A 72089-nucleotide genomic window follows, 5' to 3' on the forward strand; every position below is an offset into this window, starting at 1 on the left:
ATTATGAACCTTATGTGATTGTCATGCCATTTTATAAGAAAAAATAACCATCGTATCAATATTTTCTTCTTCTTCTTTGTTTTTGGGTGCCAAATTACCTTTAAACTTTTGGCAATTCTTACCGTATGCCTTTTTGTTTTGTGCTGTATTATTATCCTAAGAGTTAAAATCTCCTTTCCAAGTTAAAAAACTTCAATTATATTATTGAAATTTTTTATTTTAGTTAATTCTTGATTAAGCTATACATCAGCATAATAACTAGCATATATTTATAATGCATTACTTGACACAACTACTTAGGTATCCTTGTGGCTAGGCATGCAGTCTCTAGTGCGTAGGCAGAAAAATCAACCCATGACCTTTTTTTTTGCTAAACAAATCAACCCATGACCTAATTCACCAAACTAGTGAACTACCCACGAGTCTTAACAATTATGGGTCAGGCCATGTATCGTAAGCTTTTTGGCAACACTTATATCACCCCCATTTAATCCCAGCAATTTGTGTAGTACAATGTATAAGATTCTCACAAGTCACAAAGTGTCTTCATCCTTTTTTAGACGAATTTATCCACCCAAATCACAAATCAGGTGAGATTTTTGTTCCAGACAAGCAGGTCAGTCTGTCAGTGACAATATTATAATGGCCTAGGACATGGTTTGTGATTAATTAAAAAGAAGAGTTGTACAGGTTATTTAGTGGTTAAACTAGATTTTGATTGGGACTTCATGCATGATAGAGTGTATGAGTTTCCATCAAATACTATTACACTAATCATGAATACAATTTCTTGACTGTTTGTCTTTATTGATGGAACAAACTAAATAGATAGAAAGATCACCCTTCTAAATTTAGGAAAGAACTGCAATTTCTCTCTTATCTTTTCCATGGAAAATATTTTCTTTACTTTTTTTTCTCGAGTTACTTGGTGAGACTATTGTTGAGACCCATTTTGACAAAAAAAGAAAAAGAAAAAGGCCAATGGCAAGAAGAAGCCCAACAATTTATCAAAGGGTGAAAAAAGAAGAATTAGCAAAGTAAGAAAAAACCATTAGGCCCGAATGGCAGGAATGATGGTACATGAGCCCACAAAATAGTAAAAAGGCCCCAAAGAAAGCAAATTGGCCCAAGGGAGCCCCAAGGAAGGAAGTAATAAGCTCATGGGAATTGTAAGAAGTGGAAAGCAAGCAAGGATGGGCCGGAGGAGCACAAAGAAAGGAATTAGTAAGGGGGTTGGTGCAAAGGCCAACAAACCCCAAAAGTAAAGGATATGGTAATTGGGCCGGGAAAGCCTGAAAGATTTAGCAAAAAGCCCATGGATGCCCAAAGGAATGAAGCGGACCAAGGATGCCCAGAAAAATGAAATGGGCCAAGGATGCCCAAGATGATATGAAAACTAACCCAACGGAAGTACTGGGCAACACTAACTAAGTAAGGGAAAAAATAAATACATGGCGGGCCCAAAGGAGGCCCAGCAAACACAGCTAAGCAATGCATGGCAGAAACAATATAGTGGTGTGGCAAAAATAATACAGTGGCGTGGCAAAAATATTAGTCAACCCACAAACCAGCAGTAAAAGGAAACAGGGACCGAATTGAGGAAGAAAGGGCCCATGCCCAAGCAAGACCCAGCCCAGAGAAGAAACGAGATGCAAAGAATGAAGATCTAGACTCATCCAAGCCACAAAGGGTTAAAAATAAGCAGCAGAAATGTGCAATGGGACCAAAAAAACCCACAGGTAACAGCAAATACATGAACAGCAGATAAGCCATGAACTCACATGGGAATGTAGCACGCACAAAGCTCAGGCACCACCCAATTGTATCTAGCCAATACAGGTGCGGTGGGCCATTGGTCAGAGGTAAGAAAGGGTATGGTTTGGTAGTAGGGAGAAAAGGGAAGTCTATTTTGGGATTTCTGCTCAAGCTCTTTTGGGGGAAATGTCCTGCTAGGATGACATACCACCTAAAAGAGGGAAAGATGAGCTGCAATCATTAGGTGCATGCCGTAGGAGTTAGTAAGAGAGAATACCTAACCCTTATCTGGATGTGCATGTCACAGAGAGCAATGAAATAAAACAAAACTCTTTTTGTCTGGGAATGGAACGTGGCACAGCCAGCACAAAATAGTGGTGGTGGCTAAGCAGCTAGCAGACTAGTGGGTGGCCTGGGAAGGACACCCACACTAAGCCAAAGGTAGTTAGGGGGTAAAATGGTAAACCTAATCACGGCAGGTAGTATAAAAAGGCCTTAGCTGTGCATAGTGAACAACAAGAAGGACGGGAGGAAAAACAAGAGGGAAGAACGAAAACATAGAAAGAAATAGAAAGCAGAAAGAAAAATAGAGAGGATAAGTAAGGAAAGAAAGAAAAACAAAAGACTGAGAAGTGAAGTGAGAAAACAAAAGTGTGATAAAGCATGCACCAATAGGCTTCTCCCTTCTCTCCCTCTCAACAGCCTACTCTTTAGTCAGCCAAGAGATTCAAGAATAAGCCACTTAGGTCCGTTCTTTCAAAGTGGGTAATTTCTATGGAAGGATTTCCCTGTGAGATTACCCACATTGGAGATTAGTTCCCTTCTTGGACTTAAATCTGCTAAGGAGCTAAGTCTAGCAGACCAATCCCCTTCCCCTATTTTATCATGATTGTTTAAGCATTAACACTGTTCGTTTCATTATTGTTAATTTATTTCTGCCATACTCATACCATTGAGTTTTCTTATTGTGAAAAAAAAAAAAAGGAAGTGTTTTAATATTATCTTTGGCTGGAAGTAAGCACTTTAGTTAGAATGTCTTTCTTATTATCTTGTTCTATTATGTGTCTCCTGCTATAACATTTTTGTGATAGCATCCTCTGCCAAGGGCACGTGACCAAGATCTCTGCAAAGGGGTCCTAGCTTGTGCACAAGCTGGCTTGAGGTAAGTTTCAATTAAGCCAATCCCAACTCTCCTACCCCAAAACTATTGGGCCAGAGTACGGTAGGAAACAGCCCTGTCTAGAATACAAAAAGGCCTACCACAACTATCACAATCTTAGCTCGCTCATACAAGATTTTTTTGGTTTCTTAGAATAGGTCTCAGTACCAAGAAGTCAGAAGCCTTGTTTTCTTCAAACACTATGCAAGTATAAGTTCTTATTTATTCTCTCAAAGCATGTTTACACTGTTTTTAAAAATTCACACACACACACACACACATATATATATATATATACATGCCACAATGAATATCGCGTGTCAATTGCATAAAAGATTTGAAGCGACAACAGTGGAATTCTTCAATGCCCAAGTAAGTAATATCACCAAAGGATATAGTAATTATGTAAACTGGAGTTGTTCTCTCATACCCTTAGGGCTTGAAGTGCTCACTATTTGTATTACTATTGGAGATTGAATTACGCCATGATTTTAGGAATTTAATCTTGTGTAATTCATTTCCCTCTAATTTCGAAGTTATCCTTTAGTTGGATATGAATATCCTCCCTTATATGTGGAGACCTAGTTGACTTGACACATCAATATTTCTTCTCCATCAATTTATCTCTTATTTGAAATTTTGTCTTTTATTAAGAAAAAAAAATTTTGAAAAAATTATATTTATTATTATGTTTTAATATTAGGCTTTTATTTTAAGATATTTCACTTAATTCACGACTCATATATTTTCATATTATGTACTTGTAATTAAAAAAAAAAAAACATAAAGTGATGGGTAATATACTTATACTGGACATTATATAAACCAAAGGATATTTTTAGAAAAATAAATATTTTTTATAAAATTCTTGTGAATAAACCAAAAATGGGGATTTCACATTTCCAAAGAATCTTATAAGATTCCTAATTAAAGCACATATTTACATTTCAAGACATCACATTTCCATAGATTATATATAGTATACCAAAAGACATTAGATTCCCGAGTTAAGAATACAAAGCATCTTAACCTCAAAATTACGAGAAATTATAGAGTCCTCATGGTGGACAAGTGATGTAATTCACTATTCCACTAAAAGACTCCTACTTGTTTAAAATTGCTAAGTTATAAATTTTTTTAAATAAAAACTAATTACTGACTCGACAATCTTAAACAAGTGCAAGTTTTTTAATGGAATGGTGGACAAGTGATGTGGTCCACCAGCGGATTGTATAATTTTTCCAAAATTACAAACCTTTAAAATAGAGATGGCCAAAATTATAGGGTGATTCTTTATTGTTATGATCGTTATTTTCAATACATATATTTAGTTCATTAATTCAGTGAAAAATCATAGGAAATCTTTTTATTATTATTATTATTGATATATATATATATATATATTTGATAAAAATTATTGTTGATATATATATAATTCAATAGTGAAGGAGAAGAAAATTTTGAACCTCAAAACATTTTTGTTGGAAGCAATAGAATATTGAATTACAAGACTTTTGGCATATTTATATCCTAATATGATGATGATAGCAAAGTTTGTCAATTGAACCAACTGAAAGTCACCTCTAAAATCATAAATAATAGCAGTGGACACAAATGTCTTACGAGGGCCTTCTCACAGGAATGTGGGTGCTTATTTAGATTTCATATTTAACCTCACGAGGTATGATTTTAGCTGGAAACAAATCGGCTGTGACTACTACTAGCATTGGATGGATTTCTTACCATGACCACTCTTTTTCTCCTTCAGTGACCGACGGAAATTATTAGAGCAGGAGTTAGAGAGAGAGAGGCAATATATTAGAGATTTGATTGGACCACGAGTATAAAGAAAAGGCAATCACTGAAAATATGGAAATTCTAAAAATAAACAGTAGTTTCTCAAATCGTCCTCTCTGTTCTCAATTCTCATACATTGCAGAAATTTACAAAATTCTGTTTTCAAGGCCTAAAAGCTAGAGAAAACCACACCTCACAAGAAGAAAATAATAATAATACAAAATATCACCACATAGAAACAATAAGAGAGAATGATTTTCTGCTTCGTAGTATCTGTACGGAACTAATTGTGAAGAAACTAGTATCGGACAATATCTTGAAGGCAATCATAAAAGTGAGAGATCTTAATCTTCTCTTTGCCAGCATATATTGCCTCAGAATCTCCACCATGTTCACCCTGGGCTGCCATCTCAATCAACATATAGAGCTTCTTGATAGGCATCTATGAGGAGAAATTGAACAGAAGCAAGAAGCAAGAAGTGAGTGATCATAATAATAAGTTCCTTTCCATACTACTAATTTCTTCAGTAACAAACCATGCAAAAGAAAAGACAATTGACAATATCCAAGGTTCAGAATATTTACTCTTCAGTTAGTATGGTTCTATCATGACTTACACAAGTCAACTTCATGTAAACAAGTACAAGCACAAATGATGGATTAAACTAGTTACTGTAAAGTTTCCAGGGAAAGTATTATGATTTCATGAGATGGGAGAATTTTCTTTTTTGTTTCTCTTAATCCATTCTTTGATTGGTAAAGGCAGAGTTTATGAGAGACGTGTGTTGTAAAAATATAAATTAAAATGACCCCCAAGGAATATTACAAAAGACTGATCAAGTATAAGCTTACATCATTCAGGGACTCTGCAGCTGTATCGATGTCTTCATTAGCAAAAACATTCAGCTGTTCTAGCACCTGAGATGAAAAAGAGTAGATTAAAATACATTGAACTTTGAAGCTAAATGTTTGTTAAAATATAAATTTCCTTTCAGCATTCATGAAATATATGTAATGAAATGAACTTGAGGGTCGTAACATTCATCCAGACTCCAAAAGACTACCAAGCAAGGAAAGAATCGAAATAATGACATCCACAAACCACTTGATCAGTCCAAACATCTGTTTAGCAGAGAAATTATCGGAATTTTTACTGGAAGTAACTCCCTAGTTTCCCAGCATTGTAAATCATGAATCAATTCTTACCAACCTCCAATTGTAAAAGCCTTACATACAGATTTCACAATTTCTGAGTCAACTTACAAACATACCCTAAATGGCAGCTTTCTTTCACTACCACAATGAAAGTGAAATAAACACACCCATTTATTAATGGACACAGACTGCCTTATCATAGTTAAACCATAAAACAACTCATCAGCACCATTTTTAGATGTATCATTAGGCATATACTCCATTTTTATTTTTGGGGTGAATCATATACTCCATTTTCCTTGCACAATGCATAAGCATTTCAGCATTACTGCCGACCCCAGCCAATAATATTTCTAAAATAAAAAAAGAAAAAGAAAAGAAGGCTAAATTATTCCCACTTAAAAGTTTAAAATATGATATGCAAAATTTTCAATTCCAGCCCTGCATTCCTGATAATCCATGCAGCATTTCCTAAATTATATTTAATACTTCAAAATATACAGGCCAGAATATACAAAGGGCAATTTGACCATTTCAGCCTAAGAAGTGTACTATTACCACACCATCCATCCTCGTGTCCAATTTAGCAAGTGCACAACTACTAGACAAAAATCAGTAAATGTCAGGCTCTTAAAGCAATTACATAAACCACAATGACACTATTCTTTAGCTCCTTTTGTTTAATTTACTAGCATTGATGGAAATTGATGCTAACCAGAAAAACAAGAATACCACAATTACTCATATTTCTGGGACAAGAACAGAAGTACAGAACCACAACAAAAATATTTTACCTTCTTTGCATCACTTGTCTTCAATGTAGGAACATTGTAAGTGACAGAGAAATTATCACAAAAACCAATAGAATCTAAGAAGCCCACTTCACTTGTTGTCCCTATGACCATAAGTTTTTTCCCCTGACAACAAAGCACACAAAATGAACTAGTAATGAGAACTTCAGGAAGGTCAGAAAATTACCATTCATCAAGTCAGATATCACATAACTACTAAAGGAAAACCATGTCCCAAAGATATCAGAAAATATCACACATAAGGCTGTTGATGAATGCTCTTTGTACAGCCAGTGATGGTGACAATATGGGGCTGAATGGTCCCAAACAATTGACCAGACCTGCTTCCGCCAGTACATCAAATAGCATTATGATTTTATGCATATATGTAGCTCCCAAAAAAGAGTATATAAGGGATAGAACCTGTGCTCATCCTTTCACTCTGTTATCTACACTTTCAAAATTTGTAATCTACAATGAATTCATTGTTTTTTTTTTCCTCATTCATGCTGGGTAAGACTCAACGAAGTTGTGTGTCTAAGAGGGTTTGAAGAGTGGAGACTACATATTCAATATGTCACTGGAAAGATAGCATGACCATAGTTCAGAAAGAAAATATAACAATTTTAAAATTGGATTTCACAATTGCTACCACTTTGAAACCATTGACATCTTTGTGAACAATTTATATCTAGTTCTATAGGTTTGGTAACTACCAACATGCATAACACATGACTACAGTCGGTCATAGAGAGGGAATTTCCATACTGCCTATGATCCAAATCATACATGATACATCAACCAAAATATTTTGAACCTGAGGTGTAAAAATAATAATAATATTAACCTTCATTTCAATTTTGCATAATTTTTCTGATATGTTCTTTTCCCTAAGGGGGGGGGGGGGGGGGGGGGGGAAATAGGTGATTCGAACTAGTGACCTCTGCTTTGTGAGGCGTAGGTGCCCAGTAGATTAAGCTGCCCTTAGAGTACAGGATTAATCACCTTACTTGCTCTTATGAGGGGAGGAGGTGTCAGTTGAGATAGAGCTCATCAGCCTCACATCTTACCAAGTTTAAATATTTAACTTGAGATAAAGCCACCATTTTTTCCAAAAGAAATTACATACCCCCTCCATGAGATGTTGAGTGTCTTGTTTTCCTTAACGTCCCAAAATAAGTGCACACTTACTAAAAAAAGAAATAAAAAGCCAAGCATTTATACCTAAACCTTCCCATATTACCCCTTACTAATTCAAAAAACAATCAATACTTTTGGCATTTTGGCTAGAGTGCATGCTCTTTCTTCATTAAATATGTGACATGTCAAACTTAGACATTCAAATTGGTTTTTTGTTTTGAATTTTGATAGGTCTTTGACATTCAAATTGGTATAGAGGGAATACTAAACTTCCACTAATTCTTTCAATCTATTTTTAAAAAAAAAATAAGGAAAACAGTTGCATCATGCAGAGAATTTCACTGACCAGAATAGACGCATTTGAACATGTACCTATATTGCTGTCATTGTGTCATGCTCATTGAAAAATTTTGCATAAGAAATCACATTATTTAATTATTTTGGATAGCTCGCACACTCCAGCACAGGGCATTACATGATTTTAAGATTGTGGTACAAATGACAGGGAGAGAAATATATGATGTGGCCCAAAAAGGTACTGCATTTACATCACAGGGAAGGAGGGTGGTTACAGGATTGTGAATTGGTAAAAAACATCAAGGACTCAATTGGTTGAAAGTCGTTTCTCCCTGTTCAAAAATTGGAGATTTTCAGTGAAAGTAGTCTTTTGGGAAGTTTATTCAAGTAGAAAAAATTTCCTAGTGAAAAGTTTTATTTCATAAGTTCTGCTACATCAAATATTTACCTCAACAGATGGTGAACCACCCAATGCAGAACATCTTATGTCATTTATTTGCCCATCAATTTATCATTATTCACTTCCAGATTTTGTGTATCTTATCATACCTGACATATCTTGAAAAGGTGAATAGAATCCTATGAATTACACTCAATTCAGATATAAATGAAGAGTCTAGTTAACGGGTGCCCTTAGGACATTTGTTAATGGACCAATTTAGGAAAATTTTGATACCACTTTTATGGAAAATATAAAAAGCTGTCAAAAAAATTAAATACTTTTTCTTTTCGCATTAAAAGTATTTATAAATGTTTCCTAAACCAATGCCTTTAGAGCATCCGTTTACTTTTCCTATAAAAAAAATATATCCACCCCTTACAATTATACAATTTGAATAAAGAATTATTCTTCATGAAATTCACTGATAATAATATAATAGGAAATTATAAAACCAGTCCAGCCAATAAAGACAAAGAACAACAAAAAACCTTTGGAGGAAGCCGCTTGAGTAGGACCAATAGTGTCTGAGAGATTATATTTGAAAAACGAGGCCCAATGGCAACATACTCCAATAACCTGCATCAACAATTACAGTAAAATCATCTAAGACAAGTTGTTCATTAACATTAATATATGAAAAACGTGCACCAGGAGAGGGGTGGGGTGTTGTTCTGGAGAAAAGTAGTACAGCTTCATTCGATTCACATCAGTGGATTTACCTTTCAATGTCATCGAGGACGATGATGCTCAATGGTGACTTGTATGCATCCTCAAACACCTATTAAAGAATATCATTATAAATAAGGCTTCAGAATTTCCTCCCAATCACATAAACCAAAGAAAAACATTAAAAAGTATATATCTTTCTAGTGTAAATAGACAATAAATAATTGATACTCTGCAAGTGCAGTATAAACTTGTCTTAGATACATCAAATCTCAATTTAGACTAGGAACTGGTTCTATCCCATAAAGGAGGAAAAAAAAACTTTTAAAATGCAACGAAGAATGGTCAAAGTCTTAGGGCCTGTTTGGTAAGTGAAACCAGTTCTCAGTTTTCAGTTTTCAAAGGCTTTTGCAAAATTCTGTTTCAATACATGCTTTCTCAACCAAAACAAAACTTGGTCTGTTTGGCAAGAGATTTTCACTTAAACTGGTAATAATATTCATCTAATAAAAATTTATCACAACCCAGTCTCAGTTCTCAACTGAGATCCGATGCAAACACACAGAGGGAGGAACAAGAGAGACAAACAGAGAGAGGGAGGAGCAAGAGAGACAAACAGAGAGAGGCAGCGGCCAGATTTGGATACCCAGATCCGACACCACAGCAACGCTTGGGATGGTGCTCCACCGCCATCTCTGAGAGTTCTACGGTGTGTGCGTGTGTGTGAGAGAGAGAGAGAGAGACAGAGACAGACAGAAACAGTGCGTGTGTGTGAGAGAGAGAGAGAGAGACAGAGACAGACAGAAACAGAGGAGAGAGAAAGAGAGAGAGAGAGGAATACATAAGAAAAAAATTTATTATCTTAATAATACTAACTTTGAAAACTTTTGCTCAAAACTAAAACTGCCCGAGGTGTTCTCAAAATTCAGCACTTAAATCCCCTAAAGTGAAGACTGATTAAAAACTACTTGCAAAATATTGTTACCAAACACTTTCTTTTTTGGACCCCACAGTTTTCAGTACTTAAATACTAGAAACTATAATTTAAATACTGCTTCCAAACGGGCCTTTGCATTTGACAAACCTTGACAATCTGTGCACACTTAGTGCTTTCATGAAGACCAATCATTGTTTCTGCTGAGACCTACCCAAAAAATGGCAAAAATTAGAAATAGGTATAAATGGAAGGGACAGTAGAAGAGACTGCAAAAATTCCTTGAAAGTAACAAGATAGAATATCCAAAATATAGGGCAAGGAGCTTACTATCTTGACATATGGAAAATCACTGTCAATGCCAACGGTAGCTGCTAGTGCGGTTTTACCACTGTCCAAAAAGGGTAATATTCAAAAAAGATGCAATTAACAAAGTCAATTAAATTAGAGAAACCATGCATACCTGCCACTCGGGCCTTCCAGAAGACAAGTAACAAGCGGACTTCCTTTACTCACTTTAACTTGCTCCACAAGTAGCATAGCTCTTTGATAAATGTGCTTATTTCGCTCACCACAGTCCACCATGCCATTCAGTCTACAAATCATGTTAGTAAATAGAATCAAGCTTCCAGCAGAAACAGAATACCATTTGTTACCCAATTTTTTGGACAGCTAACAATATCATTATCCCAAATTTCTCACATAGTAAACAAATTAGTCATATATGCTATGCAATGCAACATAAACTATTCCACAACAAAGGGATTTAAGTCAAAATTATTAAAATCTCAAAAGGAAGACTTATCTTGAGCATGACAATGTGATGTGAGTTAAAAATAAATAAATAAGTAAAATCTGAAAGCTAAAAGCATTTTCAAATTGCTCAAAACTATACCTGCACCGCTCAAGGTCATCAGTGGAGGCTCCAAATGCAGGAATTATTTCGTGAAGTGCATTCAAAAAATCATCCATGGTAACTTTTATACTCTCTTCATCCACAGGCTTGGTGAGATCATCAAGACTTAGTTGTCTATTCAAAGCATAAGATACTGCACTTTTTACAACACCTTCAAGTTCGGCACCACTATAGTTTTTCGTACGAGCAGCTGCACTCACAAAAATAGATATCTGAATCAACCAAGACCTTCATCTATCATTCCTAGAGTCCAAAACATTGCAACAACTTAAACGTTCAACACATGGTCAAAAGTATTTGTATAATAAAGTAAGAAACAATTTAAGAAACACCCCACCCCCCCCCCCCCCCCCCCCCCCCCAAAAAAAAAAAATAATAAAAAATATCATATCCTTAAGTTTCACCACATAACAATTGGTTGTAACATATAAAATCATTAAGGGTGTGGTTTTTTGGGGCTAGGTCTAAGGGAGATATTAGATTAAATTGAATTATAAATCATTTGGTACTTTAATTTTCTAAGATCCACACAACTGCAATACCTTTTCATGAGTTTGACTATCCAAGCCAGCCTAAAGAATGTTCTAGTATAGATTATGTTCTCAATATATTATAAATTTATATATATATATATATATATATATAGACACACACAACTCGAATCAAAACCTGGTGGCAAATATAATTTAGATATAATCGTATCCCCATATAACAGTCACTTCAGCCATATAATAGATGAATAAGTAGATATCATAAGCATATCTCACTAATGGACATACCAAGCTCTTGAAGGTTCACATCAGGAGCAAGAAAGGAACTCTCTCTCATCTTGTTTGTATGAATTTGAAGAATCTGTAAGCGACCATTCTCATCAGGAAGGCTTATCTCAATTTGAACCTCCAAGCGTCCTGGTCTATAAATCAAGAATAAACAAATTAATAAATGAATTTTATTTAGTAATTACACATGCACCCAACAGGTTTTGAACCCATGATCTCACCCTCCACCTCGCATTTTACGAGGAAGTGCAGTTTGAACTAGAGGTCATTGGCAAGAATAAATAAATAAAATTTACTGGACTTTGATTTAGAGTCCAATGTTGACTAGTAGTTGCTACAACCTACGTACATCAATGTTAACTAGGAGTTGCTATCCATGCTTTTCATGACATAAAACAATTTAAGGTTGCATGGACAGTTACGCAACACAGAAGAGGGAGAGAAACAGACCTTAAAAGGGCTTCATCAAGTAAATCTTTTCTGTTGGTCATTCCAATAAGCAAGACATTATTTAAAGACTCCACACCATCAATCTGAAAAGTAAATAATCTTTTAGTTATTAGCAGAGAAACACTCTGATTTGCAAGTTTGTAAAAGCAATTGAACCTCTAACTAACCTTTGTAAGAAGCTGGTTCACAATACTGTCATGAACTCCTGTACCATCTCTAGTTGAACCTCTTGACTGCACATGCAAAGTGAGAACATGCATTGAGCTCTTTCCATTTGCTAAAAAACTTGGATTACATAACCAGACAACCTTAAATCTAAAAATTGACATTGTTTCTTTGACATATTAAACAATGCAGACCTCAGGTGGAAATCTAACCATGTAGGTGTTACCAATGTGTTCTTGTGCTGTAGCTTTTAAAATCATACTAATAATAGCATGTTCGCTTAGAGGTCAAGAAGGGAACTAGGATTCAACTTAATATATACATACGCATATATAAATATATTTTATGTTCAAAGGCCTACTCATCTACAACTCTTATTAGCACTATGTCACTTAGGATGATTCTTTGACTCAGGGTCCCAATTCTTGGAATGGTCATTATTGTTCATTAAGACAACATAAAGAGTTATGAAACTATACAAAGCATTTCTAACCGCATAAGGAAGTTAATCTATAGATTCCGCACACCTTAGATATTCAAATAAATGACACTCCAGGACGTTCAAGAATAACAGATTCAGTCAGAGGTAAATGCTAATTAACTAACTAACCAACTAACTATACATACATGCATATATATATATATATATATCTCAAAGGACAAACAAGGTAAAGTACTTCCAATTATGCTAATCGTCAAAAGCAACAAGTTGATGTCACTATCAATCTACTGGCAGGAAAAAAAAATGTCAACAAATATTTGAAGAATCATGTACCTTACAAATAGCATCAATTTCATCAAAAATTATGACATGCAGATCACTTTGGTCCCCTGAAAAGGAAAAGAACATGACGGCATTAGTGATCACCAAAAGACCAACCTAGGAAAACACCTGCTATATCTCCCTTACCTCGAGTTCTTTGATCATTCTCAGCATCAGCAAATAGATCCCTAACATTCTTTTCAGTTTCACCAACGAATTTGCTCAAAACTTCAGGGCCGTTAACAATCTATAACAATTTGTCACAAAAAGGGTAAAAAATAAAAAAAGATGGTCCATCAACTGCAAGAATAGATTTTCACCATCTTATAGAATGTGAAGCATAGAATACTTATAATTTATTTGTTTTTTTAAGTAATAGAAATTTTATTGATAAAAAATTACTTCGTCTTCACAATGATGAACATTAAGTAATTAAAACAGCATAGAATACTAATAATAATTTGTTGCTATAATAGAAAGCATTCAAACATGTTTAGTTAGCTTTGGAACCTGAAAACAATGTTCCAGCATCAAAACGAAAAGTATGCACTAGCAAGTGAGCATATACTCAAATGAAAATTGAGCACACCAAAAGACCCAGTGACTATTGATATTTAAACCATGGCATAACCAAATGTGGATGGGTGGATGTGCATTAGGTTTTATTTTGCAAGGAAATAAAATAGAGATGACGCTGCCTGCCTTCTCATATAAGATATATCTTCATGAGATTTTGTGTCAATCATGTGCCTGAGAAGCATTTCTGCTTGACAAATTAAAGAAAAAGAGTGCGATTCATCGTGGTCATCATTTCAGGATAAATTTGTATGTCTATGGAATAAAGTTCAATCAATGTCAGTCAAATAGTAAGTGAACTCATGGTCTATGCTCAAACAAGACTAGAAATAATCTTAAACATTTGATATTTGTTTTTTGAATTACTAAACCAATTCAACTGCAACATACCAACCTAGAGATAGTTAAAAAGTTTCATTCTACTCAATTTCGTGCATTAGATGCTTGTTTTGAAACTTCATAGACCAGTTTTAAAAGACTCAAAGTCTTTAGGTCAATGAAATTATGGAATTACAATAAACAAAATGTACAGAACAAATCAATTCTTTGCTCACTGCAAAGTAAAAATGACAACGCTAAAATTTGTAATAAGATTAGCAGGCCATGTAAATAAGAATACAAACTTATGAGCCTTGAGAAAACACTAGTTATAATTTCATCAAGGTCTAAAAATATTATCAAAATCATTTGTCTTTATAGTTACTATTACTACATTGTTACCGACAAGAAACATTTATTAAAACTTTCTTTGGTTCTTACTTATAAAAAAAATAAAAAAACCTTTCAATGGCTCAACTCTCCCTCTCATTTACAGGGACGGGGGGAAGGCAAAAAAAAAAAATCTTAATTCTAAAGATGGAAAATGATAAGGTGTTAGCCTCATAAATCTATAAGTTTTATCATCTGGAGAAAGACTGACAAGTATATAAATAAAATAAACCAAATACAAACCTTTGGTTCCCTTCCATTCAACATTTTTCCAATTTGACGAGCCATAAGTGTTTTGCCGGTACCAGGAGGCCCATAAAGCAGCATACCCTTCACATGCTTAATCCCCAATCTAGAAGATGAAGAAATTTCCAGGTAAGAGCATGTTATGGAGATAAAACAGACTAGAAGAATTAATGCATAAATGACAAATTGAAAATATTACTTATTTGTCACATGGGGAGGGAAAACACGCGAAGCAAAGGCTCTTCGAAATATATCTGCAAACTCTGCACTTAGGCCACCTATACCAAGTGATTGAAGATTAAACTCCTTCTGCCTGAAGATGTTGCTACTGGCTGCCTCACGCTGATTGACTATCTGCAAGTCAAAATATAAGTTACTGAATTTAATGTTTGACATTAAATTGATCAGCCTATAATTACTCTGAGCAACTGTGATCTGTATAAATGCTTATCAGGCTACACTGATCATGTTCTGTTCAACAGAGGAGGAGGTAAATAATTAAGGGGAGATGCAAGTGTAAAAGATATTTTGACTGATTTGTCATGGCAGCACCTTCTCCAGCATGCATTAAGCATAAAAGAAATATCAGGTACAGAATCCACCAATCTAATAGCATTGATTTGTTAATTATGCAAACAAACAAATGATGGAAGAATTTTTCATTAAAATCAAACAATATACCTGAAGTTAGTTTTGTCAATGGCATTATGTATATAGAAAGTTTTTTGTATTATTATATTAAACTCTAGGATAGCAAACCATTTTTTTTTATATATTGTAGGGAACTTTTCTAAAGAAGAGCCCTTTGAATTTGCATCTAGGTAGCAAAACCTAAAGAGCAAATGAGCCACCTGCCAGAACTAGTTGCTAGGTAATCCAAGGGAGTTCACCACTGATAGGCAAAGCATATTATGCCCATGCCCAAGAGCTAGGATAGCAAACTCATCACCAATTCAATATAATTAAACCTAACCAGTGTAGGATAGCTTAGTGGAATAAGTGGAGAAAGAAGCCAATGAGCACTAGCTCAAATGGCATCTCCTCCTAGTAAGAACAAGGTGGAGGGCGAGTTAATGAGTTCAAGACCCACTAGTGCAAGTGTATTTCCCAATAAGAAAAAATTCAAAACAAGAAAAAAATATGTGTGTGTACAAAGACTAGTACACAATCAAATACAGAAATATACCTTTATTCCACTCGCATTTGATGTTTCAAAGACAATGTATGTATCACTTGATATCATCCCTCTTTCAATAGTACTAGATTTTTCTTGCCCCTCTACGGCAGCTTGAATGACTGTGAAAATATAGTTATTTCCATGAAACTCAAAGGACACTCTTTGCCCTGCTGTCATTACCTGCATATAACAAGAACAATAATCCACAGCTTGAAGTGATATCATCCAAAGAGATTTAGGAAGAAAATAAGGCAGGCAAAACCTATAAATACACTGGCAACATTAATACAAGTCTCATATGTTTCCTGTTAGGGAAAAAAAAGGTGGGGCAAGAAGCATGCTAGGACGTAGCTTTTCCTTCTTTTTCATCTCTCTCTCTCGGAGGGTTTTTTTTTTTTTTTTTTGGGGGGGGGGGGGGGGGGGGGCTTGAAATAGAACCATTCTTTTGTTTTTGTGAGTAATAAAGAATCTTTTATTAAAAGAATTAAAACTAAAAAAAAAAAAAAAAAAAAAAAAAAAAAAAGCTCAAAAGCAGTCATAACCTTAAAATGATCCATAAACTCAATTAACATGTTTCAAGAGATCCCCAAAGCATAGTAGGCCATTCACATAAACTGCCCAAAAAATTACACTCAAGCTCAATAAAAGATTTCTCCACACCCTCAAAAATTCAGCAATTCTGCTCCCTCCAAAACACCCACATAAGATATCGGGGTTACATTCCACATAAACATTCCTATGTCTCCCATACATCCCATTACAGCAACAATATACATCAATTATTTTTTAGGGCATCACCCACCGCATCTCAAGAGCTGATAAAAGAAATGACCATAAGTTTTGGGCAACTTAACAGGGTAGCAAAAGGAAATCCACTGAATCATTGTTGGCAATACAGTGTAGCAAAAGATGATCCACCTATTCATTGTTTGCCTTACACATACAACACCAATTGACCGATGGTATATTCCTCTTTATAAGATTGTCTATGGTCAAAATTTTATACAATATTGCTGTCTCCACAAAGAATGATACTTTCTTAGGCACGTAACTAGACCAAATGCATCTTCTTGTAAGAAGCTTCCAGCTAGCATTTCTAAAATGTTCATAATATGATCAAACACCATTGCTATTCAGTATCCATATCACACAATCAGCACCTCCAGCAAAGGGCGGATTATCATAAAACAAATCCATTAGAGAATAGACCCCCTCCATCTCCCAATCATCAAAATTATGAATAAATCTCATATTGCAATAGCAGAAGCCATTCTTCCCTCCTACACTCACCATAGAAGATATAGAAGCTTCCTCTTTCTTTTTTCTTTTCTTTTTTCTTTTTTAAAGTATAAAGCAAGCATCCTTATTTTCAGCAATCAAAAAGATTCAAATACAATTGCTTAAGACCCCAGTTAATTACTAAAATTTCATCAATTTGAATAGGCAAGAACTTTGATTTTAACGTAATCATGTGATAGCAACATTTATTAAATATTTACAATTTTTTTGGGAACATGGCTCACACACAGTTAAATAGAAATAAATAGCAACTCAACAAGACTGCTAACCTCCATTAATCCTTTCCTACCACTCAGCTTCTTCAAGTGAAATGGTTCAAATTACTAACAAAATTATGTGAACTCCCACTTCATGGATCCATGATCTGCTCAGCCTTCCTTCCCCTTGTCTTATAGCTTTTTAACTTAAAAAAAAAAAAAAAAAAAAAAAAAAAAAAAAAAAAAAAAAATCCCCTCCTTATGAACACACTTGATGGCTTCGTTTAACACAATAACCATCCATGGGAACTCTTATTCTTCCACAATAATTTCAACCCTCATCTTCTCACCAATTACTACATATCTAATTCTATCTGTTACAATCTTACTTTCCATCCATCACAACTTCCTTATCTCAGCTAGTTACAAAATGGCAATGTTGCTTCTCATGACTAACTACATTTCTATATCATTAAACACGACTCACCTTTTTAGCCATCCGATCAAATTACCCTTTTCATTTTATTAGCATTTAGTGATCAAACAACAACGCTAAAGCGCAAATTCAGGTAGCAGAAGAGAAACCCCCAAGTACCTAAAAAGTCCCATTTATTTCAAAATCCTCAATCAATTACAGCCAACGCGGGCAACCAAGTAATATTACCAAACACAAAATGGAACAATAAGTCATAAACATATAACTCTACCTGGTTCATAAATCTCTTTTTAAGCTGGCCAGCAAGCAAAACAGCATCAACCTACAAAAAAAAAGAGAACACCAATTTTTCAAGCATAAAATAAAACCCTCCATGAAGTTAAAACTAAGATTATTGACTGAAAGTCAATAATAACCTGTTCACTTTTAGTCCCCTTTTTCACAAACTCCAACTCAAGTGTAAGCAATGCCAGGTCGAAATTCTCCGGCGGAATAAATCTAAAACAAATTACAAACAACACACAACAATTAGAAACAATACGAAGAAAAAAAAGACGGCGGCGGTGGTTGTGGTGGTATCGAATCGAATGAGCTCTGACCTGTTAACCGATATGGTATCACCAGATGAAACCCTGGCATGCCGACGCTGAATCGCATTTAGAGCTATGTGGCCATTTCGTACGCTCTCGTGAGCAGTATCATCATCAACTCTTAGTTAAGGCCACCAAAACAAGAATAATAAAAAAAAGCCATCAATCTTAACAAAAATTACACGCAAATCTTAGTTATGCATGAAATCAACAAATTTCAGAGCAAATTCTAAAAGCGACTTTTCTGATTTACATCTAAGTAAATAAGATATGGCAAATCTTAGCTTGTGCAAGAAAATTCTACTATAAAGGATCAGAATCAAGGTTGATCAGAATTGGAAATGTGCACGATGGAACAAAATTTCAGAGCAGTAAGAAATGAGAGAAAAGGATATGAGAGAGAAAGAACAAAGGAATCGGCGATGGAGGCGAGGTAGAGCTTGGTGCCGGGGATGGCGAAGCCATGAAGATCGGCGTGCGAGCAGTAAGCGAGGTTCGTGAGGGCGAGGTCCGCCGCCGGAGTGTTCGTCACGATCATGTTTGTCGACGACGGTGAAACCCGGTTTTGCTCGGGTCGGGTCTGTGGAGTCGGGGTTCGGATCGAATCGAATGTGTTCGGTTTGCTTAACTGCGAAGGAAAATGGAGACACTTTTAAATGTTTCTTCGCGGAAGATAAATAAAGCCACACGAGATTCGAAATGCTATACTAGACTTAACTATTAAGCATTTCGAATCTCTTTTTCTTTTTCTTTTTCTTTTTTACTTTTTTTTTTTAGTTTTTATCCAAAAATATGGCTGCATAGAAAGAGGCGCAATTCAAATGTCCTGAGATTTGGATGAAGGAGGAAATGAGGGATTAAGGCCCAGATTAAGCCCAATGTCTTGAATAGATGAACACTGATCCGACTTGTTTAATAAGAGCATTTGCATCCGAAATTTGTAAACAATTCTATTTTACCATCTCAAAATTTACTTTATCATTTATACCATATCATTTTATAACACTCCCAATATTCCAACTTTTATTTTCTTATTCTACTCATTATAATAATATTTCTACACAATAAAATAATATATTCCAAAATCACCATTATTTATCATACAACACATTATTTATTCTTTCTCTCTCATTCTTTTTATTAAAGAACAACCACAAATTTACTGAAACCACTATCACCATGAGCCCACCACTGCTACACTACACACACCTGACACCACCACCACCAACAACCCATAATTTACCATCAACACCCAAAAAAAAAAAACCCAGACCATCAACACCAGCCTCTTCGACCATCAACACCACAAAAAAAAAAAAAAAGAGCAACCCATAGTGGCAAACCCAAGCCCAGACCCATGACAAACCCAAACTCACACCCATGACAACAAACCCAGACTCATACTAATAAACCCACCCCTTCACCACCCATGGCAACCCCCACCTCCACGGCTCCACCATCACCAATCACCACACCACCACCAAACCAACCTAGTCATGACCCACTCAATCTCCACTGCTCGATCAAAACCCATGAACCACGCTGATTTCCACCGCTGATCAAAACCCACGAACAACATCAATCAAAACTCACGAACCACTTCGATCTCCACTACTAGACGATCTCGACCTACTTGATCAACAAGCACGCTGAACCATGCCCCACTCCACCAGGACCACACCGCCAAACCACCATCTCTACCCACTCTGTCGAACCCACGACCACGCCAGAAAAAATGAACCACTGTTGAGAGAGATGAGACTAAGAATGTTCTAGAGAGAGAGAGAGAAGATGAGACAATGTGAAGAGAGAGAAAGTGGCATATATATAGGGGAGAATTTGGTTTTGCAATAATGCTACAGTACCATTGCAAATTTGCAATGGTACTGTAGTAATATTGAAATTTTTTTTGCAATACCAAGCTTTTACAAGTCTAGATGTGGGGTGATTTTTGGGCTTTAATGCTAAATCTATCCTACATATGGCATTTGGCAGTCCGGATGTGAATGCTCTAAGAGTACTAATTTAGTAAGGATGGAATATTTTACATTCTACAATAAGAGCATGCTACATCAGCATATTACACATTATTACACATGAGTGAATAAGTAATGTCACACATAATCACAACTCACCCAAACCCAAATCTTCTCACTTTCTTTCAGATCGATCAGCCACAAGCTCCACCTCTCGCCAGATTCTGCCATCGTCTATGGAGATGGCTCCCAAACTCTTAAACTGGATCTACCGTCATCCGCCTCTCATTGGATTCTGCCGCCTCTCGCTGATGGGTTATATTTTCATTTTCATATTGGTATAAGGACTTTCAGATGAGCGAGAGTCAATTGGAGAGAAAGGGAGTAAGTGAGAAAGAGAAGCAAGTCTCTTGGCCACCACCAATGGTGGTGATTGATTGAGCTTGAGGCAACTCTAACTATGGGTTAAAATGGAAAAAAGAGATTGAGGGAGTTTTGGGGTATGGAAGAGGTTGACAATGATGGAGAAGATGGAGGGTTAAAGAGGAAACGATTGATTTTGTGAAGGAGAAGGTGGCGGAGGTGAAAGTAAAAGGGGGAGGGGAGGGGAGCACGCAACCATGATGGCTAGCCTGATCTGGGACACAGGAAAGAGAATGCATACAAGTATTGAGGAGAATTAATTGTGTGTGGCCATCTCTATTTAGAAATTTGTAAAATGTTCTTGAAATACTGATGTATCATTATTTAATTAGATGGTGTAAAATAAAGGTTTTATACCACATCCTTATTGAATTTAAACTCATTTAATAATCGTGTTAACTACTAAAAATACAACTTATTTATTAAGTAGGTCAACACAACAAAATCCATTTCAATTGGTTTAGCACACAATCCAAGAAAAATGAAGTGAAAATATAGTTTTTTTTCCCACCTTGTTTTGGGTAAAATTTAATAAAAATTTTATCAATATAACCATTAAAAAATTTTATTTAATTATATTAGGATTCAAATTTATTTCAAATAAAAAAAATTGGGGATATTACATTTTAACCCCTTAAACTATGAAAATGCACACTTGGGGTGCAAAATGTTACACGGGTAATAGTTTAGAGGAAGTAAATGTAAAAGGATGTATAGTTTAGGGAGGTAAAGTGTAATTTTTTTTTCCTATAAAATGACATTTATTTAAATGAATCAAGTCATTTTAGGTTAATTGTAGGTTAAGCAATACAACATGAAATTGACCCATTTATTAACCATGTTAAAGTTTTTGACCTATTTTTATACAAATCCATTTATATTAAACACTAACCTACAGTTGATTGTGTCGTATTCGTGAGTCGTGTCAAATAATGGCAACCGTTATATAGAACGACATATACATGTGTTGCACTTGCACCTTTATCTTTTTCTTTTTAGAGAAGTACTTGCACTCTTCTTGATTATGCCGCCATTAATTTTAGAGAGGTAAAAGCAACCCGAACTCACTCAATAGATTGAAACCCAAACCCACCAAATTTTTTTTGAGCAAAACTTAGGTACAATGCCTTAGGTCTTGTACCTTAGGTGCCCTTTTAAAATTCAGCCACTCCTCAACATTTTCAATAAACAGCGTTAAACATCTTATGTTTCCCGTTAGAAAACCCATCTAAAGTTGAAGAAAAAACCTCATCTAGTCACCCATTTGAAACTGACTTGCATATAACCCAAACATAGACCCATTGAATTATTAAAGATTTAGTATATAAAAGATAGATCAAAGGGAGAGGGGTAAATTAGAGGATCTAATATGGTTTTAGAGAGAGAGAGAGAGAGAGAGAGAGAGAGATTAGAGAACCACCACCTGAGGTGGCGGTGATGAGAGGCAATGGCAGTGAAGATGATCTTGATTTAGGGTTGGGCTTAGAAAGAGGTTGGGGAAAGTTAGGGAGAGAAAGAGTGATGAGGGTTCAGGTCGAAGACAGCCACCACTGCTGGTGAGTGGTAGTAGGCAGAGAGAAAAGCTTGAGAAACTAGCCATGGTGGATCAGCTGTATTTCTAAGAAAGAAAGGCTGAAAGAGCTTTGGCATTTTTTATCTCTGTGATTTTCAAGGGGAGTGATAGAGTTCATGAGGGAATAGAATAATTTTTCTTTTAACGTGGTTTACATGTGTTTGTTAAATAGCTATGTGGTTTATTTTTAAAAGGGGAATCTAAGGTACAATACCTTACCTAAGGTAATATATCTAAGTTTTGTCTATTACTGAGAAATGCTATGTTCACAACATTTTTATAACACTTTCACAACAAATATTAAGTGGTAGGTTGTTATTGGCTATTACGGGTGGGGAAAAAAGTAATTTAAGTTGTGGATTCAAATTAAAACTAATAACAAATCTTAAGTTGTGGATTCAAGTAAGTAATTACCCAATTAGATAAGTATTAATTGAGTCTTATCTGGGTTACTAGAAGTACCCAACAAATCAATCATCAATCTCATATCATATTATTTCATATACCATATAATAAAAGTTGAGCTTAGAAATCATAGTTGCACCAAGTGACTATACCAAAATGCAACAATCCTTTAGATAAAAACAATAACTTTTTTGTTCTTATTAACTTTTTCTCTACTACAGTTTTTCCTCCATTGCTTTATCACTTTTTTTTGATAAAGTAACAATTAAGGTCCGTTTGGTTAGAGAAGTGGAAAAGTGGGAGGATGGAAAATTAATGGAATGATGAAAAAGTGGGAGGATAGAAAAGATTTGGTTTTCTCTCATGTGTGTTTGGTTGGAGGGGTGAAAAAGTGGGAATGTGGAAAACTTTTTTATTTGGTTAGAGAGAAAAAGGGGAGGATGAAAAATGTAGTTTATATAAATTGACTATTATGTCCTTGTTATATAATAGTGGGAAAGTAAGAGGGGTAGGTGAGTGTAATAAAGTGAGGGTATTTATGTAAATTATATCATCAACATATTTTCCTCCCCATTTTCCTCCCAAATTGGGAGGATAAAAAAGTGTGGGCCCGGAGGGATTATTTTCCTCCCCATTTTTCGTCTCTCTTGTTTTCTCTCCTGAACCAAATGGTAGAAAATGCCATTTTTCACCTTATTTTCCTCTCCCTATTTTTCATCCTCCTTGTTTTTACTCCAACCAAACATACCCTTAGTGTTTTAAAACTTCTTCTCCTTTTTTATTTTATTATTTTTTATTAAACACAAAAATTTATATAATAAAAGTTGGACTTAGAAGTCATAGTTATGCCAAGTGGTTATGCCAAATTGCAGCAATTTTTTGATAAAAATAATAGCTTATTTGTTCTTTTTGGGATTAGAAATCATAGTTGCGTCAAGTGATTATACCAAATTACAACAAATTTTTAGATAAAAACAATAGCTTATTTGTTCTTATTAACTTTTTCTCAATTGTCCTGCTTTTCTTATCAGCTTTTCCTCCACTACTTTATCACTTCATTGGATAAAGTAACCATTATTGTTTTAATCAACTTGCTCTCCTTCTTTGATTTTTTAATAGATTTTTTATGTTTTATTAAATGAAAAAAAAAAAAAAAACTATCTAATAAAAGTTGGCTTCTATGATTTCATCTACCAAGTACATACATGAGTGGGATCTAAAAGTCTCTAAGAAGTTGCATTCTCTTAATATACAATGTTTGTATTATGCACAAGATTAAAGAGAAATGAAAAACTACTTTAGTTTTCATGTGACAGAACCTTCTGTGACATCAATTTGCTCTTCTTGCACCAATATCAATTGCTCGAAGGACGCTTGAGTTACAAAACATTAACTCAGGTGGTGGTAAAGTGACGGTGGAGCAGTGGTGGAGCAATGGTAGAGAGGTAGTGTCACTGTGGTGTCGCGGTGGTGAAGTAGTAGTGGAGCCGAATATGATTTTGATTTGGGAATTTAGGGTTAAATGATTTTGATTTGGGGAGAGGGCTGCTATGCATGCACGAGAGAGAGAGAGAGAGAGAGAGAGAGAGAGAGAGAGAGAGAGAGAGAGAGAGAGAGAGAGAGAGAGAGAGAGAGAGGTTTTGTTTTTAATTGATTAGGAAGAGGGGGTTTTTGGTCTTTTCACTTTATGGTGCAAAGTGTAATCCGGGGGGTATAGTTTAAGGTGGTAAATTGTAATTTCCCCTAATTTATGCGAAGCAATCTCTATAACATCCATGAAATGAGTTTTGGTTGGCAGCTTTAAGAAATTCCAACAGAACCCTTGAACCAAACAACTTCACAAAAGAGCAACCCCAGTAGTTTAGGACTCCTTTGTTTCAAACCTTAAAAACCACTAGAGTCAACTTGATTTTCAATAAGAAACAAGACTTGAGGACCTTCCTCCCTCACCAAGCAACAAAGTTTCATGTAGTGTCTTTAGGATCCTAAACCCATGACAGTCATCCTGAATTTCCTTTTTTTGGTTAGGGACTTGAGTGATAAAATCAGTTGTTTTGATAGAATTTTTATCTCGAAGAAAGCACTTCCAACTCCTCAATGTGGATCTGTTGGAGACAAAAATTGATAGTGACATATAACATTCTAAAAATAATAATAAAAATGACAAGAAAAAAATTAGTTGATGAGAATAAATATGTAATTTTTTATTCTTAGCCCATTTGGTAATGTTGTTCTAGTAATGTTGTTTATATTTTTTGAAAATACGTGTGAGTGAAAAAGTATATGAAAATACGTGTAATGTTATTTAAAAACTGAAAAGTGTTGCTTAAAATGCCATATCAAATGGCCCAAATCATTGTGGCACACATATTTTCCTATAACATTTTTGGGTAAATTACAAGTTTGGGACCTTTTGGTATTGTGTCAAAATAATCTCTACTGTTAAGTAATGGATGGAAAACACTGAAGTGGCTAACTGCCAAAATATATAAAATAAAAAAAGTATACCACATCAGTTGACACATGTAATGCCAAATGGAATAAAAAAATTAATAAAATTAAAGATTTTGTTGAAATATCAAATCTAATTTAATCAAAATCTTTTTTTTTTTAATTATCAAAATATGCTTTAAAAATTATAAATTAAAAATCCCAACCTGAAAATATTTCAAACAATTGAGATTCCTGGGTTTGGAAACTTCAAGGTGTTGTTGGGTTTTATCGTGGATAAGAAAAATCAAGAACTATTGGACGGATATGGAAATACAATCTTTATAATTTTATTCATTTTTCTTTTTCCTCCCTGCTACTACATAAAAGAAAGAGGGCTTGCCTTCATTTTCCTCAACTTCATCATTATGCTTGTAACTCCATCCTATGAATCATAATGTTTTTTATGTATATGAAAAATTAGAAGGTGTTAAAAAAAAAAGAAGAAGATAATTTCAACCTATAACATCCATTGTTTTTTATTCAATATAAATCTATTTGGTGATTTAAATACAAAAAATGATGGGTCTCACTAAAAATCAATTTATTTGGTTTGGTGTATTCCAAAATCAACTTAATAACTATGATCCCAAATAAATATTGTGCAAAACAATCTTGGGGTGCTATTGGGTTTGAATAATTCTCGGGAAATGCAAAAATTACATTTTGTAGTTATGGTTTTCTCAGGTTTGAAACTTTGAAGCAGAGGGGTTGCCGTGGGTCTTGGTCTGAAAGGTGTTTTGAGGCTCAAATATGGATTAGATGTTCTGTTTAGATGCTGAGAAAGTGATGAGAATATTTTAAAATGATTTTATTTTATTTTGTATTTTTTAAATTTAAAATTTAAATCATATTTTGATCAATTAAAATTTTTTTTGATTAAATTGTATTTGATAATTCAACAAAAATATTTAATTAATATTTTTATTTCATATGGCATTACATGTGTCATCTAATGTGACATAAAAACAATTTTTTATTTTGATTGTTAGCGAAGTCAGTGTTTTTCATCTATCACTTAACAGTAGTGACAACTTTGACATGGTACCAAAAGGTTAGAAACCAAATTTACACACTTGAAAGGTTAAGTACCAAATTGACACATCGTGTAAAGGTTAGAGACCAAACCTATAATTTACCCAATTTTTTTGTTCTTATCTCATTGTCACGCACATAATTTCATAAAGTGAAAGTTTTTGTTGTATATAGGGGTATGTGACAGCAAAAGAAAAGGACAAGTGTTTAAAGTTCATCTGGTCATGTGCATTGCACACGTCCCTTTCTATTTGCCGGCACATACCCCTGTATGTAACAATTGCTGCATAAAAGTATGCAGCAGAACATTTCCCTTTCAAAAAAACAAAAAACAAACAAAGGGCTAAACGTTTTTGGAGTTAAAAACTAATATAGAATTAAAAATTAGCAAAAAAATAAAAGAAAAAGAAAGAGAAGTTGATAAGAATAAATATGGAATTTTTTTTTATTCTTATCTCATTATGGCACATTTTTTTCTCGCCTTTTTTTTTTTTTTTTTTTTGAGAATGCTAAATATTTTTAACATACACGAGGAGAGAGGATAAGTCAGTGCTGTGTATTCAAGAGTTAGGCTATTTCTCGCCTTGTTTGTTTCAACAATAACAGTTTTAGAAAAATGAATCATTTTTCAAAAAGCAATTTCTAGAAAACTATCGCATTTTCCTATGTTTTGCAGCAATCTTAAAATGGATTAGAATATTTTCTCTTGACTTCCCTTATTAAGATTTGTGTGAGATAGAGTCATTTTTCTCATTTAACTTGGTGTGAAATAGTGTCGTTTTTCAAAAAAAATTAGCGAAAAAAACTCTATTTCATGTCAAACTAAATAAGGGAAGTTAAGAGATCATTTTTATTTGACAATTTTCTTTTTATATTACCAAACATAAAAAAAAGAATGCATAAAAATATATTTATATAAGGTTTTCCATTGAAACAAATGAAGCAAACTATGAGTGCGTTTGGATTGCACTGAAAGTTGCTGAATTTGTGGCTGCGTTTTCCAGTTTTTTTTTTTTTTTTTTTTTTTTTTTCTCTCAGCCGCACTATTTGACCAAGTCCACTGTGAACAGTGCATTCGTGCACTGTTCATGGACCCACAAATTCCACTTTTTATCAACTTTTTCATTAAAAATGGGTCCCACGAAATTATTTACACATTTAAAAATTATTTTGCTACAGTGTTTTCAGTTTCAGTTTTCAGTTTCAGCAAAAATAAGCTCAATCCAAACGGACCCTATATATATTTTTTTTAGAGCAACAAACCATTTTTTTTTAATCTCATTGTCCCACACTTATTTTCATAAATGAAATAGAAAAGGTAAACGTTGTTGGAGATAAAAATTTGATATAAATTGTAAATTTGTAATTTACAACTATGTTTCTGTTGGTTTTAATTTTGTGCCAAATTTGATTGTAATTATGTTCAATCTTTTGTACCCTGTATTTCATGTGGGTTTTATTTGTAAGGGTTGTGTGTGAGAAAGAGAGTGTATGAAGACTCAAGGCAAATTGAAGACTGAAGTGTTTTCGCGGGTAGCTCGCAAGTAAGCTTCCCGCAAAGTGAAGCATGTGCCCTACACATGACTGGAATGCGAAGAGTCAGAACAGGATGGAGACAACTGGTTTTTGCGAGTGTCTCATAGGTAAAGCCTTCCCGCGAGATACCCGCGAAACATTCTGTTTTGCTGAACTGTCATTTTTGATACACATTATCTGTACTCACACTATATATACCCCTATTACCCACAGATTTTGAGGAGTGCTTCTGGGAGAAAACCCTAACCACAAACCTTGAGAGTTAGAGATTGTTATACCCACAATTTTCTACACAATTGCTTGTGGATTTTCCTAAATTCCTACCTCTCCATTTCCATACCATTGAGAGGTAGATAGCTCAAACACTTACCACACCATTTTAGAGTATTCAGTGAGGTTTTGGTACTACTAGAAAGCATTGGAAGAAGCCAGGCTTTGGCGGATGCAATTGAGCGTATTGCGGGATCCGGAAAGCTAGACAAGATATGGTTCCGAGAAGCCTTGTTGGAGTAGGAGCTTAGAGGGCTTAGATGCATCGGGTAGATTAGGCTTAGAGGGTCTCTTGTTAACCCATGTATCCTAACTAATTGTCTAGTGGATAGATTATTGCTTGGAGGGCGGCGGAGAGATTTTACGCCGAGTACTTCGGTTTCTTCTTCAATAACACATTGTCAGAAAAGAAAGTAGGTTTCGGGGGTTCATTGATTAGTACACCTCCAGCGTGTTATCTTATGTTTGCATTCTTTTTCCCTACTCTTTTAGCTTTCATATTACTGCTGTGTTATATTGAATATGGCTTAGAGTAGTTTATTTGTTTATCCACTCGCATTTACTCTATTTTGCACTTAGTATAAGTTAGAGTAAAATCTATTGAGCGGTAATTTTTTAATTTGGGGGTCTAAACAGCTCTTGTGTTTTAACACATTTTCAAGCTTTCAATTAGTATCAGAGCTGGTACATTCGTTGTGGTTTTATTACCTGAATATGATTCTTGATCCTTTGTGATGGACCGATCACAATCACTCAATGCCCCACCATTCTTTGATGGGAGCAACTATGCATTTTGGAAGGACCATATGAGGGCTTTCTTGTGTGCTATAGATGAGTTGGTATGGGATTCCGTCGAGAATGGGTATGTTAAACCCACGACAACCAAGTCCGAATGGGACAAGGCAGCTCTTGCATTGGCAAATGCAAACAGTAAGGCTATTAACGCTATATTCTATGGTTTGTCTACTGATGAGTTTCATAGGATATCGCATGTGGGGACTGCCAAGGAAGCTTAGACGATTCTTAAGACTACCTATGAGGGTACTAAGAAAGTTAAGGATACAAAACTCTAGATGTTTATCACCAGATTTGAAGAGCTCAAGATGAGTGACGATGAGTCTTTTGATTCATTCTATGGGAAGCTCAATGAAATTGGAATTGCTAAGCTCAATCTTGGAGAGAAGATTGAGGATGCTAAGGTGGTGAGAAAGATTTTAAGGTCTTTACCGGAGAGCTTCCGAGCAAAAGTCACAGCTATAAAGGAAAGTAAAGATTTGGATGAGATCAAAATCCAAGAACTCATTGGATCTCTCCAAACATATGAGCTGGGACTACCTTCTCACAAGATGAGCAAATCTCTTACTCTCAAAACCATCACCGAGAGAATGGATGATTCCTCTGAAGAAGATGATATAGAGAAGGAGGTAGCATTCTTTGCAAAGAACTTCCGAAAATTTCTGAAGATGAAAAACAGTGGGATGCCATTCAGCAAAGGAAAGTTTTCATCCTCCAAGGGTGATAGGAAGGAGTTTAAGAAGAAAGATGGGAAGGAGTTTCAATCCCCTCAAGGAATTGTGTGTTACAAATGCAATGGCCATGGGCATCTCAAGAAGGAGTGTCCTAACTACTTAAGAGGGAAGGGCAAAATGTTTGCCCCTACTTTTAGTGATTCTGACTGTTTGAATTTAGACACTGAAGGAGAATGTGACAGTGAGGGGAACTATCGAGCCTTCATAACAATTGCCTTCGTTGATTTAAAGAATGATTTGAGCAAATTGATTGATGAACTTGGTGATCTTTCTGAGGATGAGGAAGTTGAAAAATCGGAAGGTGAAGACGGATACCAAAATGAAGGCAAGAACAATCTTCAAGAAGCCTATGATTCTATGCTGGAAGATTGTGGCAAATATGCCAAAGTTGCAAACCTTGCTATGAAAAAGATGAAAAAGGTTGAAGAAGAGTATAGGTGTATACTTGTGCAACACAAGGAAGCAAAGTGTGAAGTGGAAAGACTCAAGGGAGAGTTGGTTGAAGCTTACTCTAAGATCAAGTTTTTTGAACTTGAAATTATTCAAGCTAATGTCAAGGTTGAGCGCATCTCCACTAAGAAACTTGACAATGTGCTGTCATCTCAAAAACTTTCACATGATAAGATTGGTTTGGGCTATACTGGAGAAGGAAGTTCTAGCAACGAACCCAAGAAGGAAGTAAGGTTCGTATCAGCCAAGAATGAAGAGAAACTCAAAAAAGTGAAGCCTAAGATTGAGACCCCTGCTATAGTAAAGAGAACCATTGGTGCAAGACCAAAGGAAAAAGGGAAGTCATTACCCAAAAATCAAAGGGGGCCCTAAGTAAAGCATTTGTGTCATCATTGTGGCGCATAAGGGCATACCAGGCCTAACTGTTTCAAGTTTCATGCACTCAAAAAGGCTAACTCTATGCGTGGCCAAGAAATTTCAAAGAGAAGACAAAGGGAGCACAAGCTAAGGGAGATAGTGAGGGACATCTCATTGCAGACGTTATGGAGATGTTGAAAAACATATCACTGTGCCTTGCTAGCTTCACTTTGAGGTTTGAAAGTTATGTTGGTCGTATCCTTCTATCTAAGGCTCTCACCCAAAATACTGTAAAGAGTGGGTGAAGAAGGGTACCTATGCATGATCACTCTCTATACCCATGCATTAATACTTCCGATGTTTAGGGTCATAGGTTCATGCATCATGACATGCATAATTCAATTTGTGTCATTGCTTCAAGTTTATAGCATGTTTCTTTTACAAGTTTTGTTTTGTACTTATTTTTGTTTATCTTACTTTACTTGTTCTATTTTTGAGTGCGTTTAAAAAATTCAAAAATCCATAAAAATTGAAAAATCTCCAAAAATTTTGATTGCTTGTGTTGTGTATATCACATGTGAGTTTGGCCTAGTACCTTCGTACTTATAGTGTAGTGCATTTACGAGCTCAGCTTGTTTTGTATGCACATATATCCGTGTGGGAGAAATCTTGAAAATTATGTGTGATTATTGTAAATAGATCTTCAAGCTTATCATGAATGATTGGTCAATAGTCTTGATGGTTTTGATACTTGCATAGACTTGTGCCTATATATTTTTCCACCTTTATTTTTATATTTTTGCATTAGAGCTCACCAAATGTAAATCTCAAAATGAAAAAGAGATTATGAGCAGCAAAAGCCGTCACACATACTAGTATTTGACTAGGAAAAAGGGAAAACGACATTTTAAATTGAAATGTATAGTGCTCAAAAAGCCAAATGCTAATTCTCAATATTGAAATATAAAAAATTTCAAGCACCGATCTCAAAAATGAGATGTATTATTCAAAAAATGATCAAATGTTATGATTTGTGCAGAAGCCAAATGAAAAGCTTCTAAGTTTTGTAATCATTTTCTTGTGGAAGGTCATATATGTTCATTTCTATAATTGAGATAAACCACTTTACTTAGTACCAGTTGTGTATGACTTGATTGAATTGATCATTGAAGCTTCACTCTGGTCTAAGGATTATTCCACATTTGATACTCACCCACAACACACAAGTTTAGTTCAATTAATGCTTATCTCATTTGTGTGATTCTACATGTTCAAATGTGATTTGTATGCTCAATTGCTTGTCGATCAAACTCAAAAAGATTTTTGAGTATTTTATATGTTTTTGAAAGTGATTTTATACTTTCGTGCTTTTAGTTTTTGTTCAAAATGCATTTTTGTGTTGTTCTTCAAAAACTTGTTCAGAGGCATTTTTGCGAAAATCTTGCAACTAAGAGCTTCCTACGAAAAGAGTTTAAGGGAAGTCTAAAAATCTCATTTTCATACAGAGAGTATCGTGACTGTCTCGCGACTATTTCACGACCAAGCTCTTCCCGCGAAATGATTTTTAGGCAAAAACTGGAAAAACACAAGTTTCATACAGAGGCTATCGTGACTGTCTCGCGAGTGTTTCACGACTAAAAGCTTCTCACGAAATCTTTTGTGCTTCAGTGGTGTTTTTCGCGACCAATTTCACGACTGTCTAACCCACTAAAAACGCGTGTTTTTTCAGTTTTATAAGGTTGATGTGACAGTTTTTTAAACACTCTTTATTTCCCTCGCACTGCCTCTCTTGAACCTCTCTCAACCTAAATCTATTTTTCTCTCAAAAGCCCATCATTTTCAAGCTTATTTTCTGCAAAATCAACTTCAAGGTATGTTTTCTTAAACATTCTTTTCATTTTTGTCTTAAATCATGTAGAAATTAACTTAGGGTTTTAAAATTGGGGATTTTCGAAAAAGGGGTTGGGTTCATGATTTTTAAGCAAAATTTTCCAAAATTTTGACTGGGTTGTGTCCCATTTCACTTGTGTGTATCTGTGTTGGCCCCTTGTGGCATTTTAAACTTGTATTGAGGCATTTTTCTATGTGTTCATGCATTGCCCGTTCATGTAGTGCAGTGTTGCATGCTAAGTGTTTGTCAAAATGTTCAAGTGACATTTTTGTATTGATTTGGACTCAAATGAGTTCCAATTTTTGGGAATACCCTTGATTGAACTTGGTTACCATGTTTTGATAATTGGGTATGTGTTTTACACACTTTGCCCAATTTGTGCCTCACAATGCCATGCCATGCACCACCTAGGCACACACTAGGCACACACATGCACACTAGATGCACACACATGCACAATTGCTTATTTCTTGCACTTTGCTAAGGTTTACATGTCTTAGCACTTATAGCATGATGTTTTAACATTGTTTGTGTTTTGTTTTGAGTTTTTTTTTTTTTACTTTTGTTTTGGACTAACATGAAACTAATAATGTTTGTGCTATGTTTTTGTGTTTGTGCACCTATTTCCTTTCTCTATTCTTTGTGTACATGTGCAGATGTCTCCCACCAAGCACTCAGTGTCCAATAAATCCTCCAAGTGTGCTTGCACGGATTCTGACAACTTCAAGTCTGTTGAAGCAAACATGACCTATAACGACTGCTACAAGCAAGCCACAATAATTATGGAAAGGGTTGTTAAATTAGATACCCTTGAGGACACTTGCATACCTAAAATGTTCAAGAAAAGGACATGGACGAGGCTGCTGAATCCGAGTGGAGTTGTATACTTGGAAATCATTAAAGAATTCTTCTCGAATGCTAGTGTGGAAGGAGATCATATAAACTGCTAGGTGAGACATAAAGAGTTTGTTATCACAAGGGAAAGCATACAAGAGTTCTTGGAAGTTTGTCTTCTTTCACAGCCAATCACGATGCAATATGATGATTGCTTGGAATCTATAGAGGAGATGGTGACCATTCTTAGTGGTACACTTAAGAAGTCCTCCATGAACAAAATTCCATTCAATCCGGAGATGAGGAATTTAGCTTATGTGATGATCCACAATCTGTATCCGGTCACCAACTTGATGACATTGTCCGCTCCAAGGAAAATCTTCTTGTACGAGCTCTTCACTCACAAGGAGATTGATATTTGTGGACACATCTTCCACCTCTTGACCGAGAGCATTGAGAAGCGGAACTCCAGAACAGTCATGCCATTCCCCTCTCTCATTATGGGCCTCATTGCAAAGGCGAGGCTCAAACTTCCAAGTGGTCTCACCGTGGTACATAGAGATTACCCTATTGGAGCATACATGGTGACTTGTAGCACAACTCACACTAAATGATCCAAAACCGATGTGTCTCAAATACCGAGGGATCATGTTGAGGAAGAGGGAGTAGATAAAGAAGAGGAGATTGAGAGATTCACCATTGCTCCAGAGAGTTCTACTTAGCCATCATCTTCAGCACCAGCACGGGGACCCGATAGACTTGATCGCCTCCTTGCTAGAGTAGAGCAGATGTATACTATGCTAGACTCCCATGTGCAACACACTGCAGACCAGTTTGCATACATCCAGGGTCAAATCACTGCAATATCTTCACAGATCGAGGATTTGTTCATGGAGCAGGGAACAGATTTAGAGTCCAACCAGTTCTAGCCTCTTTGGCCATTCTGGTCAAAAAGGGGTAGAAATTTTTGAGGGGGAGCTTGCACAATTGAGGGGGAGAATAGCTTAGACCATAGATTTTGGTTCATTTCAGGCGGTTTAGCATTATTTTTGTTTAGTTTAAACTATTTTAGTTTTTATAACTCCTAGTTAGTTGTTTTATTGCTTTTCTTTAAAGCTTAAGTACTTTGTTTTTATATTTCAGTTTATTATTCAGTACATGTGTTTATTTCATTGCTTCGTAGCAATTTTTGCACTTTTAAGATATTGCTAATATGTCTTAAGTACCTCACACTTGTACCCTTGTAGGATTTTGTATCCTAGATGCATATACTTCTTGTATTTTGCATTGGTTGTGTGTTGGACATGCAATTGATCATTGTGATTGGTCTTTATTGCTTTGCATGTCCGGATGAGCATTTACTAGTTAAATGTTCATTGTAGTCATTCTTTAATAACTGACCTTGTTTGATCAAGATATGCTTACATGTTTTATAGTGTTTACAAACTTGATCGCACTTTACTTGCTCATGTACGTACCATGTATTCAACTTGTCATAAGTTTAATGAAAGTTTTGTTTGTGTGCAAGTGTTTCAGGTTACAGGTATATACGTACAAGTGCTTCACAGCTTCTAGATTAGGTGTGAGTGAGTTTTGCCACTATTCCCAAACTCACGTTTAAGTCTAGAGTCTGTTTTTGGGGTTTTGTCACGGAATAGCCAAAGGGGGAGATTGTAAAGTTGTAATTTACAACTATGTTTTTGTTGGCTTTAATTATGTGCCAAATTTAATTGTAATTATGTTCAATCTTTTGTATCCTATATTTTATGTGGGTTTTATTTGTAAGGGTTGTGTGTGAGAAAGAGAGAGAGAGAGTATGAAGACTCAAAGCAAATTGAAGACTGAAGTGTTTTCATGGGTAGCTCACGAGTAAGTTTCTCGTGAAGTGAAGCATGTGCCCTACACATGATTGGAATGCGAAGAGTCAGGATAGGATGGAGACAGTTGGTTTTCGCGAGTGTCTCGCAGGTAAGGCCTTCCCGCGAGATACCCGCGAAATATTTTGTTTTGCTAAATTGTCATTTCTGATACACACTATTTGTACTCACTCTATAAATACCTCCATTACCCACAGATGTTGAAGAGTGCTTCTGAGAAAACCCTAGCCACAAACCTTGAGAGTTACAAATTGTTATACCCACAATTCTCTACACAATTGCTTGTGGATTTTCCTCAATTCCTACCTCTTCATTTCCATACCATTGAGAGGTTGATAGCCCAAACACTTACCACACCCTTTCAGAGTATTCAGTGAGGGTTTGGTGCTGATAGGAAGCATTGGAAGAAGTTAGGCTTTGGCGGACGCAATCGGGCGTATCGCGGGATCTGGAGAGCTAGACAAGACACGGTTTCAAGAAGCCTTATTGGAGTAGGAGCTTGAAGGGCTTAGGTGCATCGGGTAGATTAGGCTTGGAAGGTCTCTTGCTAACCCATGTATTCCAACTGATTGTCTAGTAAATCGATTACCGCTTGAAGGGCGGGGGAGAGGTTTTACGGCGAGTACTTCGGTTTCCTCTTCGATAACACATCGGCATGTTATCTTGTGTTTGCATTCTTCTTTCCTACTCTTTTAGCTTTCATATTACTGCTATGTTATATTGAATATGGCTTAGAGTAGTTTATTTGTTTATTCGCTTGCATTTACTCTATTCTACACTTAGTATAAGTTAGAGTAAAATATGGCTTAGAGTAGTTTATTTGTTTATTTGCTTGCATTTACTCTATTCTGCACTTAGTATAAGTTAGAGTAAAATCTATCAAGCCGTAATTTTTTAATTTGGGGGTCTAAACAGCTCTTGTGCTTTAACCCATTTTCGAGCTTTCATAAATTATAGATTGTAATCTAGAATATATATAGTCTGTAGGGTAGGGTGGGTGGTACCGCTTAGTTTGTGGCCAATCACCCTGGTCAGGCCTAGAGCTTGTGTAACTCATCACTAACTTGTAAAGGTGTTGAGACCTTAACATGGCACATGAAACTCATCAAGACTTCTCCAATAAAACTCCACTTTAGTCTGTTATAAGCTTTTTCTAAATTGATCTTGATGGCCATGAAACCAATTCATCTCTCTTCTTGCCAATCATATGAATATTTTTTTGAACTATAATGACATTATCAATACCTTTTATGTTTGGGACAAAAGCTTAATAGAATGGACAAGTCAAGTTATTAAGAAGGGGCCTTAACCTAGTTACCATAATTTTGGTGACAATTTTGTGTTATATAAACTAGGGGAAATTACATTTTACCATTTTAAATTATACCCCAAATTATACTTTGTACCATAAGCTTTCAGAATGCACAGTTAGCACCCTAAACTATAACTCGTACTATACTTCACACCCCATTGTCAATTGGGTTATTAACTTGGAATGGAAAAACATGACATTACATGAAAAGACGTAACTGCCCCATCAATTTAATCTTTTAAAAACAAAGAAGAAATTACACTTTTACTACCAAAAATTATACTCTCAATTACATTTTGTACCAAAAACATTGGTTTTCCGTCCAAAATAACAGAGGGTGCAAATTATAACGCGAGTTATGGTTTAGTTTAGGGTGCCAACTATGCATTCATTCCAAAAGTTAAGGGTATAAAGTGTAATTTATGTGGCGTTTGGTACGAGGGAATCCACATTACTCCTGACATCCAAATTACTGAGAATGTAATGCCTTGTAATCCGGATGTCTAAGAATGTAATTATTCCTATGTTTGGTTTAATTGGGAACTAATAGGATTCCTATGAATGTGAGATTATAATATTTGGTTTATTCTTAGGATTCTTAATTGAATTATTTATTTTTCCCATTCTATCCTTAGATTTGTAAATCCAATATAAGTCTTTAATATATATATATATATATATATATATTCCTCTAAATAAATAATGAAAAAAAATAAATTGTAAATTATGACAAATTCATTAAAACTATAGTCTAACATTTCAATTTTTTTTTTTCACACATGAAACCTAAATAGAATTTTGCTCATGAATATATCAACAGAGTTATTTATCTTGTTTATGTTGTTTTGGTGGGAAAAGATAATGTTGTTTAGGTGGGAAGAGATAAAGACAAAAGAAAAGATATTGATGATTTGTTTTATATTTGATCTCAATTGATTAAATGATAAGGGAAAAATGTTAAAATTGTCAATTTATAAAAAATATAATTTCCTTTAAGCTTGGAAATCTGACCCAAATGTTTTAAAGGAAATCCACATTCCTACTGAAAGGGGGTTAAAAGGGGAATTCAGATTTCCTTGGCATCTGAATCCCTAGTATGATTTGCAACCAAACATGAGAATCTTTAAACATTCTCAAAAATCCTAAAATATTACCCCTTACCAGACGCCACATTATGGTATGATTTAAGGTAGCGATGTCTAATTACCCATAAACTAATTGGTCTAAAATTTCCTAAGATTTTTGGCTCTTGAATTTTAGGAATAAGGGTAGCATGAGTCTGGTTTAGAGATTTTGGAATTTTTTTTCACCCTAAAAATCCTTTTCACTTCCTCAACAATTATTTCTCTAGGAACTAAATTAAAATAGTAAAAAAAATCTACGACACAAATAAAAACAAAACAAAAGGTATTACTTGAAAATTGAAATTATTTTCAACTAAAGATTACATTTTTCCTCTTTGCCACCTTTTCCGCCAAAACAAAAGGTATAACCTACTTTGTCGTCTTTGTATGACTGATCTCCTTCTAAGTAACAACGAGACTCCGCAGTTTGAATATCATTTGGTGAATTAACTAATTCATAATTGTTATCAATATATCGTACATTAATCATGTTAGCAGTTCGTTGATATATTCCATTATCAAATTTTCCACTACCCATTTGAGGGCTAGTCTCATCCCCTGGCTGAGTGAAAACATAGCCTCCCCATTTCAATGTGTCTGCTCCATCGCTTAACTTAGTAAACAGTTCGTTTGAAAAATACCCAATTGGTGTAGGTTCTTCATTATAAAACAGCCACCAAGGTGATTCGTTCTTTGAATCCTGTTGTTATCAAAAATGAGAAAAAGGAAAAGGAAAAAAAAAATTGAAGATCATAAATTCTGCAAATTTTTGTGTCCATTCAGTAAGGCGTTTTGGAAGATTAAAAGAACGTTTTTGAAATCCAAAATTTTGTTTTGCAGCTATATCTCCTCGTAACTTTTAAAAACATTCGTTTTAAACTTAGAACGCAGATTTCCAACAACTTATAAAAATAAACATAAACATAAAAGGTAATTATTACCTGGAGGAGGCTGAAACGCAAAAACACTTGATCGTCGGTACCGTAGTCAGAGACATCATGTATAGCAGCGCCAATTGGAACTTGGGTATTTATTTGTACAAAACCTTGGCAATTAAGATCAAAACATCCTGGAACATTTGTTATGTTCTAGTTCATGTACAGTACATGTGAAATCAAATTAAGTTAGTACTATATTCGTTAAAATATATATATATATATATATATATATATATATATATTTTATATATTATCCTCCCAAGAACCTTAAATCTGTTTAAAGATAAAAAATACTTACGGTTACTTGAAAAAACCAATGAGTGAAACTGTCCTGGAACTGGAATGGGTTCACCTGAAGAATACCACAAATAGTTACCAATTCCACATTTTCATATTATAAATTATATATAGTCATGATAATGTAAGAAAAAAATTTATATTTGAGAGATTAAAAGAGCGTATTTAGAACCCAAAACCCAAAGCTCTGATTTGCAACCACAACTCCCATAGCTTTTTTTACAAATGTTTATTTTAAACTCAAAATACTGTTTTCCAACCATTTATACAAACGCACCCATTCTCAAATAAAAATTAATGATAACCGACCAATTTTCAAATCCTTTTCTCTTCCCTAATACTTACAGTCCACCCAAATTGTATTCGAGTGTAGTCAGGTCCCTCTCCTACTTCAGCTGAGATTGCAACTGAACTATATTGGTTAGGTCCAACGTGTTTTGGATTCCATACAGTCATCACTCCTGAGACTCCTTTATACTTTTTGTCTGGGGTTGTTTTCGCAAATATTCCCGCAAACTGATTATCAAAAGGAAAAAAAAAAAAAAATGCATGCAAACTATGAGGATGATCATTCCATTAAAGATAAGAAGACTCTAATTGCATTACAAAAATAAAGAAGAGAAAGGAAAAACGAAAATTTTCGACAAACATTAAATAAGAGAAAACCCATATAATTCACTTACTTCTAAACCATGTTTCCACTGATCATCGTTCGGAAAAAATCGTGACTTATTTAAGTTTGATACATTTTTCAATTGGTCTCTGTCTGCGACCCTCAGAACAGGGACAGTCCCTTTTGGGCAAGCTTCATCTAACTTTATCTTTGCATAACGATGACCAGGCGACAGCTTCTTGGATAGCATTTTGGCTCTTAGTTTTCTTACATTATGGCTTGGTCTCATCTGTTGAGTATTTTATATACTTCAGTAAATCAACATATCATTTAAAATGAAATATTATCAAATAAGCATCCGAGTTGTTAGAGTAGCATCAAATTATATATATATATATATATATATATATATAACTGATTTTTACGGACAAGAATGACGCATTTTGTGGCAGCAACCTTGGAGATTTGGAAGTCAACAATAACCAAGACAATGATGACAATTTGTGGAAATTATTTGAGAGTTACTTGGGATCAAGCATATCTACAAGATTACGTTGCTCATTTAGGGTGAGTTTGGCATCAGCTTTAAACTTTAGTTTTTACTTTTTATGTAACAAAGTTTCTCTCCAAACTTATCATATATCTCTTTTTTGGGTGTGAATTTTGAAAATCTAACCATTGAATTTCATGTTCCTTATGTTTTTAACATGCATATTAAATTTCGTTCAAATCGGATTTTATTTACTATTTGATCAATGAACTTATTTTTTATACACAATTTTAGATTACAAAAACTTGAAATTTTAACATTTATTTGATGACATAACAATTGATCTTTGATCTTCTTGAAATTTTGCAAGCACAAAAGATATAATAAGAACATGCAATCTAACGGTTAGATTTTCAAATTTCACACTCAATATAAAAATATATCGGAGAGAAACTTTATTAATTTTTTAAAACCTCATTTCTTTCTCACTTTTTCAAACTTCATTTGACGTGGTCCACTAGAGTACTGTATAATTTCTCTAACTTCCTCCACGTCAAGTGGTATCAGAGCAGATCTTTCATGTGCAAGCATGACAAAACTTTTAAAATTTCCTAGATTTGATAGTCTTTCATATCATTTAAAATTGAAAATAAAGTGTCACCATATACACCTTTAGATTTATAAAATTTAATAGGAATTATTAAAATGATAAGTTTCAAAATGATAATGGCGTGGACTATGTAACCTTGTGCCTGCCCTGCTCCTTTTCTCCAATACCTTGAAATTGAACTTAAATTTTGAAGAAATATTAAACGCAAATGAAGTAATAATATGAACCTGAATTGTATGGTTCCAGAGCAAAGGATTTTTAAAACTTGCTTGCTTGTATATATCCACGCAATCATAGGTGTCTCCATGCTTAGTCTGGATAAAATCTTATTATTGTGAGACTAAATCTCAGGCTATAAGTAAATGCAAATACTTAGAACGAAAATTGCAGTTGCTTTTGCACTAACTTGACATGTAATATTTAGGAAGAAAAAAAAGAGAACATTAAGTAATGAATATTATTTGCACAAGTAAAACAATTGACGAGCATATAATGGAAAATACCAAAATATTTTTGATGGGTGGTAATTCTGAATTCAAATCATTGAGATTATTCCCCTTTACTATGGCTTCATTATGGAATGAGCCAAAATATAACAAGACATATAAAATAACAAACGCTTTGAAAGCCATTGATCCTTAGTTCTCAACAACAACAAAAGAAGAAGTTTATTTTGAATGTGCACTTTCTTGTGTCGATATATACTTATATATAAATGGATTCTAAATCACACACCATGTAAATGCAAATAATAAGAACAGAATTTCCCTCTAATTATAGGTTAATCCCTGCATTCATGGGGATAACGATAGAGGAAAAAATTTTAATAAGTCAACTTTACAACTGTTTAGGGCTAGTTAATGCACAAAGATTGGAATTTTTTCCCCTACTTTCCGAGAAATTATAAGATCCACATGATGGACAAGAGATGTGGTCCACCATTCCACTAAAAAACTTTTACTTGTTTAAAATTGTTAGTTAGAATTTTTTTTTAAACAGAAATTAATTACTGACTCACCAGTTTTAAACAAGTTGAAGTTTTTTAGTGGAATGGTAGACAAGTAACGTGGGAGTACTCTATAATTTCTCCTACTTTCCGGGTATGGGTTTATAACCTCTTAAAATACTCCAAGCAGGTGCGATGTAAGAGACAAAATGAGAGGCAACTTATTTTTTAAGCATACATTACATTATCTAAAAATAGGAAAGTACTAATGAGAAGTTGATAAGAATAAATATTATCTAAAAATAGGAAAGTACTAATGAGAAGTTAATAAGAATAAATATTGAATGATTATGATTTGGGTGGGGTTTTCGGTTGAGAAAGAGAGGCTGTGACTTCAGTGAGCAGTTTGCTGTTGTAGAATGGGTAAAGGAGAGAGAGAGAGAGAGAGAGAGAGAGAGAGAGAGAGAGAGAGAGAGAGAGAGAGAGAGAGAGAGAGAGAGAGAGAGAGAGAGAGAGAATACTAATGATAAATTGATAAGAATAAATATGGAATGGTTATGATTTTGGTGAGGTTTTTGGTTTAGAAAGAAAGGCTGTGATTTTGGTGGGCAGTTTGCTGTGATTTGTGGTTTGTAGAATGGTTAAAGGAGAGAGAGAGAGAGAGAGAGAGAGAGAGAGAGAGAGAGAGAGAGAGATCCTAAGCTTCAAATATATTCAATTCATACATTTGGCTCTATTCCACTAAAAAATTGCCATTAAAATTTTTTTCCTCACATTAAAAAAAAATTTATAAAATTAATAAAAATATTTTATAATTTTTTTATGCATACTTAATGGCAAATTTTTAACGGAATTGGATGAAATGCTTGAAATGAATAAATTTGAAACTTAAAGAACTTAATTGAACAAAAGTAGCCAAGGACCTTGTAGCTTAATTAGCATCTCCCCATGCACAAAGTGTTTGGGAGTTCCGAGGGGGAGGGGGGAGTTTGAGCTAGTTAGCAGCATATTGTAATTGTATTTACCTTTTACAATTTATATGAAAGATACTTAATTTTATCGTGCATGTTCCAAATAGGAAGTTCTCATGAGGGAGGCACAAATAGCTAATGTAGAGACACAAATGGTGATAAATTGAAAGTTAACAAAGTTAAATGTATCTATCTACTATGGTCAACACTTTCGCCAGTTTTAAATTCAAACCCTCACTTAGGCTTGCCAAATATGTTTATAATTCTTAAGGAAAGAAAAAAGTCATCTACACACATAGGAAAATCCCTTATAATAATAATAATAATATGGGAACTATATGATAATATAATTATTTCTATTGAAATTAAGTTATAAATCCTAATCTATCTTGCATTTAATGCTCTCAATGGAGCTAGAACATGTCACACACCCTCCCTCCCATTGAAGTCTTTGTGAGGTGATCACCACGTCATAGTTCACTGTGGTTCTTACACCAATTAATGTGTTTTAAGCAAAAAAATTTTAAATGAGGCCTTTGGATGTTCCCAAGGGTCAGTCCCCATCAAAGAATGATGTTTTGGGGGCCCAAAACTCAAGTTTTGGTGGTCTGGGAATGAGTCTACTTAGGCAAGTTCGAGGCATGCGTACACATGCTTCCCAAAAACCCTAATTTCAACTACACTGGTAGTTTAATTTCAAATGACCATAACTCACTCAATATAAATCCAAATCATGCAAAATATATGTTCAAATTGAATTCCGAGATGTCTAATTTCCAATAAAACAAACCCTTACTCAAAAATTAGAATTGACCACATAGACATAGCTGCTGCCTGCCGGTTATATATGTTCACTTTTTTGTTTTGCTTTGCTTTGGAGTAAAACGGACTGAACTTTTCAGTGAGAGTTTTATTGATTAGTGGTGAAGGCTAAAGAAGAGCCTAAAGTTCAACTTTAGCAATGTAGCAATAAACTTAGGCTCTTCATTTTATATTCAGTGTATTCAAGGTGTTCGAACGCTTGTCCAATTTATGTTAACAATTATACTATTGTGAGAATTGATGGGAATTAGTGTTCATCTGATTTACTGTTTGGAGAAAGACATGTACTGAAATTGAAACTTTGGGATGCAAACTTTGCCTTTCAATTGAATAGCACTAAGGTTTTGTTTGAATCGAGTTCCAAAATTTTTGCTTTGGCTATTCCTTTCAATTGGTTAGTGCTCCTTATTGCTTCCTGTTATTTCTTTTAATTTTTTGAGAGGAAGTATGTAACTTATAAAGGCTTTTTTCTTAGGTGTGAAATTGCTGAAATCTTGTGCCTGAACATGTTCTGTTCTAAATAGCAAATATAATCCTGTGTAGCAGTATATATTCCTCTACTGTTGAAAAGTTTCAATTCTTATTTTAATATTGCTTTTCGTGTTTTTTCGGCCCATCATCTTAACTAGTTTATTGCTACATCGCTTTTCACTTCATTAGTTGCTAGTACTGGCAATTAAAGGGTTGGTTTTTTTTTCCCTCTTTAAGAGGAGATGGCTGTTGTGTTGGGATTGTTATAGTATTGCTAATTGATATGTCTTAAAGCTTCAGTTGAGAATAGTTCTTTAGGGATAAAATGAAGCCTTTTTCTATATAAAATAATGGTATGAACTATATTGCAGTAGTGCCAACTGATCTGTCTTAAAGCTTCTTTTGTTCCTAATTTTTTATGGATCATCATGCTACATCATTAACAAACCTATGTTTTGTTTAGATGAGTAAGAAAAAGGAGACTTCAAATATCAACACTAAACCATCCCAAAATATCTCAAATTTTAGAGTTCAATGGACATCAAGACTAACGCCAATCTTTTGTGAAGCTTTTGTGGATGAGGTATTTAAGGGTAATCGACCTAATATCCTCTTTAGTAACTAGAAGGAATATTCTAGGATGAACTATATGGATAAGTGGGATGGATTGAAGAAAAATTAGATACTTTGAAATAAGTTTGCCAAAGGAACAATAGCTGCAACTTGCAACTGATGAGTGATGGAAGAGAAAGCTAATGGTATGTTTCATATAAACCATTGTACTTATGTTGTATAAAATTGATAATCAAACATGTAAAATGCTAAGAGCTTGGGTTAAACAAAATTGATAGATAATAAAATTGTGCCACATATTCAAATCCAAGCAACAAAAGATGGTCTCAATCATTGATGACAGCGACAGTAAAACATGATAAACCATAAATTTACTTTCAATTATCTGTGTTCTCATACATTCTCACACACAAAAAAGGCGAGAGGTAGACACTCTCACACACAAAAAAGGTGAGGTAGACACACTAGTGATAATTCGTTATCTAATCTTGAGAACAAGGGAAATAGAAAGAACATCTATATGCTACCTGTGGTGGTGGTGGTTGTTTAAAAAAAACCCCACAAACCATGCCATGTCTAATAGTAACCTGAGCAATGCATGAAAATGCAACTTGAATGACCTTAGCTATATCTCACAATTAAAGGTGGTAATTGTCCCAATAGCTTGTGTAGTGGGTAATGGGGTTGTATTTTTGTGGAGGCCTTGATAGAAAACATCCATATGGTAATGGCGGAGGTGGTGGTTGTCGAGAAAGCCCAGGAAAACCATGCCATATCGAAATAGGGAATGGCCTTGAGAGTGATCCATATGCAGGCCATGGTGTCTTAAACAACCTTGAACTACTAGAGGGAGGGACACGACCAACTTTGCTGTTACATCCACCCCAACCATGTTTGATGCCATGCATTGTGCTGCGAGTAGTACTGCTCCTTTTGGATAGATACTCATCATCATCATCATTATCATCGCATGCAAATTGGACATTGTTCTTGACATTAGAACCACTTTTCTCTTGTGAGGGGGACTTCTCAAAGAATAAAAGCTCTGCCGGTTTGCCAATCTTTTCAAACATCTGCACTAATATTGTAGGTACTATGTCACCTATAATCGTGATGGTCCCTTTTTTTGAATCAATATTGACTGAAGCCACTCCTAATTAAAGATATGAAAATTAAATCAATCACATGTGACAAAATATGGTGCAAGTGGAAAAGATAAAGAAAGTCATAAAAAATTTTTTAACGAAAAGCTAAATAAACTGTTCCTAAATAAACATTGCATATACGACACAAAATACTCAGATGAGATTGCATGAATTGAAAAACAAAACATACCTTTGGTCTTCAGCAACTTCTTCTTCAATTTAATGGGACACTCATCACAACAAGTGATCTCCACTTTCAAGATACAAATCTGATTGGAGAGGATCATTTGTTCAAATAAAAAATTAAAAAAAAATAATAATAATAAAATAGAAAGAAAATGCATATACATACTGATACTGTGAACAAGTGAGTTTGGACCCAAAAAGAAGAAGAAGAAGAAATATTAATTTACCGAAGGTGATGGCATATGCTGATACCCCATTGAAATAGCTTCAAATAAAGCAGCCAATATAACTTGTATTTGCAAAGAGAGAACTATTTTATTTATAGCGGGCTTCTTCCTACAAAAATTTAAAACTTCCCCCAAATATTTGTATGCGAGAATAATGAGGCAAAATAATAAATTGAGATATGGAAAATTTTGAGAAAAATAAAACGAAAAGGAAAAAGAATCACGGTAGATTTTTCATTTTTACTAGAATCTCGAACAAATCATATATAATATCTTAACAAATTTGTAGCTGCTTGTTAGGAATATATATATATGTGTGTGTGTGTGTCACATAAGATCTGGAATTACACTAATAAGGAATTTTTTTTTTGCTGAATACACTAATAAGCAGGAAATTGTGTATAAGATTCCATGCCTAATTTATTTCTTAATTATATAATATGAATATGTTAAGTGCTCATGAGCGTCAAACTGATAATTAAGGACGGAAACCATATTTACATGATAATATTTTCATCTAGGATACTAACTATTATTTCTAAGAAACGTGTTATAAAAATATGGTGTAAACAAAAAGGGGAAAATAAAACGTAAATAGACATTACAAATTTAAAGAAAACATTCGTCACCAAAATAGTGGTTCTATATTTATAATAGAGTAAGACTTAGGTAAATATAATATATATGAAGTCATTTCTTATTATATTCCAGTTTTTTTAACATAAAATAAAAAATCAACTAAATTTTTTTTTTATGTGAAAAAAATCAACTAATTAAGTATTTGATATTCTTCTTTTCAATTTTAGTTGTGATTTTAAGCTATTAAAGTATTAAATAAGTTAACCAAAAAAATGATATTATATAAATATATATATATATATAGAGAGAGAGAGAGAGAGAGAGAGGGAGAGAGGTGAATACATATAAATATTAACACAAACAGATTTAATTTATTTATGATAATTCAATAGTTGAAGTTAGACGTGTACATGCTTTGATAATTCAACAGATTCAATATTCAAGGTTCAAACATGTTTTAATCTTGAATATTTCTATTGGAAATAACAAAAAGTACCAGTTGAGTTACAAGAACCTTGAAAATTCTTTTTTATTTTAATTATAGATCACATATACATTACGCTGAAATGATAGTATTAATTATAGCGTAAGTAATATCAGTTAGCTTAGTTACTTTGAGAGTGTTATCTGATATCGGTGATTCACGTAAGGGGGGGCTCTTTTTGTATTCAGCATCACAATCGATTGCTTTCCTAGCTACATCCGTAATAAAACCTACCACTTCCCGATAAGACTTTGCACTTGAAGCCGTGTATGCAGCTCTCAATTTCACTAGTGCATCGCTAAAATCAGTTAGGCAATTCTGAATTCGATACTTATCTAGTGGGTCAGTGAGCGTTTTAAGAATATCTGGGATTTGATCAATGGTAGCTTGTACTGTATCAGTGTTTATAGCAATAGAAAGGAGGGCAAGACCATCTCGATTAGCTAGAGCAGTACGTTCGTCTCCATGAAAAGTTGACATGCAAAAGTCATAGTCCTGGGTCTCCTGGCAAATGCTATCAAGTAAGGCTTGGTCAGCCTTCACTTCAATTATTGCATTTGAAGCTTGGTAGAAAAGAGAGGTGACCAGTAGAGGGATTACCAAGATTGATAGGCAGCTAATTGGAGAGGTCATTTTCTTTTCCTCTTTTCTAAGTTCTTTGTCAAGAATGATATTGATTCATCTATATAATTTGTAATATATATATATATATATATATATATATATATATATATAAACGAAATCATTTGATTTTTATTTATTCTCATAATATTATATATACCACGTAAACTTTTGATGTCTTATAATTTTATACATCATTATTTTAATATATGTATCTTTCAATTAAGTTTAAATTCTATTATATATTTAAAGCCTTCATTAGAATTTTAGTACATTATCTTTTCTCTAAATAGTAGAAAACTTAATTTCAGGATTTCAAAAAAGAATATTTAATTTCATATACATGCATAATTATAATAAATACCTAATTTTAGAATATATGGTTCCATTTTAAAGCCACAATCATAATAAACACCTAATATTAGAACATATAGTTCCATGTAAAGTCAATTATAATAAATGTATATAGAGCTTATCAAGAAAATAGTAAATGTATATAGAACACATAGTTAATAAGATTGAATTTATCAATATAATTTTTTTTTTTTTATAGGTGCAATAGAGTTTCAATCTATGATATCCACTCTTGATAATTGATCTTTATCATCAAGTCAATACACTAATAGATTTTTAGTGTAGGTAGGGTTCGACTCTCAAATCTCTTATTATTTTACGAGTTAAGCAAACTGAAACCCACATATTAGTGTAATCTTAATTCCACTCGCTCAAATTAGTTGATGGTTAGCCTTACAGAAAATCATCCATGGTCTGTAAAGATTCCATAAAATATTGTTATGTATAGACTTTGTGAGCACTCACATTACTAGTAGCATTAATAAGAATTTCACTATAAATTATATAAATAAATAAATACTTTAGGTATAGTATTTTTGGTGCACCACATTAATCTTTTCAAATCAATTCAAACACATAACTGCATTTAATTTAATTGTCCTTAAAAAAAAAATTACCAAACTAAGTTTTGCCCCCTGCCCCAAAAAAAGACTCCTCATTGTTTTTTATTCTTTTAAACCCCTCATTGTTTGTTGTTCTTCAATTTTAATTTACGCTCTGTTTGTTTCAACATTAACATTTTTTACAAAACAAAAAATTTTCCAAAATTCTCATAATTATCTCATTTTCCTATGTTTTGTAGCAACTTTAAAACGTGTCGGAAATTTTTTTTTTAACTTACCTTATTTAGTTTGGCATGAGATAGAGTTGTTTTCCACGAAAATTTTCCTTTGACCCACTATTTTTTTATACTACCAAACGCAAGAAAAACACAAAAAAAAAAAAAAAAAAATCTTCACGTAAGGTTTCCTATAGCTGCTCTGCTTGGTTCGACATTAAAAATTTCTGGGAAATGAATTATTTTCCAAAAACAAAATTAATAAACTATCTCATTTTCGTATGTTTGGTAGCAACCTTAAAATGAGTTAGAAAACTATTGTTTGACTTTCCTTTTTTAGCTTGACGTGAGAAAGAGTTTTTTTCTAGAAGAAAATAACTTGTAACTCTATCTATGTTTGATGAGTGAGATAGAGTTGTTTTCCACTTTTGGAAAACAATTCTATCCCACGCCAAGCTAAATAAGATAAATGTAGAGATAATTTTCTTTTGACCCATTTTTTTTTTATATCTCTAAACATAAGAAAAGACGAAAAAACTATTTTTACATATGAGTAATTCTTAGATACTCCCAATGTATGTATGATGAATGGTGTTATTTCCTCTCATATTCATGGGTATAAAAACTATCTCTAAACATAGGAGTGAGTACTATTTCACTATACTCTTGAAGTACCTAGGTATTTTCCTTTACATATAGTTTTCCATTAAAAAAAAAACTTTTTGAGTTACATGCCACAATGAATTTCGCGTGTCAGTTCAATTGCAAAAAAGATTTGAAGCGACAACAGTGGAATTCTTCAATGCCCAAGTAAGTAATATCACCAGACACCAAAGGATATAGTAATTATGTAAACTGGAGTTGTTCTCTCATACCTCTTAGGGCTTGAAGTGCTTACTATTTGTATTACTATTGGAGATTGAATTACGCCATGATTTTAGGAATTTAATCTTGTGTAATTCATTTCCCTCTAATTTCGAAGTTATCCTTTAGTTGGATATGAATATCCTCCCTTATATGTGGAGACCTAGTTGACTTGACACATCAATATTTCTTCTCCATCAATTTATCTCTTATTTGAAATTTTGTCTTTTCTTAAAAAAGAAAAGAAAAGAAATAATTATATTTATTATTATGTTTTAACATTAGCCTTTTATTTTAAGATATTTCACTTAATTCATGACTCATATATTTTCATATTATGTATTTGTAATTAAAAAAAAAACATGAAGTGATGGGTAATATACTGGACATTATATAAACCAAAGGATATTTTTAGAAATATATATATTTTTTTAATTCTTGAGAATAAACCAAATATGGGGATTTCACATTTTTAAAGAATCTTATAAGATTCCTAATTAAAGCACATATTTACGTTTCAAGACATCACATTTCCATAGATTATATTTAGTATACCAAAAGAGATATTAGATTCCCAAGTTAAGAATACAAAGATTCTTAACCTCAAAATTACGAAAAATTATAGAGTTCTCATGGTGGACAAGTAATGTGATTCACTATTCCACTAAAAGACTCCTACTTGTTTAAAATTGCTGAGTTATAAATTTTTTTTTTTAAATTAAAACTAATTACTGACTCAACAATTTTAAACAAGTGAGAGTTTTTTTGTGGAATGGAAGATAAATAACGTAATCCACCAGAAGACTGTATAATTTCTCCAAAATTATAGACCTTTAAAATAGAGATGGCCGAAATTATAGGGTGATTCTTTCTTGTTATGATCATTATTTTCAATACATATATTTAGTTCATTAATTCAACAGTGAAAAATCATAGGAAATCTTTTTATTATTATTATTGATATATATATATATATATATTTATATTTGATAAAAATTATTGTTGATATATATAATTCAATAGTGAAGGAGAAGAAAATTTTGAACCTCAAAACATTTTTGTTGGAAGCAACAGAATATAACAATTGAATTACAAGACTTTTGACATATTTATATCATATAAAATATTTATATCCTAATATGATGACGATAACAAAGTTTGTCAATTGAACCAACTGAAAATCACCTCTAAAAACATAAATAATAGCAGTGGACACAAATGTCTTAACGAGGGCCTTCTCACAGGAATGTGGGTGCTTATTTAGATTTCACATTTAACCTCACGAAGTATGATTTTAGCTGGAAACAAATCGGCTTTGACTACTACTAGCATTGGATGGATTTCTTACCACCATGACCATGAAGCCACCCCTTTTTCTCCTTCAGTGACCGATGGAAATTATTAGAGCAAGAGTGAGAGAGAGGCAATATATTAGAGATTTGATTGGACCACGAGTATAAAGAAAAGGCAATCACTGAAAATATGGAAATTCTAAAAATAAACAGTAGTTTCTCAAATCGTCCTCTCTGTTCTCAATTCTCATACATTGCAGAAATTTACAAAATTCTGATTTCAAGGCCTAAAAGCCAGAGAAAACCACATCTCACAAGAAGAAAATAATTATAATACAAAATATCACCACAGAAACAATAAGAGAGAATGATTTTCTGCTTCGTAGTATCTGTACGGAACTAATTGTGAAGAAACTAGTATCGGACAATATCTTGAAGGCAATCATAAAAGTGAGAGATCTTAATCTTCTCTTTGCCAGCATATATTGCCTCAGAATCTCCACCATGTTCACCCTGGGTTGCCATCTCAATCAACATATAGAGCTTCTTGATAGACATCTATGAGGAGAAATTGAACAGAAGCAAGAAGCAAGAAGTGAGTGATCATAATAATAAGTTCCTTTCCATACTACTAATTTCTTCAGTAACAAACCATGCAAAAGTAAAGACAGTTGACAATATCCAAGGTTCAGAATATTTACTGTTTGGTTAGTAGTTCTGTCATGACTTACACAAGTCAACTTCAGGTAAACAAGTACAAGCACAAATGATGGATTAAACTAGTTACTGTAAAGTTTCCAGGGTAAGTATTATGATTTCATGAGATGGGAGAATTTTCTTTTTTGTTTCTCTTAATCCCTTCTTTGATTGGTAAAGGCAGAGTTTATGAGAGACGTGTGTTGTAAAAATATAAATTAAAATGACCCCCAAGGAATATTACAAAAGACTGATCAAGTATAAGCTTACATCATTCAGGGACTCTGCTGCTGTATCGATGTCTTCATTAGCAAAAACATTCAGCTGTTCTAGCACCTGAGATGAAAAAGAGTAGATTAAAATACATTGAACTTTGAAGCTAAATGTTTGTTAAAATATAAATTTCCTTTCAGCATTCATGAAATATATGTAATGAAATGAACTTGAGGGTCGTAACATTCATCCAGACTCCAAAAGACTACCAAGCAAGGAAAGAATCGAAATAATGACATCCTCAAACCACTTGATCAGTCCAAACATCTGTTTAGCAGAGAAATTATCGGAATTTTTACTGGAAGTAACTCCCTAGTTTCCCAGCATTGTAAATCATGAATCAATTCTTACCAACCTCCAATTGAAAAGCCTTACATACAGATTTCACAATTTCTGAGTCAACTTACAAACATACCCTAAACGGCAGCTTTCTTTCACTACCACAATGAAAGTGAAATAAACACAACCATTTATTAATGGACACAGACAGCCTTATCATAGTTAGACCATAAAACAACTAATCAGCATCATTTTTAGATGTATCATTAGGCATATACTCCATTTTTATTTTTGGGGTGAATCATATACTCCATTTTCCTTGCACAATGCATATGCATTTCAGCATTACTGCTGACCCCAGCCAATAATATTTCTAAAATAAAAAAATAAAAGAAAAGAAGGCTAAATTATTCCCACTTAAAAGTTTAAAATATGATATGCAAAATTTTCAATTCCAGCCCTGCATTCATGATAATCCATGCAGCATTTCCTAAATTATATTTAATACTTCGAAACATATAGGCCAGAATATACAAAGGGTAATTTGACCATTTCAGCCTAAGAAGTGCACTATTACCACACCATCCATCCTCGTGTCCAATTTGGCAAGTGCACAACTACTAGACAAAAATAAGTAAATGTCAGGCTCTTAAAGCAATTACATAAACCACAATGACACTATTCTTTAGCTCCTTTTGTTTAATTTACTAGCATTGATGGAAATTTATGCTAACCAGAAAAACAAGAATACCACAACTACCCATATTTCTGAGACAAGAACAGAAGTACAGAACCACAACAAAAATATTTTACCTTCTTTGCATCATTTGTCTTCAATGTAGGAACATTGTAAGTGACAGAGAAATTATCACAAAAACCAATAGAATCTAAGAAGCCCACTTCACTTGTTGTCCCTATGACCATAAGTTTCTTCCCCTGACAACAAAGCACACAAAATGAACTAGTAATGAGAACTTCAGGAAGGTCAGAAAATTACCATTCATCAAGTCAGATATCACATAACTACTAAAGGAAAACCTTGTCCCAAAGATATCAGAAAATATCACACATAAGGCTGTCGATGAATGCTCTTTGTACAGCCAGTGATGGTGACAATATGGAGCTGAATAATCCCAAACAATAGACCAGACCAACTTCCGCCAGTACATCAAATAGCATTAGGATTTTATGCATACATGTAGCTCCCAAAAAAAGAGTACATAAGGGATAGAACCCGTGCTCATCCTTTCACTCGGTTATGGGGGAGGAGATCCCAGATCTTAGCTACGCTTTCAAAATTTGTAATCTACAATGAATTCAGTGTTTTTTTTCCCCCTCATTCATGCTGGGTAAGACTCAGCAAAGTTGTATGTGTCTAAGAGGGGTTTGAAGAGTGGAGACTACATATTCAATATGGCACTGGAAAGATAGCATGACCATAGTTCAGAAAGGAAATATAACAATTTTAAAAGTGTATTTCACAATTGCTACCACTTTGAAACCATTGACATCTTTGTGAACAATTTATATCTAGTTCTATAGGTTTTGTAACTACCAACATGCATAACACATGCACTACAGTTGGTAATAGAGAGGGAATTTCCATACTGCCTATGATCCAAATCATACATGATACATCAACCAAAATATTTTGAACCTGAGGTGGCAGTTGAGATAGAGCTCATCATCCTCACATCTTACCAAGTTTAAATTTTTAACTTGAGATAAAGCCACCATTTTTTCATACTCCCTCCATGAGATGTTGAGTGTTTTGTTTTCCTTAACGTCCCAAAATGAGTGCACACTTACTAAAAAAAGAAATTAAAAACCAAGCATTTATACCTAAACCTTCCCATAGTACCCCTTACTAATTCAAAAAACAATCAATACTTTTGGCATTTTGGCTAGAGTGGCATGCTCTTTCTTCCTCATTAAACATGTGACATGTCAAACTTAGACATTCAAATTGGTTTTTTGTTTTGAATTTTGATAGGTCTTAGACATTCAAATTGGTATAGAGGGAATACTAAACTTTTACTAATTCTTTCAATCTATTTAAAAAAAGAAAAAGAAAAAAGGAAAACAGTAATATCATGCAGAGAATTTCACTGACCAGAATAGAAGCATTTTAACATGTACCTATATTGCTGTCATTGTGTCGTGCTCATTGAAAAATTTTGCATAAGAAATCATATTATTTAATTATTTTGGATAGCTTGCACACTCCAGCACAGGGCATTACATGATTTTAAGATTGTGGTACAAATGACAGGTAGAGAAATATATGATGTGACCCAAAAAAGTACTGCATTTACATCACAGGGAAGGAGGGTGGTTACAAGATTGTGAATTGGTAAAAAACATCAAGGACTCAATTGGTTGGAAGTTATTTCTCCCTGTTCAAAAATTGGAGATTTTCAGTGAAAGTAGTCTTTTGGGAAGTTTATTCAAGTAGAAAAAATTTCCTAGTGAGAAGTTTTATTTCATAAGTGCTGCTAAATCAAATATTTACCTCAACAGATGGTGAACCACCCAATGCAGAACATCTTATGTCATTTATTTGCCCATCAATTTATCAATATTCACTTCTAGATTTAGTGTATCTTATCATACCTGACATATCTTGAAAAGATGAATAGAATCCTATGAATTACACTCAATTCAGATATAAACAAAGGGTCTAGTTAACGGGTGCCCTTTGGACATTTGTTAATGGACCAATTTAGGAAAATTTTGATACCACTTTTATGGAAAATGTAAAAAGTTGTCAAAAAAATTAAGTACTTTTTCTTTTCCCATTAAAAGTATCTATAAATGTTTTCTAAACCAATGCCTTTAGAGCATCCATTAACTTTTCCTATAAAAATATATATCCACCCCTTACAATTATACAATTTGAATAAAGAATTATTCTTCATGAAATTCACTGATAATAATATAATAGGAAATTGTAAGACCAGTCCAGCCAATAAAGACAAAGAACAACGAAAAACCTTTGGAGGAAGCCGCTTGAGTAGGACCAGTAGTGTTTGAGAGATTATATTTGAAAAACGAGGCCCAATGGCAACATACTCCAATAACCTGCATCAACAATTACAGTAAAATCATCTAAGGCACTTCTTCATTATCATTAATAGATGAAAAACGTGCTGGAGAAAAGCAGTACAGCTTCATTCAATTCACATCAGTAGATTTACCTTTCAATGTCATCAAGAACAATGATGCTCAGCGGTGACTTGTATGCATCCTCAAATACCTGTTAAAGAATATCATTATAAATAAGGCTTCAAAATTTCCTCCCAATCACATAAACTAAAGAAAAACATTAAAAAGTACATATCTTTCTAGTGTAAATAGACAATAAATAATTGATAACTCTGCAAGTGCAGAATATACTTGTCTTAGATACATCAAATCTCAATTTAGACTTGGAACTGGTTCTATCACATAAAGGAGGGAAAAAAATCTTTTAAAATGCAATCAAGAATGGTCAAAGTCTTTGGACCTGTTTGGTAAGTGAAACCAGTTTTCAGTTTTCAAAAGGTTTTGCAAAATTGTGTTTCAATACATGCTTTCTCAACCAAAACAAAACTTGGTCTGTTTGGCATGAGATTTTCACTCAAAAACTGGTATTAATACTCATCTAATAAAAATTTATCACAAACCAGCCTCAGTTCTAAACTGAGATCCGACGCAAACACACAGAGGGAGGAACAAGAGAAAAACAGAGAGAAGGAGGAGCAAGAGAGACAAATAGAGAGAGGCAGGGGTCAGATTTGGATACCCAGATCTGACGCCACAGCTCCACCGCCATCACTGAGAGTTCTATGGTGTGTGTGTGTGCGTGTGTGTGAGAGAGAGAGAGAGAGACAGAGACAGAGACAGAGACAGACAGAAACAGAGGAGAGAGAAATCGGTTGAGAGGGAGAGATCAGAGAGAGGGAGAGAGAAAGAGAGGAATTTTCTTAATAATAACTTTGAAAACTGTTACTCAAAACTGAAAACTGCTCGAGGTGTTCTCAAAATTCAGCACTTGAATCGTCTAAAGTGAAGTCAGATTAAAAACTCCTTGCAAAATATTGTTACCAAACAATTAAATACTAGAAACTATAATTTAAAAACTGCTTCCAAACGGGCCTTTGCATTTGACAAACCTTGACAATCTGTGCACACTTAGTGCTTTCATGAAGACCAATCATTGATTCTGCTGAGACCTACCCAAAAAATGGCAAAAATTAGAAGTAGGTATAAATGGAAGGGACAGTAGAAGAGACTGCAAAAATTCCTTGAAAGTAACAAGATAGAATATCCAAAATATAGGGCAGGGAGCTTACTATCTTGACATATGGAAAATCACTGTCAATGCCAACAGTAGCTGCTAGTGTGGTTTTACCACTGTCCAAAAAGGGTAAGATTCAAAAAAGATGCAATTAACAAAGTCAATTAAAATAGAGAAACCATGCATACCTGCCACTTGGGCCTTCCAGAAGACAAGTAACAAGCGGACTTCCTTTACTCACTTTAACTTGCTCCACAAGTAGCATAGCTCTTTGATAAATGTGCTTATTTCGATCACCACAGTCCACCATGCCATTCAGTCTACAAATCACCATAGTAAATAGAATCAAGCTTCCAGCAGAAACAGAGTACCATTTGTTACCCAATTTTTTGGACAGCCAACAATATCATTATCCCAAATTTCTCACATAGTAAACAAATTAGTCATATATGCCATGCAATGCAACATAAACTATTCCACAACAAAGGGATTTAAGTCAAAATTATTAAAATCTCAAAAGGAAGACTTATCTCGAGCATGACAATGTGATGTGAGTTAAAAATAAAATAAATAAATAAAATCTGAAAGCTAAAAGCATTTTCAAATTGCTCAAAACTATACCTGCACCGCTCAAGGTCATCAGTGGAGGCTCCAAATGCAGGAATTATTTCGTGGAGTGCATTCAAAAAATCATCCATGGTAACTTTTATACTCTCTTCATCCACTGGCTTGGTGAGATCATCAAGACTTAGTTGTCTATTCAAAGCATAAGATACTGCACTTTTTACAACACCTTCAAGTTCGGCACCACTATAGTTTTTCGTACGAGCAGCTGCACTCACAAAAATAGATAACTGAATCAACCAAGACCTTCATCTATCATTCCTAGAGTCCAAAACATTGCAACAATTTAAACATTCAACACATGGTCAAAAGTATTTGTATAATAAAGTAAGAAACAATTTAAGAATCACTGCAACTTTTTCAAAGAGATCAATTTTGGACACATTAAACAGCACCCCCCACCCCCCCCCCCCCCCCCCCCCCCCCAAAAAAAAAATAATAATAATAATAAAAAATATCATATCCTTAAGTTTCACCACTAACAGTTGGTTGTAACATAGAAAATCATTAAGGGTGTGGTTTCTTGGGGCTAGGTGTAAGGGAGATATTAGATTAAATTGAATTATAAATCATTTGGTACTTTAATTTTCTAAGATCCACACAACTGCAATACCTTTTCATGAGCTTGACTATCCAAGCCAGCCTAAAAAATGTTGTAGTATGGATTATGTTCTCAATATATTATAAATTTATATATATATATATATATATATAGACACACACAACTCCAATCAAAACCTGGAGGCAAATATAATTTAGATATAATCGTGTCTCCATTTAACAGTCACTTCAGCCATATAATAGATGAATACATAGATATCATAAGCATATCTCACTAATGGACATACCAAGCTCTTGAAGGTTCACATCAGGAGCAAGAAAAGAACTCTCTTTCATCTTGTTTGTATGAATTTGAAGAATCTGTAAGCGACCATTCTCATCAGGAAGGCTTATCTCAATTTGAACCTCCAAGCGTCCTGGTCTATAAATCAAGAATAAACAAATTAATAAATGACTTTTATTGGTAATTACACATACACCCAACAGGTTTTGAATCCATGATCTCACCCTCCACCTCGCATTTTGCAAGGAAGGGCAGTTTGAACTAGAGCTCATTGGCAGGAATAAATAAATAAAATTTATTGGACTTTGATTTAGAGTTCAATGTTGACTAGTAGTTGCTACAACCTACGCACATCAATGTTAACTAGTAGTTGCTATCCATGCTTTTCATGACATAAAACAATTTAAGGTTGCATGGACAGTTACGCAACACAGAAGAGGGAGAGAAACAGACCTTAAAAGGGCCTCATCAAGTAAATCTTTTCTGTTTGTCATTCCAATAAGCAAGACATTATTTAAAGACTCCACACCATCAATCTGAAAAGTAAATAGTCTTTTAGTTATTAGCAGAGAATCACTCTGATTTGCAAGATTGTAAAAGCAATTGAACCTCTAACTAACCTTGGTAAGAAGCTGGTTCACAATACTGTCATGAACTCCTGTACAATCTCTAGTTGAACCTCTTGACTGCAAATGCAAAATGAGAACATGCATTGAGCTCTTTCCATTTGCTAAAAAACTTGGATTACATAACCAGACAACCTTAAATCTAAAAATTGACATTGTTTCTTTGACATATTAAACAATGCAGACCTCCGGTGGAAATCTAACCATGTAGGTGTTACCAATGTGTTCTTGTGCTGTAGCTTTTAAAATCATACTAATAATCGCATGTTCGCTTAGAGGACAAGAAGGGAACTAGGATTCAAGTTAATATATACATACACATATATAAATATATTTTATGTCCAAAGGCCTACTCATCTACAACTCTTAGCACTATGTCACTTAGGCTGATTCTTTGACTCAGGGTCCCAATTCTTGGAATGGTCATTATTGTTCATTAAGACAACATAAAGAGTTATGAAACTATACCAAGCATTTCTAACCGCATAAGGAAGTTAATCTATAGATTCCGCACACCTTAGATATTCAAATAAATGACACTCCAGGACATTCAAGAACAATAGATTCAGTCAGAGGAAAATGCTAATTAACTAACTATAAATACATGCATATATATATATATGTGTGTGTGTATGTGTGTGTGTGTGTGTCAATCAAAAGCAACAAATTGATGTCACTATCAATCTACTGGCAGGGGGAAAAAAAAACGTTAACAAATATTTGAAGAATCATGTACCTTACAAATAGCATCAATTTCATCAAAAATTATGACATGCAGATCACTGTGGTCCCCTGAAAAGGAAAAGAACATGATGGCATTAGTGATCACCAAAAGACCAACCTAGGAATACGCCTGCTATATCTCCCTTACCTCGAGCTCTTTGATCATTCTCAGCATCAGCAAATAGATCCCTAACATTCTTTTCAGTTTCACCAAGGTATTTGTTCAAAACTTCAGGGCCGTTAACAATCTGTAACAATTTGTCACAAAAAGGGTAAAAAATAAAAAAAGATGGTCCATCAACTGCAAGAATAGATTTTCACCATCTTATAGAATGTGAAGCATAGAATACTTATAATTTATTTGTTTTTATAAGTAATAGAAATTTTATTGATAAAAAATTACTTCATCTTCACAATGATGAACATCAAGTAATTAAAACAATATAGAATACTAATAATAATTTGTTGCTATAATAGAAAGAATTCAGACATGTTTAGTTAGCTTTGGAACCTGAAAACAATGTTCCAGCATCAAAATGAAAAGTATGCACTAGCAAGTGAGCATATGCTAAAATGAAAATTGAACACACCAAAAGACCCAGTGACTATTGATATTTAAACCATGACATAACCGAAAGTGGATGGATGGATGTGCACTAGGTTTTATGTTGCAAGAAAATAAAATAGAGATGACGCTGCCTGCCTTCTCATATAAGATATATCTTCATGAGATTTTGTGTCAATCATGTGTCTGAGAAGCATTTCTGCTTGACAAATTAAAGAAAAAGAGTGCAATTCATCGTGGTCATCATTTCCGGATAAATTTGTATGTCAATGGAATAAAGTTCAATGTCAGTCAAATAGTAAGTGAACTCATGGTCTATGCTCAAACAAGACTAGAAATAATCTTAAACATTTGATATTTGTTTTTTGAATTACTAAACCAATTCAACTGCAACACTACCAACCTAGAGATAGTTAAAAAGCTTCATTCTACTCAATTTTGTGCATTAGATGCTTGTTTTGAAACTTCATACACCAGTTTTAAAAGATGAACTCAAAGTCTTTAGGTCAATGAAATTATGGAATTACAATAAACAAAATGTACAGAACAAATCAATTCTTTGCTCATTGCAAAGTAAAAATGACAACGCTAAATTTTTTAATAAGATTAGCAGGCCATGTAAATAAGAATACAAACTTATGAGCCTTGAGAAAACACTAGTTATAATTTCATCAAGGTCTAAAAATATTATCAAAATCATTTGTCTTTATACTTAATATTACTATATTGTTACTGACAAGAAACATTTATTAAAACTTTCTTTGGTTCTTACTTATAAAAAAATAAAAAACCTTTCAATGGCTCAACTCTCCCTCTCATTTATGGGGACAGGGGGAAGGTAAACAAAAAGATAAAAGAATAAAAAAATAAAAACTCTTAATTCTGAAGATGGAAAATGATAAGGTGTTAGCCTCATAAAGCTATAAGTTTTATCATTTGGTGAAAGACTGAAAAATATATAAATAAAATAAACCATATACAAACCTTTGGTTCCCTTCCATTCAACATTTTTCCAATTTGACGAGCCATAAGTGTTTTGCCGGTACCAGGAGGCCCATAAAGCAGCATACCCTTCACATGCTTAATCCCCAATCTAGAAGACGAAGAAATTTCCAGGTAAGAGCATGTTATGGAAATAAAACAGACTAGAAGAATTAATGCATAAATAACAAATTGAAAATATTACTTATTTGTCACATGGGGAGGGAAAACACGCGAAGCAAAGGCTCTTCAAAATATATCTGCAAACTCTGCACTTAGGCCACCTATACCAAGTGATTGAAGATTAAACTCCTTCTGCCTGAAGATGTTGCTACTGGCTGCCTCACGCTGATTGACTATCTGTAAGTCAAAATATAAGTTACTGAATTTAATGTTTGACATCAAGTTGATCAGCCTATAATTACTCTGAGCAACTGTGATCTGTATAAATGCTTATTAGGCTACACTGATCATGTTCTGTTCAACAGAGGAAGAGGTAAATAATTAAGGGGAGATGCAAGTGTAAAAGAGATTTTGACTGATTTGACATGGCAGCACCTTCTCCAGCATGCATTAAGCATGAAAGAAATATCAGGTACAGAATCCACCAATCTAATAGCATTGATTTGTTAATTATGCAAACAAACAAATGATGGAAGAATTTTTCATGAACATCAAACAAAATACTTGAAGTTAGCTTTGTCAATGGTATTATGTATATAGAAAGTTTTTCGTATTATTATATTAAACTCTATGATAGCAAACCATTTTTTTATATAATGTAGGGAATTTTTCTAAAAAAGAGCCCTTTGGATTTGCCTCTAGGTAGCAAAACCTAAAGAGCAAATGACCCACCTGCCAGAACTAGTTGCCAGGTAATCCAAGGGAGTTCACCACTTACAGGCAAAGCATTTTATGCTCATGCCCAAGAGCTAGGATAGCAAACTTATCAGCAATTCAATATAATTAAACCTAACCAGTATAGGATAGTGAAGTGGAACAAGTGGAGAAAGAAGCCAATGGGAACTAGCTCAAATGCATCTCCTCCTAGAGGTAATGAGTTCAAGACCCACTAGTGCATGTGTATTTACCAATAAGAAAAAATTCAAAACAAGAACAAAATATGTGTGCGTATAAAGACTAGTACACAATCAAATACAGAAATATACCTTTATTCCACTCGCATTTGATGTTTCAAAGACAATGTATGTATCACTTGATATCATCCCTCTTTCAATAGTACTAGATTTTTCTTGCCCCTCTACGGCAGCTTGATTGACTGTGAAAATATAGTTATTTCCATGAAACTCAAATGACACTCTTTGCCCTGCTGTCATTACCTGCGTACAACAAGAACAATAATCCACAGCTTGAAGTGATATCATCCAAAAAGATTTAGGAAGAAAATAAGGCAGGCAAAACCTATAAATACACTGGGAACATTAATACACGTCTCATATGTTTCCTGTTAGGGAAAAAAAAGGTGGGGCAAGAAGCATACTAGGACGTAGCTTTTCCTTCTTTTTCATCTCTCTCTCTCTCTCTCTCTCTCTCTCTCTCTCTCTCTCTCGGAGGGCTTTGTGGTGGTAATGGGGGGGAGGGGCTTGAAATAGAACCATTCTTTTGTTTTTGTGAGTAATAAAGAATCTTTTATTAAAATGATCCATAAGCTTTAAATGATCCATAAACTCAATTAACATGTTTCAAGAGATCCCCAAAGCATAGTTGGCCATTAACATAAACTGCCGAAAAAATTACACTAAAGCTCAATAAAAGATTTCTCCACACCCTCAAAAATTCAGCAATTCTGCTCCCTCCAAAACACCCACATAAGATATAGGGGTTACATTCCACATGACACATTCCTATGTCTCCCATACATCCCATTACAGCAACAATATACATCAATCATTTTTTAGGGCATCACCCTCTGCATCTCAAGAGCTGATAAAAGAAATGACCACAAGTTGTGGGCAACTTAACAGGGTAGCAAAAGGAAATCCACTGAATCATTGTTGGCAATACAGTGTAGCAAAAGATGATCCACTTATTCATTGTTTGCCTTACACATACAACAATTGACCGATGGTATATTCCTCTTTATAAGATTGTCTATAGTCAAAATTTTATACAATAATGCTGTCTCCACAAAGAATAATACTTTCTTAGGCACGTAACTAGACCAAATGCATCTCCTTGTAAAAAGCTTCCAGCTAGCATTTCAAAAATGTTCATAGTACGACCAAACACCATTGCTATTCAGTATCCATATCACACAATCAGTGCCTCCAGGCAGTTTGTTATAAAACAAATCCATTAGAGAGTACACCCCCTCCATCTCCAAATCATGAAAATTACGAATAAATCTCATATTCCAATAGCAGGAGCCATTTACCAAAAAACCCAAAAAATGACCAAAATACCCCTGAAACCCAAAAAATGACCAAAATACTCCTAAAACCTAGAAAATGACCAAAATACCCCAAAGCCTAAAAATTACCAAAATAATCACGAAATCTACAAAATGACCAAAATACTCCTAAAACCTAAAAATTACCAAAATAATCACAAAACCTACAAAATGACCAAATACCCCCAGGAATCCAAAAAATGACCAAAATACCCTTGAAATCCAAAAAATGACTAAAGTACCCTCGAAACCTAAAAACGAACAAAATACCCCGAAACCCAAAAAATGTCCAAAATACCCCCGAAACCTAAAAAAATTACCAAAATAATCTCGAAACCTAAAAATTAACCAAAATAACGCTAAAACCTAAAAATGACCAAAATACCCCGGAAACCTTAAAAATGGCCAAAATAACCCCGAAGCCTAAAAATTGACCAAAATAACCTAGAAACCAAAAAATGATCAAAATACCCTCGAACCCTAAAAAATGATCGAAATACCCTCAAAACCCAAAAATTAACTGAAATACCCCTAAAACCTAAAAAATGACCAAAGTACCCCAAAACCTAAATATGACCAAAATAACACCTAAACCTTAAAATGACCAAAATATCCTCAAAACCTAAAAAATGACCAAAATACCCCAAAACCTATAAAATGACAAAAATGCCCCTTAAACCTATAAGTCGATAAAAATACACCCTAAACCTAAAAAATTACCCAAATCCCTCCTAAAACTAAAAAATGACCAAAATACTCCCTAAACATAAAAAAAATGACCAAAATACCCTCTAAACCTAAAAATGACTAAGACAACTTGGAAACCTAAAGAATTATTGAAATATCCCCAAAACCTAAAAAGTTATTAAACGACCTCCAAAACCTAGAAAATTACAAAAAATGGCCCCAAAATCTAAAAGTTAACGAAACATCCCTAAAACCTAAAAAATTAGTGACATTCCCTCAAAACCCTACAAAATGACTGAAATACTCTTAGAACCTTTAATTTAACGAAAATACCCTCGAAACATCCAAAATACCCCAAACCCCCTATGTTGGTAATTTTAGAGGCTTCGGGTGTATTTTTTTCATCTTATAGGATTAGTGGTATGTTGGCAATTTTAGATATTTTAAGGGATATTTTGGTCATTTTATAGGTTTAGAGTTATTTTGGTCGTTTTACGGGTTTCAGGGTATTTTTAGTAATTTTAGAGGTTTCAGGTTGTTTGTGGCCACTTTAGAGGTTTTGGGTTTATTTGGGTCATTTCAAAGGTTTAGGGGTATTTTCGTCACTTTATAGGTTTGAGGGTATTTTGGTCATTTTTTAGGTTTCATGGGTATTCTGGTAATTTTTTAGGTTTAGGGGGTATTTTGGTCATTTTTAGGTTTCTAGATTATTTTGATCAATTTTTAGGCTTTGAGGTTATTTTGGCCATTTTTTAGGTTTCAAGGGTATTTTTGTCATTTTTTAGGTTTTGGGGTATTTTGGTCATTTTATAAGTTTTGGAGTTATTTTGGTCATTTTTTAGGCTTTGGGGTTATTTTGCCCATTTTTTAGGTTTTAGAGAGATTTTGGTAATTTTTAGGTTTCAGGGGTATTTTGGTCATTTTTAGGTTTTGGGGTATTTTCGTCATTTTTTGGATTTTAGGGGTATTTTTGTAATTTTTAGGTTTCGGGGGTATTTTGGTAATTTTTTGGGTGTCGGTGGTATTTTGGTAATTTTTTGGGTTTTGGGGATATTTTGGTAATTTTAGGTTTTGGGGGTATTTTGGTAATTTTTAGGGTTTGGGGGTATTTTGGTTATTTTTTGGGGTTCGGGGGTATTTTGGTCATTTTTTGGGTTTCGAGGGATATTTTGGTCTTTTTTTGGGTTTTGGGGGTAATTTGGTCATTTTGTAGGTTTTGGGGTTATTTTGGTAATTTTTAGGTTTTGGGGGTATTTTGGTCTTTTTTTAGGTTTGAGGGGGTATTTTGGTCATTTTTAGATTTAGGTGTTATTTTGGTCATTTTTTAGGTTGAGGGGGTATTTTGATAATTTTAGTGGTTTTGGGGCATTTTAGAGTTGGGTGATTTGTAGAAATGATAGTTAGATCATAATTGGGTCTAATTGGGTACTCAATTAAAACTCAATAAACATTAATGTTAATTGAGTTTAATTTTAACCCAATTAATAATTGGGTGGATTTGGGTCTCATTTAAGTGGGTGGGTTTGGGATGATTTTACCACCCTTTTAAATATTTACAATTTTTGTGGGAACGTGGCTCACACGTAGTTAAATAGAAATAAATAGCAACTCAACAAGACTGCAAACCTCCATTAATCCTTTCCTACCACCCAGCTTTATCAAGTGAAATGGCTCAAATTACTAACAAAATTATGTGAACTCTTACTTCATGAATCCATGATCTCCTCAGCCTTCCTTCCCCTTGTCTTATAGACTTTTAACTAAAAAAAAAAAAAAAAAATGTCCCCTCCTTACTAACACACTTGATGGCTTCTTTTAACACAATAACCATCCATGGGAACTCTTATTCTTCCACAAGAATTTCAACCCTCATCTTCTCACCAATTACTACATATCTAATTCTATCGGTTCCAATCTTACTTTCCATCCATCACAACTTCCTCATATCAGCTAGTTACAAAATGGCAATGTTGTTTCTCATGACTAACTACATTTCTATGTCATTAAACACGACCCACCTTTTAGCCATCCGATCAAATTACCCTTTTTCATTTTATTAGCATTTAGTGATCAAACATCAACGCTAAAGTGCAAATTCAGGTAGCAGAAGAGAAACCCCCAAGTACCTAAAAAGCCCCACTTATTTCAAAATCCTCAATCAATTACAGCCAACGTGCGCAACCAAGTAAAATTACCAAACGCAAAATGGAATAATAAGTCATAAAAATATAAACTCTACCTGCTTCATAAATCTCTTTTTAAGCTGGCTAGCAAGCAAAACAGCATCAACCTACAAAAAGAGAACACCAATTTTTCAAGCATAAAATAAAACCTTCCATGAAGTTAAAACTAAGATTATTGACTGAAAGTCAATAATAACCTGTTCACTTTTAGTCCCCTTTTTCACAAACTCCAACTCAAGTGTAAGCAATGCCAGGTCGAACTTCTCCGGCGGAATTAATCTAAAACAAATTACAAACAACACACAACAATTAGAAACAATACGAAGAAAAAAAAAGACGGCGATGGTGGTGGTGGTGGTGGTATCGAATCGAATGAGCTCTGACCTGTTAACCGACATGGTATCACCAGATGAAACCCTGGCATGCTGACGCTGCATCGCATTTAGAGCTATGTGGCCATTCCGTACGCTCTCGTGAGCAGTATCATCATCAACTCTTAGTTAAGGCCACCAAAACAAGAATAATAAAAAAAAGCCATCGATCTTAACAAAAATTACACGCAAATCTTAGTTATGCATGAAATCAACAAATTTCAGAGCAAGTTCTAAAAGCGACTTTTCGGATTTCCATCTAAGCAAATAAGATATGGCAAATCTTAGCTTGTGCAAGAAGTTCTACTGTAAAGGATCAGAATCAAGGTTGATCAGAATTGGAAATGTGCATGATGGAACAAAATTTCAGAGCGAAATAAGGAGCAGTAAGAAATGAGAGAAAAGGATATGAGAGAGAAAGAACGAAGAAATCGGCAATGGAGGCGAGGTAGAGCTTGGTGCCGGGGACGGCGAAGCCATGAAGATCGGCGTGCGAGCAGTAAGCCAGGTTCGTGAGGGCGAGGTCCGCCGCCGGAGTGTTCGTCACGATCATGTTTGTCGACGACGGTGAAACCCGGTTTTTATTCCGGTCGGGTCCGTGGAGTCGGGTTTCGGATCGAATGGAATGGGTTTGGTTGCTTAACTTTTTTTTGATGAACAAGAATTTTTATTCACAAAACAAAGACAGAAAATACAATTAGGAAACAAGAGACACTTTTAAATGTTTGGTTGCTTAACTTTGAAGGAAATTGGAGACACTTTTAAATGTTTCTTCGCGGAAGTTTAATAAAGCCACACGAGATACGTTAGTGACTTCATTGACTCTTTTTTTTTTGAGACCAGACTTTATTGACTTAACCATTAGCATTTCGAATCTCTTTTTCTTTTTCTTACTTTTTTTTTTTCTTCTTCTTTTTAGTTTTTTTCCAAAAATTTGACTGCATGGAAAGAGGCCCAATCCAAATGTCCTGAGATTTGGATGAAGGAGGAAATGAGGGATTGAGGCCCAAATTAAGCCCAATGCCTTGAATAGATGAACACCAACCCGACTTATTTAATAAGAGTCTTAATTTAGTAAGGATAGAGTGTAAAACTTACATTTTACATCCTTCAATAAGAGCATGTCATATCAGCATATTACACATTATTACACATGAGTGAATAAGTAGTGTCACACACAATCACAACTCACCCAAACCCAAATCTTCTCACTTTCTTGCCAGATTCTGCTATCGTCCATGGAGATAGCTCCCAAATTCTCAAATTGGATCTATCGCGCGTCCACCTCTCATTGGATTCTACCGCCTTTCGCTGATAAATTAGATTTTCATATTGGTATAAGGATTTTCTGATGAGTGAGAGAGTTGATTAGAGAGAAAAGGAGTAAGTGAGAAAGAGAAGCGAGTCTCTGGGCCACCACCAATGGTGGTGAGTGATTGAGTTTGAAGCAACTCTAGCCATGGGTTGAAATGGAAAAGAGAGATTGAGGGAGTTTTGGGGTTTGGAGGAGGTTGACAACGATGGAGAAGATGGAGGGTTTAAAGAGGGAATGATTGATTTTGTGAGGGAGAAGGTGGCGGAGGTGAAAGCAAAGGGAGGAGGGGAAGGGAGCAGGTAGCCATGGTGATTGGCTTGATCTGAGACACAAGAGAGAGATAGAGACTACATATAGGTATTAAGGAGAATTGATTGTGTGTGGCCATCTTTATTCAACAATTTGTAAAATGTTTGTGAAATACTAATGTAGCATTTTTTTTTAATTGGATGGTGTTTTACACCACATCCTTATTGAATTTAAACTCATTTAATAACTGTGTTAACTGCTAACAATACAACTTGTTTATTAAGCAGGTTAACACAACACAATCTATTTCAATCAGTTTAGCACACAATCCAAGAAAAATGAAGTGAAAATATAGTTTTTTTTCCCACCTTGTTTTGGGTAAAATTCAATAAAAATTTTATCTATATAACCATTATAGAATTTTACTTAATTATATTAGGATTCAAATTTATATCAAATAAAAAAAATTGGGAACATTACATTTTACCCCCTCAAACTATAAGAATGCACACTTATTACCCCTACTAAACCATGCTCATTTTATATTTAACCCCCCTTAAACTATGAGAATGCACACTTACTGTAACACTCCGACCCAACTTTATAATTAAACTATGTGTTTTAATAGTTAATTATTATTTTAAGCAACCTTTTTTTTTAATTAATAGAAGAGTATTTAATAAGCATATTATTTTATAATGCCATTGAATAAGAATTGTAAAGATTATAAATAATTGAATGGCCATTTGTATTATATATATACACACACACACACACACACACACTAAGTATGTACAAAACTATATTAAGTGGTTTAAGTTATTAGATACATAGTTGGTGTTTTAATTAGGCATATGATGCATGAGATGTTATAGTGGAAATTCCACCCACATGCAACCAATTGAAATTCAACACATGTAAAGCCAAAGTTTCATGCATGTGAACAAACCCAAAGACCAAGACTTGGACATGCAATCACCAAGCTCCACCTCACCTCTTCTTTGACTTTCTCAAACAAATAGAACTTCCAAGAAGCTCTTTACCTCTCCATTTCCCACGGGTCCATGCAAAAATCAGAATTCTCACCTTACTTTGCTCTCTTTTTCTCTTAAGGAAAGTGCTAGGAAGCTCTCTTGAGTCTTCCCTCAAGTCCACGGGTTCACACACCAAAAGAAAACTCATTTCTTCTTCATATTCTCTCAAAGGAACTAGAAAACTCTCTCAAGCTCTCTATCATTCTTTCACGAGTGATTCTATGTATATTTTCAACCATGAACTTGGTAAGGGTTCTAGCTACTCTCCTCCTAGAATCCATGTTTTCCTTTAAATAATTTTAGTAATGGTATTTGTAAGTCTATATATATATATATATATATATGCTGTTTTAAGAAGCTTGGAAGCTGTGTTGGTGATTTGTTGAAGGTAGATTATGGTTTTTACTAATTAATGATTGTACATGATAAAGGAAGTAAGAAAAAAGTTAGGATGAGTACTTTTGATGTTTATGCTGGGATTTTTGTTGTATGTAATTTTGCTATAAATGGTTAAATGACTGTATATTAGTGTTTTCTAACATGTCTAATGAGTGTATAAAAATCCCCATATGAAAATACCATCGTTTGATAATTGTTTGTGAATTTAGAAGAAAATGTTGCAAAGCTGTCACTGTGACAGATTCTGTGTTTATGCATGATAAATTATGTATTAAATTGTATATAGTGAATTTGGATGCTAGGGATAATTAATATGAAACCTAAGACACTTGTGGTTGTTATTGAATTGGTCTCACAGCATTTGGATTAATATAAAAATAATGGTTTAATTTATAAATTGCATGAAATTCTGTCAGGACAGATTTGAGTATGCTGTCTTGCGTGATTTTTAGTAAATCATGGGTTTATGCTTTGACTCCAAAATTTTTATGGTATATACTGGACAGACAGGGGAGTGGTTTTGTAAAATTTCATGACAATTGGATGTGCGTGAACAGCCCATTTGTATTTTACAAATGGGGCATATGCTGCTGGAATAGAACAGTGAACAGTAAGGGACATGCCTAACTTTGAGGATTTAATTTTAAAGCTAGGGTGAATGTTTTGAGCTATAATTTAATATTATTATCTTTTGGTATGTCTCGATCATAGATTAATTTTTGTGTAACTTGTTTTGAGGTTTAGTACTCAAAGGAAGGGGTTCTAAACCATGCAACGGTTGTATTTATGAAGCTGTTTTGTCCGATGTGTTGTATGTTACCATATGAATGTATATAGTTACATGACCATGCTTAAAAGATTTTATATTTATGCATGCATTATTGCCCTAACCTCAAAGCACCTTTTAAAATAAAGTTGGCTCTTCTAGAGATATGGGATTAATATAAGAATGTTAGTTTCTCTAGGATTTTGTACCTATTGTTTGATGAATGTATTTTTGTTTGTGGGAACCTCGTTGAGGTGGGATTAGGATTTCTTTGATTTTAAGAGATAAGCTTTGAGATGAATGTGTAAGTTTATTATAAGGTATAAGTGATAGTAATAAGTTTTGATATTTGGTTTAGGTGTTACCAGTACCCAAGTCTAAGCTCCTTCGACTGTAGGCTCTTGGTTCCTCTGCTTTCAGGTAAGGGATAAGTTATATGGGCATTTGGTAAGTCATGAGGTTATTTTAAAGTATGTTATGCATTAAAATGTTTTTTTGATTAGAGATATGGCATATAATCATTATTCTGACAAAGATATGTTCGTGGGCTTTCGAAACTTTATATATATGATTTAAGCATATTGATGCTATTACTGATTCCACGAACATGATGTTTAAAGAAAAGAATGGAAATACTATTATTATGAAATGTTATGCAAAATAAGAAATTTTAGTATGATGTAAAGTATGAAATGTTTTCGGGTTATGTCCTCTAGTGATCTGAACTCTGCTAGTAGGGGTTAATTACTGGCTTTCCATAGAAAAATGTTATCTATTTGGCCATTTAAAGTAGAGGAAATGGGGTTACCCGTAACTTTAGGTCATTTAAAGTAGAGAAAATGGGGTTGCCTGTAACTCTAATCTGAATAAGGCCTTCTCCCCAATATGTATGGACGGCGAGGAGGAACAAAACCTGGAAGGGATGTGCCATCAGGCCTCCCAAAGGGGACAATATCATACACACGGAGGCACCCAAATGTGATGAGACCTTCTCTGTACAGACTTATCAGATATGAACTAACCAATAAGTTATTTATGAATAGCTATATTACATTATTAATCATGAGAGAATGATTTTGTTTAAATGCATCATGAAAAGTTAAAAGCTCTCATGAAAAGAAGTTTCTGATAAAAAGAAAAGCTGTTCATTAAAGATAAAAGTTTCTGAAGTTCCATTGTACTATAAAGATAAAGCTTCTGATGAAAGTACAAGTTATGTTTAAAAGTTATCAGATACCTGTTCTTTATGAAATGTTAAGTTTTATGACTATGAAAGTTATAATATTTTTCGGGAAAATGTTTATAAAGAAAGATTTTCTTATTGGGTCAAGATGTTTCTAGTTTAATACAAAGTTGCTGATTATCTTATTTAAGTTAAAATGATTATTTTGCAATGAGAATATACATATGGTGACTTTGGAGGAAATGAAAGAAGTTTAATCCGAAAGGTTTTGGTAATATTAACCTGATAAGAAAAATGAGAACAATTATTTTCTATGAAGAGCGTATAAGTTATTATTATGAATAGTAGAAAATACTACGCATGAAAAGATGTTCTCCTATTCGAATATTTATAGAATGAAATAATTTGATTTACATGCATCCTTATTGAATTCTCATATACCTTACATTTACTGAGTTGTGTAGCTCACCCCTTCCACTCTTTCAGTTAGCAGGTTTTATTTTGGAGCAGAGAGAGCCTTAGTCGAGTTTGGAAGGAGCTGGTTTTAGTTTTATATGTATAGATCCTAAATTAGCAATTTGATGATTAGATTTGTAGTATGGTGTATTTTAGGATATAGTGAAAGTGTGTACCTTAAAGTATTAAGAGATGTATTATGTGAAATTTAGAATTTGAATAATCGGTGGATTGTGTTATCCTTTGAGGTACAATGTAGATGCTCTGAATATCAAGTGGAAAGTTATATCATTTAAGTAAAGAAACAAGAATGAAAAGAAATAGGAAAGCTTTTGTAAAAGTTTTGGAAATAAGTTAAGTTGGTT

General features: G+C 34.1%; 1 protein-coding gene, 1 long non-coding RNA gene and 1 pseudogene across 2 annotated transcripts; 1 reads left to right on the plus strand and 2 right to left on the minus strand.

Moving 5' to 3' along the window:
- Positions 1-4758: 4758 nt before the first annotated feature.
- On the minus strand, positions 4759-19148 carry LOC126726387 (vesicle-fusing ATPase-like). The gene is made up of 21 exons (XM_050431637.1): positions 18834-19148; positions 18448-18543; positions 18265-18346; positions 18120-18170; positions 15926-16096; positions 14939-15093; positions 14737-14845; positions 13357-13456; positions 13222-13277; positions 12449-12514; positions 12282-12364; positions 11832-11965; positions 11032-11242; positions 10600-10731; positions 10467-10527; positions 10287-10346; positions 9256-9314; positions 9025-9112; positions 6661-6783; positions 5564-5629; positions 4759-5153 (listed from the first exon to the last, which is right to left on the minus strand). Exons 1-21 carry the CDS (start codon positions 18974-18976, stop codon positions 5010-5012), a joined length of 2190 nt encoding a protein of 729 aa, XP_050287594.1. The 5' UTR covers positions 18977-19148; the 3' UTR covers positions 4759-5009.
- Positions 19149-50946: 31798 nt separating this feature from the next.
- On the minus strand, positions 50947-67035 carry LOC126726388 (vesicle-fusing ATPase-like; annotated as a pseudogene).
- A 1916-nt stretch (positions 67036-68951) lies between these two features.
- Positions 68952-72006, plus strand: LOC126726390 (uncharacterized). The gene is made up of 3 exons (XR_007655848.1): positions 68952-69166; positions 70444-70505; positions 71755-72006. It is a non-coding gene; the product is annotated as an uncharacterized LOC126726390 (long non-coding RNA).
- Positions 72007-72089: the final 83 nt, after the last annotated feature.

Source organism: Quercus robur, chromosome 5 (assembly GCF_932294415.1).
Source record: "Quercus robur chromosome 5, dhQueRobu3.1, whole genome shotgun sequence".
In the NCBI taxonomy this organism is placed as follows: domain Eukaryota; kingdom Viridiplantae; phylum Streptophyta; class Magnoliopsida; order Fagales; family Fagaceae; genus Quercus; species Quercus robur.

Coding starts and splice junctions, on each gene's coding strand:
- LOC126726387 (XM_050431637.1), bottom strand. CDS start 18,976: ATGATCGTGACGAACACTCCGGCGGCGGACCTCGCCCTCACGAACCTC. Junction 12,365..12,448: donor TGAACCAGCTTCTTACAAAG/GTTAGTTAGAGG, acceptor TTTACTTTTCAG/ATTGATGGTGTGGAGTCTTT. Junction 6,784..9,024: donor TCAAGCGGCTTCCTCCAAAG/GTTTTTTGTTGT, acceptor CTTTGTTGTCAG/GGGAAAAAACTTATGGTCAT.